Raw genomic sequence first — 72,089 nt, forward strand, 5'->3', positions numbered from 1 at the left:
TCTTTGCTAGAACCAGACATTCTCTTTCTCTTATTTTTTTATTTTTTTTATTTTATAATTTTTTGGTTATGAGTAATTTGGTCCACAATTTTAATATTTAAGTAAAAATGATAATTTTAAAACTTGATTTTAAATCTTAAGGATGATTTTGTATAAAAAAAATAAAAAACAAAAAAATTTTCAACCTATACTTTAAAAACCAAAATCATACTTAGTCCTTGCCTAAAATAATCTGTTTTTTATATAAATAACCTGCCCCATATAAAAAATAATAATAAATGAGTAAAGTATTGTTTTTGTCCCCAACGTTTGGGGTAAATCTCAAAATTGTCCCTAACGTTTCAATCGTCCTATTTACGTCCCTAACGTTTTAAAATTGACTCAATGTTGTCCTGCCGTTAGGGATCCGTTAATAAAATTAACGGCGGGACAAAATTGAGACGATTTTGAAACGTTAGGGACGTAAATAGGACTAAAACGTTAGGGACAAAAACGATACATAGAAATAAATTTTAATTTTATTCTTCAGTAATATCAATTTTTTATTATAAATAGTATTCAATTATTTTTAATCATATTTACACTTAATCACCTTATTTTCATTCTAAATAAATTAATTTTTTTTATAATTTTACGCTTAAAGTAATATCATTTATTTATAAATAAATAAATTTTATACTTTCATTCTAAATAAATAATGTAATTTTACTTTCATTACTTAATCACATTACTTATATTTTTTTTATAGTTTTACACTTTCATTCTAATCACATTACATTATTTATTTAGAATAAAAGTGTAAAATTTATTTATTTATAAAAAATACATTACTTTAAGTGTAAAATTAAAAAAATAAATTTATTTAGAATGAAAATAAGGTGATTAAGTGTAAATATGATTAAAAATAATTGAATACTATGTACAGTAACAAATTGATATTATTGAAGAATAAAATTAAAATTTATTTCTATGTATCGTTTTTGTCCCCAACATTTTAGTCCTATTTACGTCCCTAACGTTTCAAAATCATCTCAATTTTGTCCCGCCGTTAATTTTATTAACAGATCCCTAACGGTAGGACAACATTGAGTCAATTTTAAAACGTTAGGGACGTAAATAGGACGACTGAAACGTTAGAGACAATTTTGAGATTTACCCCAAACGTTGGGGACAAAAACAATACTTTACTCATAATAAATATAAGGATTGTATGAAAACAAATCAGCTTTTCGAAAACAAAAAGTTTGATATATTAAATGGAAAATTATAAGTAGATAATGAAAATATTAAACAATGTGAACAATAAATATACGAAATATTCATTTTACTAGGTGTACGGATGATTATTCTAATATTACAATTTTTAGGTGAGTAATTTGAAAGTGTAGTGTATTTTTATTTGATTGGTAGTTGTTCAAAAAAGTTATTGGTTACCTAACTTAACCCATATTAAATATACTGAAAATATCATCTTTTTTAATATTTTTCTTGTGTGATCTTTTCAACAAATGCTTTTAAAATACTAGTAAAATTATAAATAAATAACTTTATACTAAAATATTTTTTACATAATATGATATTAAAACTTTTATGATAAAAATCTAAAATTTAATCTGTTGTATAAAAAATCAGCATAAAATAAATAAAAAATAACTATATATAAAATTTATACAAAAAATTATTACATGAAAATTCATGTTAAAAATATAAATATTAATGTAAATCTGTCCTACTATTAACTTAAGTGTTTGAAGAAATGATTTCATGAAAATTATTAAATTAAAAATTATGTATTTATGAATTACTATTATAAAATTTTGTATGAATGATTTAAAATAATTGAACATATTTTGTTTAATAAAATTTAGAAGTGCAGGAAAACGAAGGGCCTGATTGAATTGAAAGAGAGAGTGGCAGAAGGATGGATGTAGGTAAATGCCAAGATGAACATTGACAGCACTGTCATGGATTCTAGTGGGAGGAGTGGGTGGATTGGTGCGATGCTGTCACCTTTATTATTTAATAAATACCCTTCCAAGACCTTAGGGGTCCCATTTCATTTTGGACCCAATACATTTTTTAAGATTCATATTGCCTCTTTAATTTTCAAGCTAGCCTTATTAATTTAACCAATCAACTATTTAATCATGCCATATCATAGCCTAGTCTGCCATTATTATTTGCTAAATATTTTTAGACCATTTCTCTAAACTTTATAGCAAAATAGTGCTACTTACTATTTTTAGATATTGAAAGATATAAAATAATGTTACTACTACTACTACTAATAATACTGAAAATTATTGGTTAGTTAATGAATGAATGAATGAATTATTTAATTAGAACTGATATCAGGATACTATAGCAGCGACTACTTGTCAAGATTTTAGAGATCTGATTCTTTTCCTAAAATGTCATACTTATGTAACTCAACTAACACTAATGTTCGGAATTTTCCTAAATAAGCATGCTCATGGTGATAGCAGTACTACTTAAAGTAAGAGAAAGGATGGCATAAAATTTTCAATTTTTTTATGTGCATTTTTTTTAAATAGACTACCTTATTTAGATATATTTCTATTTAAAGAAAAGTATTCTTAGTGCCAATTTAATTTTTTTTTGTATTAAAATGATTCATTTTTTTTGGTTTACAGGTACTTTTTTTTCTACCTTAACTTGTTCTATTAAGAATGTCATATACGGCTTTGTTGTATGCGGACCTACCAATTATTCTCTTCTTCTTTTCTTAAATTTTCAATAGATATTATTCGATAATTAATAATATTATCAAACTTAATTTTTATCTAAACTAATAATATCTAAATAAATAAAAAAACAAGACATTGTGCATGTATAAATTTATTGGCTAAAATCAAACTCTTAAATAAAATTCAGATTCATAATAAATTAGTTATTGATCCGACGAGTTAAAACACACTATGAAAAAAATAAATACTAACACATATAGTCTTATATTGTTATATTTTATGTTTACCTATTATCTTAATTTTTGGTACCAACTTATTGAATTTACACAATTAATGTATTAAATATCAAATCAAATACTTAATTTAATGATTTAAAACTATCTTTTTGTCTCTCTCACAATTTTTTATATAATAAAATTGATATTTAAATAAATACAATTATTTTTTAAAAAGTATAATGATTCCCCCACCTAAAACTAATAAAAGTATTGGTTGTGACCCTCCTCCTCCCTCTTTGGGTTGCACTTGCACTTGCACACATTCCATGCTTGAATTTCTTCCAAGTTGAATGAAGTGAAAGGGCACATGTTTTAACATGGGAAGTGCAAGTAAGACCTTATACAATGATCATTGCCACTTTGACCAACCTCCATATATAGCTTCACTTCCTCTTATGTCTACTTCTTCTTGCTTATGTCTTTTCCTTTCTTTTTCTTTTCCCTTAAAAAATTAACAAAAATATTTTAATTTCAAATATTTGTTAAATTATTGATAATTAACAAATTATTTATTAAAAATTAAATATTTTTTTACATATGTGTTATGTAATTCTACTATTAATCCCACACTCAATAGGGAAAAAAATGGGAAAAATTAACAAAAAAAGCAGAGGTGGACTCCACAATGATTAGCATCAAATGCTTATTGGGATTCGCACTGTTGCTGAATTCCAAGATCCACAACCATCCATTATTATCTTTTTTATTTTTCTGCAAAAATATAAAAACTTTTTTGCTTACTTTATTTTCTCTTCATCTGTTTCCTTATTGGTGGAGCTGTTAAGCCATTCTTTGTCTCTCTCTTCTGAGAGAGAGATACAGAGAGAGAGAGAGAGAGAGAGAGAGAGAGAGAGAGAGAGTGTTGAGTGTGTCACAAAGCAGAGAAAGAAAGAAAGAAAGAAAGAAGGGTACCCCGCAACCCCAGAAAGTATCAAATGGCAAATGGTGAGTGATTCAGTAAATAGCATTTTTGAAGTGAGAGAAAACCCCCAAAACCCACAAAAGCCACCCATCACCACCAACTAGCCCTCTCAGTCGGAAAGGTAACAGCTTTCTCTCTCTATCACTTTCTCTCTCTCTATCCACTTCCCCATGTTCTGTTTCGACACGTTCAATTTTTATTTTTTTCTTCCATCTGTTGCTTAGGGCTTTTATCATTCCACCTTTGCAGCACCTTTGTTGCTCCATAATTGACTCCTTTGAAGCTCAAGTTTTCATCTTTTTCGTTTTTTGTTGCAGGCCACTGATTTGGGTTTCTCTCTGTGGGAGGGACTTCAACTTCAGCCATCGCCTTTCTCTGTGGGTTGCTCTACCTTTCTCTTTTTTTTACTCTTCTGAGTTTCTGGAGCTAAAGTTTCGATTTTTGAGTGTTTTTAATCGTGGGGTTTTTAAAATTTTCCTGGTTGATGAATCTGGTATGTGTTTGAAGTAAGGTAGTTTGATGAACAACCTTTTTGTTCTGCTGGGTGTTTGAGCTGTAATTTTTGCTGGATTTTCCTTTTTCCCCTTCCTTTTTTTGTGAGGAATATAAATGATTCTGGTTTTGGATAGATACCCTGAACTTGTCAATTGGTTTAGACTTTGTTATTTGTATGAAAATGCTTTTAGCTACTACTTGTAGCTTATGGTGATTTAGGGGTAAATCGTTAGAGACAACTCTTAAAGGAAAAAAAAGGGTTTATAAAGGGATGGCAGCAGAGTCAAACGCTGGGTTTCACAGTGAAAGTTTAGATTCTGCTTTGAACAGGCACGCAATATCATTTCAGCCTAGTGCTATGAATAGCTTGTCTGAGATGGTTCCAATGGGAAATTATTTTGGGTTGAGTAGTAGTTCTGGTATGATATATTCTCCAAATTCATCCATCATTAGTAGCACCAGCAACCCTGTCATAAGTCAAGCTGGTAATTCATCTGGCTCCTCGCTGCTTCTTGATTCGGTCCCCGGGCTGAAGCACGACGCAGGATTGGCTGTTGAGTGGTCTGTTGATGAGCAGTACAAATTGGAGGAGGGTCTTGCAAGGTAAGTTGTTTGTTGTGAATAATTAGTTTTAGCTTCCCGCCTCCCCTCAATATATGTCACATTGATGCATAGTAACTTGCTGCTAGATCATTTCGGTTTGAAAATAGTTTTCGGTGGTGAGACTTCTAAGTTGTTATTAGGGATGAAATGATTGTATCAGCGACTTGTATATGCATACTGTCATCCTACCATGATGCCTCTCATTCTATTTGCTGACGTTCTTGTGTTGTTTTTCTTATTACAACCCTGCCTTCAATTTCTAAATATGGGTTCCGATTGGAATTTGAGTCATTATTCGTTGTCCTACATTCATTATTGTAAAGTATGCTTATGTCATTGTGCTAGTATTGTCTTGCTTGTTCTAGTCTTATGTTTCCTAACCCTTGTTTTCTTGATTCTTCTGTTTTATCACTAGATATGCCGATGAGCCAAGTATAATGAGGTACATAAAAATTGCTGCCACATTGCCTGATAAAACTGTTCGCGATGTTGCTTTGAGGTGTAGATGGATGACAGTAAGCACCTTTTCTTTCAACAGATTCTCCAATATTTGTATTTTGAGCATTATTAGTGATGCCTATGCTGAACATGGGTATAGAAGAAAATTTGAAATTTGCAATGCATTATGTTTTCTTGAAAATGTTGTGATTATTTCATGCTATTCAAAATTTAGTTGTCTCATTTCCTGCCACCCAATTCCTCATTTACCGTAGTTTTTTATAGCTGCAATGACTATGAAAATCTAGATATGCAAGAAATTTTTATGACAACGTAAGTTATCAGTGGTTTAAAGGCAGGGATTTAGATTTTGGTCGTAGTCATGGTGGCAGTTCCAGCAATTGGATAACACTTCTAGAGAATATAGCTGATGGAACTTGCAGTTGGGTCAAATATGGTTGCTGTAGCGGCGTTGTGGCCATAATTGCCATTGCCAACTGCGGTAGTAGAAAGTTACTTTTCATCTCATGTTGGTTAGATTATATGTTAGGGTTGTAGATGAAGTTTTATCCACAACATATGAAAAATTTGCACCATGTGAACGTAATCCATTAATCATTATGCATGGGAGATGGGTGGTTATGCTGTGATTGCACTGTATTGTCCTATTATGGAAGCTTAAAATACTGACAAAAACCTTTTCACAGAGAAAGCGGAGGAAATCAGAAGACCACAATCTGGGAAAGAAGGTCCATAACAGAAAGGTAAGTGAATAGGAGGCGTATCCGATAGCCGATACTGCCATATTTTACTGAATGGTTCTATATTTTCACATCTAGTCCATTAGAATTGATTCAAGCTTCTCCGAATTCACAAACATACACATATGATATTATTGTGGGGATATTAGTAAATTCCTCATTGATGTTATTGTTGTTTGTGACCAAACAGGTACATTATACGAAAATTAGTTCCTTTGAGTACTCTCAACTTGCTTAACTTGACTGTCTTGTCAATGATGATGGTGGTGATAACACTTTAGCTGTGTTGCATCCCATAAATAGGATTCCTGTTTTGATAATTGAATCAATGTCTTTAGGATCTAATGTTGATTGAAGAACCAATAGTCTAAAGTCATGCTTCTTCAGGATAAACCAATGGACTCAGCTTCGAAGACAAACATGGCTCTAAACCCTAGCATGGCCACATACATGTCACGCCAGACTGACCGAAGTCAACGAATAATATATGATGGTTAGTATATCTTCTATTTTTATCATTACTATCTTAGCGAAAGTTCTCATCATCTCTTAATTGTCTGCAACTCAATTATTTTAAATTTTATACTTACTACAAGTTGAAAGTGAGAGTACAAATACATTAATGTATGACACAAGTAGCCCATGCGGCGTTGGATCCCCTGAAATTTTGGGACTACAGTTTGATCCCCAAATTCCACTTCTGTCCCCATTATTTTAGTTGGTCCCCAAACAACAAAAAAAGGACAAAAAAGGGGGGGGGGGGGGGTTCACATTGTTAATATTACTCATTCTTTATCGATTCAATATCTTCATGGTGTTCTAGGGTGTAATTCACTGTAGTTACTGTTCAGTCATCTTTTATATTCAGACAACATTCTGGTAAGCCTTTAGTTTGTATCTGGTGAATGAAATGCCAAGATATTCTTACTTCGTCCTTGTTTTTTCGTACAATAAGAAACTATTCTTTTGGTTTGGTTATTCTTTATTTACTTATTTATTGTACTTGGTTATGTAATATCAGATTCTTGCCCTGACCCCAGCTTTTAATGTCACGGGGGATCATTGTCCTTATTTCATCCAGTGCTTTCTTCCTTGTGTACTATCAGGAATTTGTGGTCCTTTGAGGAAACTCATGGAGCAGAATGCTCAAGCATTTAATCAAATCACAAACAATTTGTCTAGTTACAAGGTGAACTGCTCAACCGAACCATTCTATTGTTTTATTGCTGATTATAAATAGTTGCAGCTCTTTGCAAATATTTATAATCTTAAACCATGTTACTAACTAGTTCAATGTCTAAAATATAAATTTGTGGCATTTCACCAACCAAGGTTTTTTTCATGGATAATTGATTGATATCATGTTTAGGAAAGATGAAAATGTTAAGTAAAAGAAATCATCACATTCACATATGGCGTCAAAAGTTGTTTTTCATGGAACACCTTAGCCATGAACTCTCTCTCTCTCTCTCTCTCTCTCTCTCTCTCTCCTTGATTCTAATATATAGCTGTTATTAGAGCTTAAGCTTATTAGAAATTACTATGGGAAAAGACTAAATACTTGTTATTTGTGTAATATGAATTAAGCATGAATTTATATGCAAGTGGTTTTATGCTTTTGGATTTATTTTCCTTTCATGTGACTTTTGTTTACATTCTCATGTGATGTACATAATGTTGTTTTCTGAATCCATGCTGCAATAATGATAGTGTTCTTTGATAAACAGTTGCAGGATAACATTGATCTCTTTTGCCACACAAGGCACAACATTTGTTCAATTCTTAATGAGTATGTGAATCCTCTGAATAGGACTTGATTAATACACTAATTCATTTTAGTTTTCATCTTCATCTTCATCTTCATCTTCATTTTCATGTTGTACTTGTAATCGATGTATATAATCTTTGTGAAATCTCACTAATAAAGTTTGTGCAGCATGAGAGAGATGCCTGGGATTATGAGTCAAATGCCACCGCTGAACGTCACCATTAACGATGATCTTGTTAGTATTATTTTACCTGATAGAACTTAGGTAGGCTCTTCAATTTCTAGTATTTTATATATGTATAACCATGCTTCCTTTTGTTTATGTCTGTTTTGTTTTATATTTTCAAGCACATGATTAATTAAAATCAATTGTCCACAGAGAATATAAATAGCAATAAATATGAAAGGAAGGAAATGAATAAAAAGAAGAAAGTATAGCAACCACTTTATGATATGATGATTTAGCTAAATTACCTAGTTTGTTATGTGAAGTTTTGAAGCATAGAATATAATAATGTATAAATAAATAAATTATAGAACTTGATTGGTTTATGTATTAGCAATTCAAGAGGACAAATTGCTGACTCCATCAAGATTGCCTCAGTGTAGAAGAGATTGGCATTTTTTACGCGGAAGCCTACGCTTCGAGCGTGGTGGTGCTGAATGCGATTGAGGAGCCAGGGCATCACTGAATCTGCACAATCTCAAGAGTCTCTAATCCACCATCATCTTTGATCTCACTGCTTTCTGGTTTATATTTTTTGTTTGAAGGGAAACCTGGAACTGCTGTTGTATAAATAAGAAACATTTCTCCTTGCAAAAAATTGAAAATAGGAAAGCATTTAATATAACAATGGCTTGAACTCAATGCAACCCTTATTGTTTTTCATAGTATTATTGGTATGTGTAGGAGGAATTATTGTAGATCTATGATTATATGCTAGTTTGCATTGCAATGGAAATATCATTATTTGCATTACTTGTTCATTATTTATTGTACATTAAAGAATCAAGTTGGTAACAGATTCCTTCTTGAGGGGGATGGATCTTCAAATAGTTTAATTGATGCTTGCAATATAATATTTCAGAACTTTACTCAAAAGGGTGCAGGCCTCTTCTATTGTTTATATTTATATATTAAAATAATTAGGTTATGCTTTAGACTGGTACTCTAGTAGTTAGGAAAAGATTAAAGTATCCTTTAATTCTGTTCCTTAAGTGGAGCATGCATTTTAATTAAGCATAGCATGCCACAAATATAATGGACTTTATATTCCTCTGATCAGTGCGTGCTCTGATACCAATTAAAGTACTAAAAGTAGTTTTGGAAAAAAAAATACTTTATTTAATTAGGTGCAGCCATATTTATATTTACTGGTTTGCCATATCATTTATATGTACATAGTGCATCTAATAACTTATCTAGAATTTTATGCATTTTTTTAGATCAGTGTATTTTAAAATACTTTTGCATCTAAGTATACAAAATTATCAACATACACATTTGTGGAGTAAATCAATTTTTCTATTTGGGTCTGAATTTGTTAAATAATTTGGAGGTTGACAAACTATTGGAACGTGTGAGGCATCACATCATGCGATTCTTTGTTCAATTCAACTTATTCATGTAACCAACAACCGGCCCTGTTGAATAAATAATGATAATAATAATATTTTTTCAAAAAAGCATCAATTAAGTGCCATTGGTGTTATAACTAAAGTGCCACTAATAAAGAGTAGAAAAATTTATTACCATGAAAGAGTGATGCTTCTACTCTCTCAAGACCTAAGAGAGATTGATTCCAAATTCAAAATACTTATTGGCATGAATTATGAACAAGAGAAGTGGCAAAGGGAATTCAGGCCTTGAGAAATTCCAACTGTTGAAGATTTATAGGTACAAAAGGAGGTTTTGCTTTTTAAGCTTTTAAAGTAAAACATATAACATAAGATATATATCTTTAGGACTTCACTCATTTATAGGTGTTGACTCTTATCAAGTCTAATCTCACACAGGTTTCACAAATCATTATCCAATCTAGTATAAATAAAAAGTCTAGACCTCCTAATTAGCTAAGTTTATGCCTAGAGCCCTATACTTCTAAGATGGATCAACTTTCAATCTTGGTAGAATTGTTATATTTATAATATATTAAAAAAAGACCAAAGTCATATTAGACTGTATGCTATGGATAGGAAATACTTTGTGAAAGAATGAATTAAGTTTTAAACTTTTAATCCTTTTTACCAGTGTTAGAATTTAATTTTTATGCACAGTAGAATATTACGTACACAACTAATCTTACAGTGTTACATCAATAAATGCAATCAATTTTTAAAACTCACTTTTTAACATTTTTTACCCTGTTTGTTTGTGTATCAAAATTAAATGCTTAAAATATTAAGATATTATATACAAATATATTTATAAATAAAATCAAATAGCTTATTTTTTCAATAAAGAATATATATTTATCTTGAAATTTTTTTTGTCCATTATAAAATAAATTGAAGAGTAAAGTATTATTTTGCTCTCCAATATTTTAATTTAGTCACTAACGTTTCAAATGTCTTATTTCAGTCTACAAAACTTTCAAACGCCCAATTTCAATACTAAAAAAGTTTTAAACAGGTTCAATGTTTTTCACCATTAAAGTTAACACAAACAATTTGTATATTAAAGAGCTAATAGCATTCGATTTCAGTATATAAATAAAATCGATCCACCAACTATTACTAATATAAGTTTTTCTTTTAATTTTGAAACGTTGATGATTGATTGTTAGGATTTTGAAATTTTGTACAAAAAGAAAATTGAGAAGTGTTACATGAAAATTTTAGTTATATTTTTTTAACATATGAAAGAATATATGACTTAACTATTAACATTATTAACATCCACATCAATCATTTCGTTAATTATTAGGATCAAATTTAATGATAGGACCACATTGAACTTGTTTAAAACTTTTTAAGATTGAAATTGAACGCTTGAAACGTTAAGGACCAAATTAGGATTTGACCCAAACACTAAAGATCAAAATAGTACTTTATCCTAAATTGAACATAATATCTAGTCTTCTAAAAGCAATGACCTACTTGTATCATTACTAGATTCTCCTATTTACCTTCCTCATACCATTTGACACGATTAGTTATATAGTTAAAGCAATATAAATAAAATTTTTATCGAGTCAACTTGAGTTAGTTAAGTGATTAGCTTACTTATTATTCACTAAAACATATATCAGATAATTCAAATTTTATTCTGTCTTTGTACATGTAATAATCTATTTGTTAGCGGTTATTACAGTGGTAAGAAATATTTACAAGTTATTATGAAAGTGGTTGTTAAAACAATAATGTCACCTTATTCTCACAATAGAATATCTCATGGGTATTTTCCTTAACTATATTTTCTATCTATGCAAGTGTTTACCCTAATGAGAGTTTTCAAATTGAGAAAACTAATTGTATAACTATAGAGATGATCATCACGAGAGACTAGACATATTGCAATTAGCAGTGATTTCGGCAAATAGATGCAAAGACAATAAAGAATGAAGACAAAGGTAAGACATAATGCCATTAAGATAGCACCAAATTTCGTTGGACATTGAAGAATACTACATACAATGTAAGACATTTAGGACAGATCAACCACCCAATGAGCATTTGCTATTTATCTTTATGCACTTTTGGTGGAATATCCTGTTTGGCAAGCAATCATGTTTTGTGTCTATTACTCTTAAAAATAAAATACAAGTCAAAAGTGTATACAACCTAATATCCTATAAAACATTCAATATTCATTGTAACTTAAGGGTCTATACTCTATAGTATACTCTATATATAATGCTGACCATAAAGGTTTCTTTCCAACCGTGGGATCTATTTCTTTCATTTTATGTCTCTTAAGTCAAAATATTAAGTTAGGTTCGTTTGAATCCTCGTTCGTTCATATTTGCCAACTATATATATATTTTTCTTTTTGCTATGACCTTTAGAATTTACACTTTTTTTGAGTATCATTCAACACTTGGCTGTCTCTCTGACAAATGTCAAGGCCTCCAGAGTCCGGTTTGTCCTCAGTGTTTGTCCATTTCATACCTTAGACAAATATTTAGATAGAAATTTAAACATAATTGTATTCGTCTGAAGTTAATCATCGAAAATTATCAGATAATAATTTAATTAAATATATTAAATTATTTAATAATTTTTAATTATTAATTTTACATGAAACAAATATGTGTGAATTTTTACCAAATATTTAAGATGTTAAAAGTTTTTTTTTAGTCTAAATCATATATGTATTCTTTTGTAAAAGGTAATTTTGTTCAAAATGAATAAAATTACTAGAATATTATCATTTTAATCTCACGTTTTAATCTGTGGTGGTTAAAAGTCATATAGAAAACAGAAATATAAGTAATTATAAATATTTTAAAATATGAATTAAATATACTCAAATAACATGAATTCTTTTTTCTCCTTTTCTAGAGCACGTACTCTTGTCCCTATTCTCCAATCCACCTTATAAATGCATTTATCAACTTAGTCTCCAATAGGTTTTTCTTCCTTCTTCTACTACTACTTGTCATCACACTCACCCCAATACAAAAACAACTAAGTTAGCTATAGCCAATAGGTGCAACAATGATGATAGATTCAAACCCTCCACTCTTGCACCATTATCAAGCACTTCTAAGGAAATCTGCCAAACTCCAACATGCTAATAATAACAAGAACAATAATAGAACTTTTGAAATTCACAATGATCCTATAGTGGATGAATGTGAGCTTCCACTGATAGACCTTAGTGGTCTTGAAAGTTGTAATGCCACAGAAAGAGTGGCTTGCACTGCAGCAATATGCAAGGCAGCATCAGAATGGGGATTCTTCCAAGTAGTAAACCATGGAATAAGCACTGAGCTACTGAGGAACATGAAGGAAGAGCAAATGAAGTTGTTTAAGGTACCCTTTGACAGGAAGGTCACTTGTGAGATTCTGAACAATCCTTACAGATGGGGAACACCAACAGCTACTCGCTCAAACCAGTTTTCTTGGTCAGAAGCCTTTCACATTCCTCTCACCAAGATTTCTAATGCAGCTTCCTGGGGTGAATTCACTTCTTTAAGGTATATATATCACTCTTTTGTATATTGCTTTTGGTGACTTATAATCTTCCTTCTCAACATGGTTTTCTTAATACCTTCTCAAAGCTCCGATTCGAGAATAAAAGAATTGATGTTGGTTAGAGCCTTAGATATTTGACAATCCTGTATTTTAGTTGAAAATCTTTCTAGTTTTTCCATCCAAAAGGCTGAAAACTCTAAACTTTGATTAAGGAAAATAAGTGTCACATCACTTAAATCAACTTAGCACTGGTATGCACAAGCATTGCTAGTTTACTACAGAGTCAAAAGAATGTAAATGGAAAATTTGGAAGAATTATGATAGTTTTTTTATCAGTCAAGCCATGCATAGGAAAGACACCAACCATGACCAAAATCACATGATGGAAGTGTAACTTTCTCTTCTAACTCCTTGCATTATGATGATAGTTATTTGAGGTTTAAGAACCAATTCAAAAATTTATTAGAATATGTAGAATGAGTGAATGATAACTACTAGAATCAGTTATTCCATATCTTGACAGGTTGGCTTTCAAAAATTTATTGTTGTACATGCACGGGTCCCTCTCGAGTAAAATAATAGTTTGGAACCAACCAGAATTCAGATAACAATTTAACAATGGGACAATAGAATTATTGCACATGCATCATGCATGATCTCACGTTTAGGAACTGCAACTTAATTTGTTTGTTTCTAACTTTTGGATGCAGGGAAGCAATCAATGAATTTGCACCAGCTATGTTAAAAGTTTCTAGATTATTAGCAAGCATTCTAGCAGAAAACTTGGGCTACCCAAATGATGCAATTGAAAAACTCTGTGATGCAAGCACATGCTTTCTGAGATTAAATCACTATCCATCATGCCCAAAATCCCAAGATGAAATTTTTGGATTAGTACCTCATACTGACAGTGATTTCCTTACAATCCTTTATCAAGATCAAGTTGGTGGCCTCCAACTCATGAAAGATTCCAAATGGGTTGCTGTAAAACCAAATCCAGATGCTCTAATTGTTAACATCGGTGACCTTTTTCAGGTAAAAACTTATATGGAATTATTAGGTATTATTGAAACTATTCAAGTAACCATAGTTACTCTATTTTGTTACTGCCAGTAGCTTCCTTTCACTTTCAATCAATCATTTTTAACATATATATCATTCTTAAATAGTATGACCAACTACCAATAAGAAAGTTATATAATAATACTAGAACTAAACACGACACATGCCAACTTTTTCTCTATTATATGCACAAGAGTCAAAGAATCTATAATTCATCCTTTGACAAGAATAAAATGGGCCACCTATTACTTATAATACATTAATACCTTTGTCTTTAAATAAACTATGTCTCTTTTGAAGGCTAAGAATTAAAATTGAAAGAAACCTAAAGTGAACCGGCTTAATTACTCTCCAACATATTCAATAATAGAATGATTGCTGAACACAAAATGGGTATTGATACAACCCCTAGTGCCAAAGATGCATGCGTATTCAAATTTTCACATCAATTCTCTAATAATACTACCCTTGGCTATAGAAAAAAGAAAAGAAAAGAAAAGAATTATTATATGGTCAATATATTAATGGATTCATTCACTAACAATGGCTTTCATTTTGGAAATCCAAATACAGGCATGGAGCAATGACGTGTACAAAAGTGTGGAGCACAAGGTAGTGGCAAATGACAAAATGGATAGATATTCCATAGCATACTTCCTATGCCCTTCTTACAGTACGATAATAAATGGCTACAGGAAACCTTCTTTATACAGGAAATTCACATTTGGAGAATACAGACACCGAATTCAGGAAGATGTCAAGAACATAGGACACAAAATTGGACTATCAAGATTTCTTCTTTAACATACAATTAGGACAACCAACAAAGCACTAGAGAAAATGGGCAGTTCCAATATTTTTTATTCCTAAATAAGCTTTTCTGTCCAGGTATATAATATGTAATGAAAAAAAAAAAAAAAAACAGAGTAAGCAGTGCTTACAATGCATCCAAGTAGAAGCACCAGAACAACATAGTTTTATCCTTTCCTATTTTATATTAACATCTCTTAAACAAATATGGATGTACTTTGTATCAAGTAAAGACGATTGAATGATCGTGCACCCAACATAAAGTTATCCAATGTGAGAGTGGTATTCAGATCTCTAAAGCTATATGAGAGACAAAACTCAAATAGAAATTGTAGAGACAGAGAGAGGTTTGGTTGTTTGTTCTACTCAAGAGCAGGTGTTGCAGGTAGCAGACAAAATGCATACAAAGGCATAGAAAATGAAAATTAGATAATCTGATTACATAGAGCTATAAAGAACATGATCATATTCATGCAAAATCATCAAAACAAAAGAGCCAATATCATATGTAAAGTCTGAGATAAGTCTTGTTCCAAAGCATGTATATGCAAATAGATTTTGCTTTTGCACTTAAGGCACTACAGAAAGCACTCTACCCCAACACATGGTCCTCCTTTCACTGGCTATGACTCTAAATATAATTTAGATAAAGGTCTAAAGTTAGCCAAACAGAACTAAACCCCACTTTATCAATGAGATAGACCGAACATACTATTGATGTAATTGTTCCAATCTCTTATTATTAAATTATATGTCAAAATATAGAAAAATTCACAAGAAGACTCCTCCATTGATAATTAACTAATCTGAACTAGGTAAGAACTGTATAATAATCAACCAGAAACATGCATATTCCACAGTCATTGCAATTATTAAAGTTAATCATATAGGATCAATATAAACTATAAGTTCTCTATAGATGACAGAAAAACAAGAGCTCATATGTTTATTATGTGTTCACTTATCTTCTACGGTTGAGCTGATGATAATGTACAATGTAATCTATACAATAGATGCATCTAACAACCTATTGCCTCATGATGTGTCAAAGTAAATGCTTTACTGTTGTGTCCCCTAGCGATGAGTGTTTAGCATTTCAAATACATTGTATCAGAATTTGAGGTACGAGGAGCTTTACACCCTAGCAAAAATGATTGACTTACAACCAATCTAGGATAAAACGTAACTTCTCGAATGATTTAACAGGTTTTAGTCAAGAAACATTGCAACCTTGTCTTTCAAAGTGCTTCTTTTCTTCGTCAAGGGGACCACTTCTTCTCCAACATGATCATCTTGACTTTGTCTAGTGCACTCATAGGTAAATTCTAAGTTATGTACAACAGATTGCTTTTCTTCCTCCTTCTCGAGGGGTTTGAAACCAAAGTACATCTCCAGAAATTCTTTAGCAGGATTAACTTGTTGAAAAGTGCTTGTAGTAATTAATTTACCAGGTCGAGTGGAACCACAGAGAGTTTCCCTTGAAGAACTAGGTGTTTTTGTGTTCTTGCAACAGGAATCAAGAGCACTGCCTGGTTCACTTTTAGTTGGAATTTGAGATTTTGATTCACCCTGTCTATTGGATTTTTCTTGCCTCTTCTTGTATTCATGTTCTTTGACATACTGCATGCACATGACAATAGTTTGAATGCTCTATTATGATGACGAAAATGGTGAACATATTTCTATTTAGATTACTTGAGCAAACTTTCAAAACACATAAATTTTCTCCATCAATCTTAACAGAGAAGAAAATTACCTGTTCTGCTATGGTCATTAAATCATCCACCGTCAACTCCAGATCATTTTCATCATCAGATGCTTGACCTGGAATTACATCAGTACTATCACGTCTATGATCCTCTAAATTTCGGCATTTCTTTCTAGATGACTTACGAGCTTGATCCATTGGTCCATTGCCTTTATTGTTCTTCTTTTGAATGGTACTACCGCTGCTTCCATCACCTTGGCTTGATTTTCTTTTTCTCTTAGCTTCACCCTTTGCATTTAAGTTTGATTTCCTCTTTGAAGCTCCCCTGTTGTGATCTATCTCTGCATTTTCCTTTTCCTTTTGAGTTTTACGATTTCCGCCATTCTCTGTAGCTACGTCCCCTTTGTCCACAGAACAAGTAGTTTCACCAACATTGTCAGAGTTACTCACATGATTGGTACCAACCTTCTTCACCATCCATGACGGTAACTGACGTTTAATTCCCTCAACAGAAGTATGCATTCCTATTATCAAAGAGAGAAAGCATTTTTAGGTTACAATCAAGCAGGAACAATAATTGAATCACCGACACAGAATACACCAAATTTCCAGCACACAGCAAGCATGGTGATTTTGTTTTTGAAGATTGTGAAAAACAAAAAATAAGCAAATTTACAGTGAAATTAAGATTTACCCGTGGAATTAGTAGCAAAATAGTGTTAACAACTTCAATTTGGGGGAAATAGGGTTTCGCAGAACAGTGTTGTTTGACATTTAAAATAGGTTTCGGAAGGGGCGAAGAAACTCCAAATTAGTAAGAAGTAAAATTTGCACGGAGACAAGGAAAAAAGAGAACGTTGGCTTCACCATACCTTAGAATTTTAGGGTTCCGCTTCGATGCCCAAATGAAGCGTAAGCTGATTGGAACTGTTCAGAGTACAGGGAATTCGGAAGGAGAAGGAAGTGGCGTTACCTGACTAACTGTCAACTGTCAATTGATTCATTGGAAATTGCAATATTTTCATTTTATGTATTTTCAAAAATTATTTTATCATTTATGCTACGTGAAAAATCAAAGGAGTATTCAAATGGTATAATTTTTTTCTATATTTATTTAAAGTTGTGAATTTGAGTCTCACTTTTAATTTAAAAAAAATCCAAGGAGTATTATTAGTTCCTATGATTAATATTTTTTACGGAAAAGCTCTGCATACAAGCCATTAGGGCTTGTATGCTTTACAAGTTCATTAAACAAATACGCGCTGCTCCACGTACGTTGATTACACGCGCTATATAACATCCCGCGTATATCTAACTACCAAATTTAAAATATTTGTTTCCTTCTTCATTTTCGATATTTTGAGATTTGGTTGTTCTTCTTCTCGCGCGTCTTCCCTCCTTCTTCTCCATCGTTCTTTTCCTGTCCTTTTCTCACTGGTATGTTCTTCGTTTACGTTACGTTTTTCTCTCTCTGCAACTCGACCTTCGTTTTCTATTTTGATTTGTTGTTTTCTGAAATCAAAGTTTGAACTCGTTTTGAAGATAATGGATCATTCAACCTCAGATTGTCAGCTGAATCCAGGCGAAGTGGATTATGAATTTGAATCTAACGAAGTTCCTGAGGTTTGATTTACATAAGATTAGTATGATTTTTCTTTCAGTAATTTGTATAGCATTGTGTAGTTGAAAAATTGTTGAACATTGACTGTGAAAGTAACACGTTAACATGAATCTGTCCATTCAATGTATTAGTTGTGATTAATTACCTGGAATTTATAGCAGACGCTCGCGTGTAGATCAATTCTTCTTTGGGTGTATTTTAGCTAGAAGTGTGGGTGTATCTACACTTTACTGGTTTTTTGTTATTTTAATTGAGTTGTTGTTGTTCAGGTGTATTATATCAGACATGATTGGGTGTGTTTTTAGTTTTTGACATGGTGTATTCTGCAGCCTGAGTATTTACAGTTTATGGCTTTAAAGGTCATTCTGTAGTTGAGTTGTTGCGGTTCGGGTGTATCATATTAGACATGATTGGGTGTATTTGAATGATATCTATGGGTGTATTCACAGTTCTGACACGGTGTATTGTGCAGCCTCTCTCGGTTGTTGATGACGAGCTTGTTCCGAAGGTTGGAATGACCTTTACCACCCTTGAAGATGCTGGAAAATTTTACAGGAACTACGCCAAGGCTGCAGGTTTCTCTACAAGAGTTCGGTGCACAAATAGGAAGGGAAACGAGATTAAGAATCAACTGATTACATGTAGCAGAGAGGGAAAATAAAAATCTAAAATATCTCCGACCGAGAAGACCAATCCGACAGCTGGTTTAAACTGTCCTGCAAGAATTTATATACACACATTGAAGGATGTCGGTGCTTGGATCATTTCAAAGGTTGTGCTGGATCATTCACACCCCTGCTGTCCAAGCAAAGCAGAGATGCTCAAACAGCACAGGGAACTAAGCATGTCTATTCGTCGTACAATAGAGAATAACGAGGAGGCCGGTATCAGACCAAGCAAAACCTACCAATCATTTGTTGCGGTTGCCGGTGGTCACCGCGAGTTAAATTTTATCGAAAAGGACGTGAGGAATTACATTACCAGGGAAGTGCGGAATGTTTCCGAACAAGAAGATGCAAAGGAATTCGGGAAATATTTCTTAAGAATGAAAGAGAAGAATCCGAATTTCTTTTTTGAGCTCGAACTCGAGGAGGATCAATCGATTAAGCTGGCTTTTTGGGCCGATGCAAGAAGCAGAGCCGCCTTTGAGTATTTCGGAGACGTCATTTCATTCGACACCACCTACAATACAAACAGGTAACAAACTGTCCCTGTTTATGATGCTAAATTAATTTATTTTTACGAATCCGCAGCAGAGGTGTATATTGGCTGTTTTATTGGGTGTATTCTAAGCATTTGTTGGGGTGTACCTAATGATTTTGCATTCTGGACCATGGTAATTTGTTTTAGGTATAATTTGGTCTGTGGTTCTTTTGTCGGGGTGAATCACCACGGTCAGTCAACACTTCTCGAATGCTCTTTGATGAAGAACGAAGAAATTGAATCATTTAACTGGTTATTTCAATGCTGGCTTCGTTGCATGGGAGGAAACGCTCCGAAAGGGTTTCTCACCGATCAGTGTGCATCAATGAAAAGGGCTTTAGAGGCTTGTATGCCAACAACAGTTCACCGCTGGTGTATTTGGCACATCATGAAGAAGATTCCAAGCAAATTAAACGGGTACAAGGGACATGCCGATATCGAACAAGAAATGAGCCATGTTGTTTGGAACTCTCATAGCAAAGACTCATTCGATAGGAATTGGAACGATTTTCTACTGAATTTTGGTCTTGCGAACAACAAGTGGCTTTCAGGTAATGTGTTTTTAAAATCTGCAGCAGAGGTGTAAATTGTATGTTCTCTCGGGTGTATTTTACAGTCTGTGTTTGGGTGTATTATGCAGATCTGTACGAAGACCGTCACATATGGGTTCCTATCTATCTGGATCACCACTTCGGGGCAGGGATGAGAAGCACACAAAGGAGCGAGAGCATGCATTCATTTTTTAACAAGTACATCACCCGGAACAGCTCGCTTATTCAGTTTGTCAAGCAATACGATAATTGCCTCGGAAGCAGGGAGCAAGCTGAGAGAGAATCAGATGCTGCAGATTTTCATACGGTCATACCGTGTGCAACCAAATCCTCCATTGAAGCTCAGTTTCAAGATGCATACATGACGATTGGATTTTTGACGGTTTAGAATTTCACAAATAAAATCTCGTTGTAAAGTATAGTTTCTAAACCAAACAATAATCCTTTCATACAAAAAGTTGTTTGTCACTAAAACAAACCCCTAAAATTAATAACCGAAGTATTCAAACCTCGGGTCGTTCTCCCTAGGAATTACAATAAAGTGTTTTGTTATTGGTTATGAGTTATTTTTGGGGTTTTGATAAGAGGCATGAAAGATAAATGGCAAGAAAGTAAACTAATGGCTAAAAAGGTCTTGGCAAGGGTTGGTAGTCAAGGATCTCTATCCTAATCACTAACCACAATATGAGAATTGGCAAGGATTAATCTCATTAAATCATCCTCTAACTAATAGTAAAGGAAAGTCAAATGAGCTATATCAATCCTAGTCCATAAGTCCTAACTCTCCACTAATTCAATTAGTGAGAACTAGAGTTAATGGCTCCCAATCATCAATCACTTGGACATTAGTAACTCAAGAGGTCCTAAGTTACCTTTCCAAGCCAAGAGTATAAAATTCTACTCTAAAATCCAACCAAGCATTTCATCAAACACTTGGAAGGCATAAAAGGAAAACATAGTAAATCAACAACAAGAACAAAATCTAACAACAATTATTGACAGGAATTAACAACACAAATCAAAAGGAACACAATTATTATGATTTACCTTGAATTGAATTGAAAGAGAAAGGAAGGAACAAAAGTGGATCTACAACAAAGTATAAGAACAACATAAAGGAAATTACAACAAAAGAGTAGAAGAAGATGAATCTAACAACAAAGAATTGAAATGTAGAAGTAGAAGAAATCAAAGATTAAGACCTAGATCTAAGAACTAATCCTAATCCTAATCCTAGAGAGAAGTGAGAGCTTCTCTCTCTAGAAACTACTTCTAAACTAATCCTAATGTGTGGAAAATGAACTAATGAGTTGGAATCCCCCTTTTCTCTTCAATCCTTGGCTTTAAATAGCATCTTTGGCGCCAAAGTTGGTTGGGATTGGGCCCCACAACCCTTCAGAATTCGTTGACCATGTTTTCATTAAAAATCATAAACCAACACCGACGCGTACGCGCACAGCACGCGTACGCGTCCATGGAGTGATTCGCAGGTGCGCGCGTCCATGGGCGATTTCAACTTCTTTGACTTTTCATGATTTCTCCACTTTGCATGCTTTCCTTTTCACTCCTTTGATCCATTCCTAGCCTTTTCAATCTGAAATCACTAGCAAACATATCAAGGCATCTAGTGGAATTAAAGGGAGATTGAAATCATCAAATTAAAGGCCTAAAAAAGCATGTTTTCACATCTAAGCACAAATAAGGAGACAATCACAAAACCATGCTATTTCATTGAATAAATGTGGGTAAAAGGTGATAAAATCTCTTAAAATCAATACAAGATAAACCGTCAAAACGGGGTTTGTCAATACACTCATGCAAAGTTTAGGGAAGTCCAAGCGCAATTCAGAGGAAAGGCGAATTGTATCACCAGATTAAAGAATTCCGCTCTAGGCTATTCAATATACGAAGTCGGAGAACAAGTTTCCAGCTCAATATTCAACAAGTTCGTGGTTACCTACGACTCAGTTGCAGCCGAGGTAAAATGCCAATGTTTATTATTCGAGTCGAGAGGGATACTGTGCCGTCACGCACTAAGCGTGTTAAGCTTCGAACAATTAAGCCAAGTGTCCCCTAGATATATACTGGAACGATGGAGCAAGAAGGTAAAGAGGCGACACACACACATCAAGAGCAGCCACGACGAGCCACTAATGGAGCCAAGAAGCAAGAGGTTCGACCAATTGGTTTTTCGTTCGCAAAATATTTGCGAATTTGCCTCCGAATCGGAGGAGTTGACTGCAATTCTGCACCGTGCGTACGATAACGTCATGGCCGAGATGGAATCATTAAAAGCCAAAAGGAAGGGGACATCTTCTTTATCCCACGAAGATGCCAACTTAGAATCCGTCAACGAGCTTCAAAGCCCGCCAAGGATTCGAACAAGAGGACGTCCAAAAAATAGGCTAGGTTCAAAGCTGGAGAAACAGATTGCAAATGCCATAAAGAAGAAGAAGACGAAAGTTTTAAGCGAGGTAAAAGTAATGTTCTTTAAATTTGTGGCGATTGAGTTTATTTTTCTCGTTAATAGTTTAGCTAATGTGTGAGTGTTATATCCAGATAAACCTGTTTGATGCTGCATCAGCGGTGCATTCAAATTCCAGCCAATATCAAGGACACGTTATGAATTATCAGTTCAGGGTACCAGCAGCAGGGGATAACTCTTTGGGTGTATAATTTTATAGAATATGGGTGTAAAAGCACTGTTCTTTTTAGGTGTATATTTTTTAATTCACAATTTATATATAGACACATATATAGATACATATAGAACAAAAGCTGTAAAAATTTACAGGTTATGAGTGTATATTTCATTTGATGTTTTTCTTCATATTTTATTACATGTAATTCATACATTTTGAATACAGCGCAGACAGTTGGGTGTATATTTTATGCAATCTTGGGTGTATTATTAGACTTGCGTTGGGTGTAACAGTTTATAATTTGCGTTTATATATGCCTTGATTTTTTGCTTCATATTTTACCACCTGTAATACAGCTTTTGAATACATCACAGACAGTTTACCAGCACAGATAGTTTAACTATGGAAAAAAATATACATGGAATAGAAGTTGTTGATAATTGGCAAATATTACATCATTTGTTTAATTTACAAACTACCCAGCAGTTAGATTACCCAGTTTCTACATCAGCAGAATTAATCTGACAAAACGGACTCAATAATACAGAGGATGGCTTCGACAGCCTTATAGCACTACTCTCTCTAATTGCCCGATCTCTCTGTTTATTCATCTTACTGAATAGTATCCGGGAAGCATACTCCACTCTATAGTGGTCCACCTCCTCCTACAATTAAAAAGTATATTCTGTTTAAACAGCAATATTAATTCAGTAAAGTAATACAGAGTTATATAGTTCTAAAGACAGTTACCTATGGCCAATTATCCCATTCATACTTCCCCTTTTTGATGTTTTCCGGCTCAATTAACTCAAGCCACTTCATAACGTAGATAGCGCAGTCATAGCTGAAAACGAAGAAAATAAATTACAAATCTCATTTAGGAAAGTTTAATGTTCAGAGTCACAAATTTATACCTTGTTTTTTGGCCTGATATTTTAACATATGATGCTTTAATTTCCTTCTCCTTCTCGCCTTTCTCCAGAGGTTTCCCGCCGGCATATGTTAGCAATCTTGAAAATACATATCCCTTAAATACCAAAACAAATCAGTAATACACCCGAATGAATGCACAGGATACACCCAACTGAATGGACAATATACACCCAACACAACCTTCGAAATAGACCTATCTATTAAAGTAAAGAAGACAGAGGCAACTTACAGTGAATTTATTAATGTCCTTTCTCTCATCGCTTGGAGCTTTTTTGTGTAGCGGGTCAAGTATTTGACATTTCCGCTTTGTTGTATTTATTAGCCATAACCACCAATGTCCCGAGTGGCAAACAGGAGCAAAAATATGAAGGATTGCCACATTTCAACAGTGTGTTATTTTATTTGGCATATAAGTAAATAAGCGTACTAACAAATTTAGCAAACGAAAACTTACATATGGATGTGAAGTTAATTTTTTTCTATCTATGAAGGGAATGAAACTCGGGTAGGCTTCCACCCTGAATTCCTTTTTCGTTTTCGGTGATATGAATTCCCCCCTTGGGTGATCCGAAAGTGCCATGCTCAGCAAGAATTGCGAAATAAGAAATGAAATACTGAAAATATACAACTTACACCCAATCGAACCTAAAAAATACACCCAAATCAATGCATAAAATACACCCAAAGAGCGTAGAAGTAACACTTACCACAATATCGGAGGGGGGGAGACAGTATATTTGTTCCTGAAACCTCTTTTCATTTTTCTGGTTTAGGATGAGGCAGATGGCAGATACAATCTAGAAATATATGCCGAAATCAATTTTACATTAATAAACATTGCAGTTGACTTTGGTGTAAAAACATTAATGTTAGTCTAATATTACCTGAGATTCTATATCACTTTTTGCCTGGAGGGATGCAAGGTGCATTCTGATCAAAATGTATTCTCCTTGGCCAATCAGAGTGCACATCTCCTCATACTCGTTAGTATTGCCATCTACGTCTTCCTTCAGTCTCGTCCCCCAGATGTAGCACTTTTGTTTCATATCATCTGGAATTTGATTTATTCCCCCAGGAGTTTCAAACTTTGCAGAACTTTCTCCCCCAGTCTCACTCTGAATTTGTGGACTTTCGTCTTTTCCCTTCGCCGCATTGCTTGCTAATTTTTGGACCAAATTGTCTAATTGTTCTAGCATACTTGCAGTTTCTGGAGATTTTTTCCTTTCTGTCTCTTGCGTTGACGCCCCTTCCTGGCTTGAATCAGTCAATCCAAGGCTGAATGATGGCATCCCTGAATCTATTTTAGGAACATAGGTTGCTGTCCGTGCCATCATCAACAGGGCAGCAGCGTCTTCTGCGGCTGGATGACTGCGTCATGATGTATAAGAATAAGAGTAAGAATAAGAATATACGGATGATAAGCAAAGATTGATTTTAGTCTGATGAACTTACATTTTAGTTGGAGCTGGGAGAAGCGTGGGTGTGGTTTTTTGAAGTTGTTTGGGGGATTCAGGAGTGCTGCACAGTTACACAAAATTAATCATGGCGTAAAAAAAAATTGATCAGGAACAATATACACCCAAACTGTTAGCAAATATACACTCAAACCCTAAACAAATATACACCCAATACTATTTCTTACGTTTCTCTAGTCCCTTCAATCCGTAGCATAGGGGTTGGTTCGAAATCTGTGTCAGTGGTTGTTTGGGATGCCGGCACAAAAACCTGGATCGGGACTCTAAACAAGAAGAAGAATGAAAGGTTAACAACGTATTTGAAAATAATAAGGTTATAAGGTTGAAATATTCTCGGGAAAACTCACATTGCAAGCGCTTTTGACGGTGTTTGTTCCCTCACAACCATCATATTCGAATCAGTCGGACTCAACCTAAAATACACCCAAAGAAGGTCAAAAAATACACCCGAACAATTCAAAAAGAAGCCAGGCTTTGTTTTTTGAGAACTTACATACTTGCAGTTTTTGCTTTTTTTTGCTGCCTTTTTTTTCTTGAATAAAATAATAAAGGACTTTTAAAAAAAATATATATACAGAATTAGAAGTAGAAGGTATTAGAAGAACAAAAGTAACGGTTATTTGAAAGAGAAATTACATGCTCTGTGACGGCTGGTTTACACTACTCTGTTCTGTGCGTCCTTGAGAGGAAGGATCATCACTTCCCAAGTTCACAGCCGATAGTCTAAACAGATTTCATGTTATTCAGACAAAATAAGATACAGGTTTAAAATACACCCAAATTTATGCACAAGATACAACTAACCGAATGGACAATATACACCCAACAAAACAAACGAAATATCCCAACTTATTACATACACCCAAATTGATCCACAAAATACACCCAAATTGTTTCACAAAATACATCCAAATCATGATAACAAGATTTTATTAAATAATAAAGCTTCTTACGTTTCAGAGGACACATAGCGACCTTCTGTCGATCGCAGGTCAGCTTGGTTCTCCCTGCGAAACAAGATACAATTATTAGCAAACAAAAGACACCAAAATCTCAAATACACAGCCTAGCAAGACATACCCCTCTGCAGCAGATTTATCAACATTTTCCCTTAGCCATTCATCGAGTTCATCACTTGATATTTCATATCTCTCACTACATTCATAAAATAAGATGTTAACAAAAATAATTACGATGATAGACCATAGTATAGCATACGAGGTACTGTACCCGTCAAAGTATTGATCTTCTTCAGGAGGTGAATCCTCCACAACAACTTTTTTCTTTTTTTTGTTGTGTTCTGGGTGGAAAAAAAAAACAGTACCAATCAGAAATAAAAAATTAATTTTATCACAGAATTTTATCCAAAGAATTGCTTACTTTTTTGGAGTTGTTTTTGTTTTTTTCTTTTTCTTCTCCTTCTCCGCAGGTGATGATTCTTCGCTCCTATAAGTTAATAATAGACACTTTAGTTAATACACGAAATCTTTATAATGAAGCCAAAAGAAAGGAGTAATAATTTCAGGACATTACTCATCACTTGGTTCAGATTCAGATTCTGAATCAGAATCTGACTCCTCTTGCCTCTGCTTTCTTTTTCTGGAGTCCATTCTGGAAGGCAAACAATCATCATTCAGAACATACTAATAATACACCCAAATGAATTCACGAGATACACCCAATTGAATATACAATATACACCCAACGCAGCAAATGAAACACACCCTGCTTAATAAACTACATACACCCAACGTGATCAAACAAAATACACCCAACTCAAAAAAGAAATTACACCCAAGTATGGTACTTACTTTTCTCCCTTTTTGCCGGGGTGTTTTCTTCCCAAATCCTCTGAGTCTTCTTGAGCCTCAGACTCAGAGGTAGAAGTGTCACTGTCAGTAGTTTCTGTCTCCGAAGACGATGTTGGACTCGCCTTCCTTTTTTTGTTTTTTTGATTTCTTGTTTTTTTTTTTCTTTTTTTTTTTTCATTTTTTCTCTTGTCTCTGCCATCTTAACAATCCCCTGAAACATGAGATATTTTAGTTAGCAGCATTCAGGTAAATAAAATACACCAACTTATTATGATTACTTACCAAAATTTCCTCTCTTTCTACATTCATTCTTTCCACCAACTGCTCCTTAGTCCAGTTGGCAATCCAGGGCTTTGGTGGTCTTTCAGCCCTGTTCTTGCCTTTGTTTTTTGAAAGATGAAAGTAGATTATCATCAGGGCGAAGAGGCAGCCATTAATTGCCTTCTTCTTCTTCTCCTGGTAGTCTGTGATGCCCTTTACCATGAAGGTCAAAACATGCCCCCCCAGTTTCTTTCCGATATGCCGTCCATCTTAAAAATTGGGGCCAGGTGCACGGGCGATATTTTGTTTATCGTCGTTGGCAAAAGGAACGCCATCTGTATGTAGAGGATGAATATCCTCTTGAACATCAGGCGTTCCTCTTCGTTGCCAACGCCGATTTCCATCATTTCATCAGTAAGACTTTTGAGGGTCTTACCCTGGAATCTTCTATAAATTATTTTGTCATCATCAGAAAGTTTCTTATACTCAACTTTCTCAGGAAATAGATCTCCTACAAAAAGGAAGACAACAAAGTATCCAAGTCGGTTCAGATACACCCAAGCATCAACTTAAATTCACCCAATCAACAACTTAATATACACCTATAATTTTAAGCTAGTTACCTGTTGCATTGATGCCAAGCGCATGACCTATTTTTTTGGGGTTATTTGGAAAGAACCATATCCTGTCTTCAGTTTGTTCTCCCCAAGTTTGAAGTTGTTTGCCAGCTCCCTTAAGAGTTGGTGATCCACCCTTAGTGGTGGGATGTGCATCAAGCCACCAAATCCAAGATCCCTCACAATCGCCTTCTTCTCCTCAGTCATGTTTCTGAACTTATCACTTAGGAGATGTGTGGCACACTTAAGGTCTTTTGTTTGGTTTCTTGCTGCCATTTTCTCTGAAACGAACAATACACCCAAAGATATCAGTAAGATACACCCATATATATACGAGTCAGATACACCCATTAATAACAATAAGATACACCCATTGATAACAGTAAGATACACCCATATATATGAGTCAGATACACCCAAAGATATCAGCAAGATACACCCATTGATAACAGTGAGATACACCCATAGATATTATTCAGATGCACGCGTATAGATATTAGTCAGATATCACTCAACCATGCTTCAATATCAAGCTACATTACAAGGTTAAGCAGTATACACCCCCCAATCTACGGAATAAACCCCCAAAAATCAACAACAATAGCAGGAGAACTTAGAACAACAACGTAGAACGACGAAGAACTTAGAAGAACGACGTAGAACTTAGAACATTGTAACAAAGAAGCAAGAATAATAGTAAACCCTAGAAGAACGACGTAGAAGAAAAGTAAAATATACAGGAATCTTAATGGACTTACGTTGAGTGTTGTTGCTTTGTTTTCTCTTCAGATTCTTCACGAAGAGTTTGATGGTGTTTTGATGGAGGTTTCGAACAACGATTTGTATATTTTGAACTTTGATTTTCACTCGAAAATGGGAGGGTTTCCTTGTTTTCAAAGCGCCTTGAGAAGTGGAAGAAGTGGAAGAAGTGGAAGAGTCTGCCATACGTAACCGTTTGAGTGTTGAGCGCGTGATTTTGACGCGCCATGTTATCTCTCTTCATGTGCGTGACTTCTATTTGGGCTGGGCCAACTTGAAAGCTTGTAAACTTGTATGTGTAGTAGGCCCGTATTTTTTATTGTTTTGATTTATGTTAAAAAATTTGATTAATTGACAAAGTTCTTATTGATTAATTAAATTATTTGCCGATGATTTAATAAATGACAAATAGGTTTATGGTTTTCTATTTCAAAAAAAAAAATAATTAATTTAAAAATATAAAAATATTTCTAATTTTTTAAAAAGTAAAAAATTTTAAAATCATTCATCTCGAACCATTAATAAATAACTATAATATTTTAATTTTATCCTTAACTTAAAATCTAATAGTTTAAGTGCTACCACCATCTTACCTTTTTCTTTTTTTCCTTTTTCATTTTTTGTTAGTAAAGACTTGGTAAATTATTTTTATGTGAATTTAATAATTAAGAACTATTAGATAATAATTTAATTAAATTTATTAAATTATTTATTAATTTTTAAATATTAATTTTATATAATAATAAATATTAATAACTGTATGTAAATTTTTAATTTTTTTTATGATTATTTTTTATCATCAATAAATAAATTTTATTGAGAGGTCATATTAATTTCATGTGAAGTAGATATTAAAAGATAACACAATACAACAACCAATAATTAAAAAAATCAATGATAAAAAGTTGGGTAAACTATATTTTTTATTTTTAAAATTTATCAATAAATTTTAAAATATTTTAAAATTTTATTTTATTTTAATTTTTGTTTTAGAAATCTTCAATTTGTATTCAATTTACTTCTAACAATTAATTTTTTAAAAAGTTTATAACCAATTCAATAATAATTTTATTAGAATAATCTTTAATACAAATAAATCAGATATAATTATCATCTTGTCTTTTTTTTCCTTTTTCATCTTTTGTTAGTAAAGACTTGCATAAATTATTTTTATGTGAATTTAATAATTAAAAATTATTAAATAATAATTTAATTAAATTTATTAAATTATCTAATAGTTTTTAAATTTTTATATAATAACAAATATTAATAACTGCATGTGAACTTTTAATTTTTTTATGATCATTTTTATCATCAATAAATAAATCTTATTGAGAGGACAAACTAATTCCATGTGAAGTAGATATTAAAAGACAACACAACACAATAACCAACAATTAAGCAAATTAATGATAAAAAGTTGGATAAACTATATTTTTTATTTTTGAAGTTTAATAAAAAAATTTAAAATATTTTAAAATTTTATTTTATTTTAATTTTGTCTTAAAAATCTTCAATTTATATCCAATTTACTTCTAACAATTATTTTTTTTAAAAATTTATGACCCAATTCAATAATAATTTTATAAGAATAATCTTTAACACAAACAAATCAGACATAGTTATCATGCATTATTATTGAATTGGTCTTAATTTTTTTTTAAATTTATGGTTTAATTACTCTATTAGTCTCTATAGTTTTACTAAAATTTCAGTTAGGTTCTTATACTTTCTTCTTTTCAATTGGTCCCTACACTATTTTTAATTTTGTAATTAGGTCATTTTCATGTAAAAAATGTTAAAATTAACGAAATATTTCTCACAAAATACATGCGTTCAAAGATTTAATTAGGTTTTTAATTATGAATACCTTTAATTTGTAAAGAACTATTCATTTAATTCTAATATTTTTTTACACTATAAAAAAACTTAATTATAAAATTAAAAGCAGTATAGAGATCCAATTAAAAGAAAAAATATAAGAATATAATTACAAATTTGGTAAACTATAAAAACTAATAAAATAATTAAACTAAAAATTTATCTATCAGGAGTACAAATAAATAAATTTTTGAATAAAATTAAAACAAAATAAAATTTAAAATATTTTTAAAACTTTTAACAAACTTCAAAAAAGAAAAAAAAAAAAAAAGAAAAACTTTACCCTAGAAAGGTTCTATATATACTCCGTCAAATCAATTGTCTCTTTTAGTAACCTTAACTTGCAACCCATGCTTCATGTGTAGCACAATAGAAACAGTTGGACACACAGAATGTCCTTCCACCACTTGGAAGTGAAAATTCCACAGCAAAGCAATGGCAAAGATCTTCAACTGGATAAGGCTTATTTTTTAGCCCAAACAAGATCTGGGGCTGCATTAATTAAAAGTTATGAACTTGTACGATGGTACGTGTATACTGTTTCCTTTATTCAAAATCCACTTTTCAGGCTTAAATTCCAAGCAATCTTTTCCCCATATTTGTTCCATTCTTCCCATTGAGTATATGGAGTAATACACCATAGTATTTGCGTTAACATGATCTCCACTACCAAGTGTATAAGATTTGATGGAACATTTGACGGAACATGATTTCCATGCAAGTAAATTAGCTTGTTAAGGTCTTCCACCCCTAAAATGAGCAAATCTTCTTTGTCAATTTTAAAGTTCACTCTGATTTCTTCAAGGATCTTGGTGTCAACATTAGGGTGTGTTAAAACAAGCCAGAAAAACCAACATAGACTGCACTGGATAATACATGATCATGCAAGAATTGCTCGAAAATTTGTAGGGAAACATTGGATGATCTCAGGTCCAATTTGGAGCCATCTTTGCAATTTCCATAACCATATTTGGAGGATAGAATTCTCCATTTTGTTGAAAGCTTTCTCAATAGCAACCTCAGGAAATTGAGTGAGCTTGTTGGGAAGACAATTAGGACCAAATGCCTAACACTATGGAGCAAATAGATAGACTTGTGAGATTGTGAATAAATAGATAGACTTGACATAGCAAATTGACGTGGCTGTGTTTTAAGTATTCATAAATTATACAATTAAAGAATTGTGAGTAAATTATACAAGGGGTATATTTAAGGTTAATTTTTTTGTATATCGAAAAAAATTTGGTGTAATACTCAATCATTGGATTTTATGGTGTTTTTTAAAATTGTGGAAACAGTACAATCCGCCCCCCTTGTATTGACAATACGCCCCCTTGTATTGTATATTTTAAAATTGTGGGAACAGTACAATCCGCCTCCCTTGTATTGACAATACGTCCCCTTGTATTGTATATTTTAATTTAAAATATACAATACAAGGGAGGAATATACAATACAAGGGAGGCGTATTGTCAATACAAGGGGGTTAAAATATACAATACAAGGTGGGCGTATTGTCAATACAAGGGGGACGGATTGTACTATTCCCACAATTTTAAAAAACGCCATAAAATTCAATGATTGAGTATTATACAAATAGTATACCAATATGTAAAAAAATATATCCGTATATTTAATTCAAGGAACCAATACTTCTACAACATTGCAATCTTGACTTTGTCTAGTGAACTCATGGGTAATTTCTAATTTTTATCATTGAATTTAATCTTCTATCATTAAAAGTACTATTAATGATAATTAATGACTACAAAACACAAAAGTTGCTGCCCCTAACACTCCTCTTTTTAAGGGCTCGTTTGGGAAACTTTAGAAGTAATTTTTTTTTAATTTTTAACTTATGAAAAGTAGTATTACTAATGTCTGGTGTAATTTTCAAAACCAAATTACAATTTTTTAAAAAGTTATTTAGGAGTTTATAGAGAAGTTAAAAAAATGACTTCTCTCGTAATACTTCTATTTTTCATCACATTTCTATAAAATAAGCACTTTTGGAATTAAAAATCCAAACACAAAATAACTTATTTATAAATTACTTTTAACAGAATTATTTATTGTTTAAGTTATTTTATTAAAAAGAACTTAATTAAGTTGGTTATTCAAACTGGACTTAAGTAGAACCACATAAGAATTTCCCATGAAGAAAACTAGCTAGGCTGTATATGTGTTCTTGCAAGAGGAATCAAGAATAGTACCTGGTTCACTGTTAGTTGGAAAATGCGATTTTGGTTCATACTGTCCGTCGGATTTTTCTTGCCTCTTCTTGTACTCACGATCTTTGACTCGCTGCATGCATCCACATGACAATATATTTTGAATGCTCTATAGTAGAGCAAATATTGAAGGATTAATAGTCAAAATAATGACTGAAAGATGCTTTTTTTTTTAATTTGTTTTCAAAAAAATTCATCAATTAAATTAGTCTTTTAAAATTTATAAATTAATTATTTTTATTATTTAATTGTTTTATTAACAATGTTTATCAACAATTAAGGATATAGAAATATAAAATGTTAACTTGACAAGATATGTGATACCTAGCATGTCTAATTAGACACTGAACAAATATGTTTATGAAAATTTATCATTTTAGTCATTAGGTTATATTGTGAAAAGTGACTAAATTAATAGCTTTTTATAAATATATTTAGTTAACATTTAATTAGATATCATGCATGATATCAATTAATATTTTACCTCATTAATTATTAACAAAAATTATTAAAAGAGTGACGGAAAATCTTTTAGAAGACAATTTTAAAAAACAGCCCATCTCTTAGAAGTAATATTTAATTTATAATATTTAAAAAACTAATCTGATTAATAAAATCTTTTAGAAGACGATTTTAAAAAACAGTCCATCTTTTGAAAATTAATTTAATCGTTAACCGAAGTTTAAAATCTCTTTTTAACTTTGCATTGAGGGGTTACATTTTAGATTCCTCCAATATATTAATAATGACGGTATGATGACGAAACTGGTTAACATATTTAAATTACTTGAGCAAACTTTCAAAAATAAGCAAATTTTTTCCATTGATCTTAACAGATAAGAAATTAAATCTTCCACCAGAGGCTTGACCTGGATCTACTTCAGTACTATCATCTTCAGTACTACTCTCTGTTCAGTGCTAACACCATTTTTTTTCCCTATTTTTATCATCAATAAATAGAGAATTATATTACATATACATCAAAATTTAATTATCAAATTAGTTATCAATATAAAATATATTAAAAATAAATTTAATATCACATGTATTTATATAAAAATATATATTATTAATTTAATAACTAATTTTTGGTACACACCTAACCTTTTAGATAAACAAGTCTTATTAAATGGTCACACTAGTTGCAACTGAAGTAGCAACCACAAATAGAAAAACAACAAAACATGCGAAGTAGCCATCACAAACAAAAAACAACACAACACAGCAACCAAGAATCAAGAAAATGAATGATGAAATGTCCCATACTCCATCAATTGCCTCTTTTAGTAACCTTGACTTTCAACCCATGCTTCATGTGTAGCACAATGGAAACACTTGGACACACGGAATTCCCTTCCACCACTTGGAAGTGAAAGTTACACAGCAAAGCAATGGCAATGATCTTCAACTGGATAAAGCTTATATTTTTTAGGGGTGAGCACGGGTCAGTTTGGTTCGGGTTCAAGGTAAAATTAGAACCGAACCGATAAAAAAATAATTGGTTTGGTTTAGTTCGGATTTGCGTTTTTTTGTGCTTGTACCCGAACCAAACCAAACCGATTAAGAGCGGATTGGTTCGGTTCGGGTAGCGGATACCCGATGACTTTGAAATTCATAAAAAAAAAAAAACTAAATTGGCAAATTTTTATCTTAAAAATTCAAGAAATACAATAAACATGTAACATCAACAAAAATAATGCAAACATATTAAATACGAAATACATTAAAAACTAAATTCATCAAAATCCAAACATATTAATAGTAAATAATCTTGTCTAATGAAAATATAAAAGTGCAATAGAAATATTAGAAGTTAAATACAAAAGTCTAGTGAATAATCTTTGAAAGAAGCTAAAACCAAAACACATTAAAATCTAAACATTAGTGAGATAGGATTAGCGTTATGAGTTAGAAAACACATAAAAAGTCATATATATATATATATATATATATATATATATATATATATATATATTTATTTATTTATGATCGGGTATACGGGTTGGTTCGGGTTCCGCGCCCCCAAAACCGATACCCGAACCAATAATCAGTAAATGTCATTGGTTTAGTTCGGGTTAGACCCGATTACCCGTCGGTTCCAGAACCAATTTGATTGGTTTGGTTCGGGTTCGGGTGGGTAATCGGGTACCCGCTACCCGTGCTCACCCCTAATATTTTTGCCCAAACAACTTCTGGGGCCTGCATTAAAAGCCATGAACTTGTATGATGGTACCTGTATATTGATTCCTTTTTCCGAAATCCACCTTTCAGGCTTAAATTCCAAGCAATCTTTTCCCCAAATGTGTTCCATCCTTCCCATTGAGTATATGGAGTAATACACCATAGTATTTGCATCAACACGATCTCCACTTGGAAGTATATCAGATTTGATGGCACATTTGTGCTCAAATGGCACAGGAGGGAAAAGCCTCAGAGCTTCACATATAGCTCCATGCAAGTAAATTAGCTTGTCAAGGTCTTCCACCCCTGAAATGAGCCAATTTTCTTCATTAGTTTTGAAGTTTGATCTGATTTCTGCAAGGATTTTGGTTTCAACATTAGGGTGAGTTGAAACAAGCCAGAAAAACCAACATAGACTTGCACTAATTGTGTCCCTTCCAGCTGCTAAGAGATTAACTGCAATGTCTCTTAGAAACTTGTGATCTACCTGTTCCATTCCACTTTCCTCCACAAGAGCTTTAAGCATGTCAAAGTTTGATTCATCATCTTTGGTGTAGTTGAATCTACTTTTCTCTTCTCGACTAGATGATATACGATCATGGAAGAATTGCTCGGCAATTTGAAGGATAGCAATGGAGTCCTTTTCATGTCCAATTTGGAGCCATCTCTGCAACTTCCAGAACCATCTTGGGACCAGATGTCTATAGAGAATTGTATCCTCCATTTTGTTGAAAGCTTTCTCAATAGCAACCTCAGGGAATTGAGTGAGCTTGTTAGGAAGGCAATTGGGATCAAATGCCAACACCATGGAGCAAATACTGTCGAAAGTGAACCTTTGAAAGATGTCTTGCAAGTCCACAATAGTTCTTGATTCTGAAATGTCATTCAGAAGTGGAAGTAGGTAACATTCTAATTTCTTATGAATGACCTTTTTAACAAAGTTCTCAAACATGTTTTGCTTAAACAATGTTTGTAATTTGTACCTCTGGTACTTCCACTTGTCTGAATCAGCATTAAAGATTCCATCTCCAAGAATTTCAAAGATCTCATGAAACTCAGAACCTTTGCCGTAGTTGGCAAAGTTCTTACTTGTAATGTGGTGCACGTTCATAGGATCACTAGTGACGTAAAAGTTGATGTTTGTGAACAAGGGTCCTCTAACCTTAAAAGTACCTCCATAGTATCTCAAAGCTGTGGTCGCGTATTCATGAATATTGGAACTATTATATAAAATGGCTGGTAGCAATCCAAATAAGGGCAAATTTGGGATAGGTAAGTTTCTATTGATCCTCCAAATGTGGATGGAAAAGAATGAGATGATGGCTGCAAATAAAGCAAAGTAGTCTAGGAAGTACATCATGGTGGTTGAAGGAGCTTGATTCTAAGTTGTGTCGAGGTGCAAGAATGGGTGGTTTTTCTCATAAATTTATAGGCACAAAGTTTAGATAACTAGAAGTAAATAGTTTAGTACACAAGGTTTTAAAAATATGCAGTTTAATTAAATTAAGGTTGAATTTGGATTTAAGATAAAATGTTTGTAATTTTAGAGTATAGAAGTAAATGACATTTTTTAAGTTAAAAAAATAGAATGAATAATAAGTTTAATTTTAATTACTAATTAATAATGTAAAAAATTTTATATGATTATTCAATTAGATTTATGCATGTATTTAAATAATTTTTTAAATAATAAATTTAAAAATTAGTTATCTTTATAAAATTATTTTGTACTGAAACGGATATATATATATATATATATATAGTCACCTCTAAAATTACAATCACATAACTTTTATATATGAATTGCTATTTTTATATCATTATAAGAGAATTAATTTATAATTTTATAGTTAAATGAGGAGTGGTTTTAATTTTTTTTTTAAAAAGAAAAAATATAAAGCTTAGAATATTTTGATAAAAGTATAATTATTTTAAAAATGTGATGGTTATTAGAAACAATTAGATATAACTAATTTAAGACAATAACACATATGAAGATGTTAAAACTTAAAATAGTTTATAAAGATCTGTGGTGTTTTAGTTGAGTTCAGTAAGAACTAAAGGCCTATTTAGTGGATTACCGATCCGTATGAGTAAAAAATGATCTGCCGTCACACAACTTCCTAAAAAAGATCTAGTCAGCTAGCAGAAATGTTCAGACAGGTCCAAATAAGAGTATTCACTTGAGTACAAAGTATAAAAGGAGAGCTAGCGATTTACTCCTCCTCGAAAATATGTCAATTCTTATCTTAATCAGTCATCTCATCGAACACTTATTTTAATATCGGAATATCCTTAAAGGAATCGGGAATTGAGAGAATATAAAACATGGTAACAACAAAGATCTTGAGAAAGATTTATAGATGAAGAAGACAGTAAATATGTGAAAAGAGATTTGGATAATAGTATTTTGTTTTTAATCTGTACACAAAAAATAACTATCTATATGAAATATATATTATTAAATCAAATTTAGAATAACTACTTCACTTACTTTTAGATGTATATTAATTGGAAAGTTAAAATATGATTTAAACTTTTCAAAGACAAACTTCGTATAAATCTACCTATTAATTGAACATCTAATCAGGAGAATAACATAACTCAATACAAATGACTAAAGTTCTAATACGACAAATACTAATGCAATTTAGAAAAATAAGAAATGTAGTGTTTTCTGAAAATAGCTATTTAGAGAAAGAGCTCTTAACAGAAAACAGAATTGCAACAAGAATTCTCTTATTGACTATTTTTGGAAACTAACTCGGGAACCAATCTTAAAACAACACAATCATCTTGATTTAATCTTGATATATTATCCTATATACTCTGTTACCTTATTTAGTAAAGAGCATCTATCTATCTATATTTATATTATATAAAAACGGATTATATCATGTGCACACCAAAATCAACCACCAATATAAAATACATGTTAAAATATAAATATATATTAAAAATAAATTAAACCACATATATTTATATATAAATATATTAGTAACTAATTTTAATGTATAAATAATATTTTTGTATAAAAATTAATACTAATATTGTCACAAAATAAGAAGTTGACAACATGACATTCTACCATTCTATAATTTTGTCACATAAGTATTATTATAGAGGTGTCTATTTTTTTCTTTATATTACCATTTAAATTTTTTTTCTGTCCATAATATTTTTAAAAAAGGTTACAATTGCATTATTTTTCTCGATAGTTATAATCACTATTTCTCACTCATTACTATCATAACTCATTATTATCATTAACTTCACATAAAATTGTTTTTGAATGGATGACACGTGTTATCATTTGGTTTAAAAAAAATCGATTTATTTTATGTAAATAATTTAATTAAAAAACCAATTGATATAGTTATGATATTAAATTTTTTACCATATTTTTTACCATTAAATAAAATATGGTGAAAAATCTAACATACTATATCAATTAATTTTTTAATTAAATCATTTATATAAAATAAATCGATTTTTTTTTCAAAATCAAATGATAACATATGTCATCTACTACAGATGAGTTTCCACCCATATTCTATCATTCACTCATTCTCAAATCATTGTCATAAAATTCATTCTCTTATTCTTATATTCACTTTTTTTTAGTCAAATTTACTATATAAATCAACATCTATTTTACATTTTTTTAATTTTTATAGATAATCTCATATCTCTTCTTTTGTTTTTCCTTTATTCTTGCTAATATTTTACACATTATTTTCATAATTAATTTTTTTTCTTATTTTATTAAACACATACACACTCTTAAAAACTGAAAATTATTTTCAATTATTAAAATATTATTGTAATTTAAAAATAGTACTCATAACATTTTTTAAACTATTTTTAAATTTTGTAAAATTATTTATAATAATTACAAAAAATGCTTACAACAAAAAATTTAAAAAATTTATAAAAATGTTTAATTTAAAATTATTAGTAAAATTTTAGTTGTATTCGTTACAAAATGAATAATTACAATGATATGAGTATTTTAATTAAAAATCAATGCAAAACTATTCAAATTTTATATAATATTCTTCTATCCATTTTTGATAGCTCATAAATTTTTGGATAATATTATTTTTTTAATTTTTTAAATTATTGATTAAGTGTAAGAGTATTGTATTTGAAATTTGAGTAAATGTATTTTTTAATAAATTTTTTTAATGAATTTATTTAAATTATCCCACAAATCCTCCTTTTAAAATATACACAATTTTTTTAAAAATATTTATGAGTTATAAAAAATAGACAGAAGAGTATTGTATGAAATTTGATATAAAAAAATTTTTATATACATAAAACCACACTAAATCGAACTTATTGGATTTGATTTATCTACTTTATGCCATTGTTTATAAATCAAATTTATACGATTCGATTTACTAGGATGGAACTACATTCGTTAGTAAATTGAGTTAAGTAATGTTGATTTATCCCAAATTCTACTCATTCTAATCTTGTCAATTCGATTTAGTAGCTAATTCGATTTATATAAAAATATGCACCAGGACATTCACGTAACGTTTTTTTATTTAAGACTTTCACGTTTGAGATGTGTTTGATTTATATATACGTTTTACCTTATAAGATACAGCATGCCTTCTCCCTTCTTGTAATCGATTTCAATTTTCAAAAGCTTCTTGAGACTTGAGTCCAAATCTGCAGAGGTAAAAGAGAGTTTTTGTTTTATTTGTTTATCTTTCAATCTCATTTGTTGCTAAATATTGAAAAGTTTTTGTTCCTCTAGAATGCGGACATTTTTGCTGGGTTGGGACTTTACCACCCAAACTGCCACTAATACATGTGAATATTGAATGCTTTGTAGTCTTTCAAATTGGAGCAACTATCTTCAGGGTCCATCCTTCTAACTTATGTGAGCATCACCATCACTCGTGGTAACCTTAGATCTTGATATTATCAATAAAATAACATTGGGCCAAATCATAAATATTTGACACTGTTGTTTGCTTGTGTGTGGTAATCTTTTTTTTTTTCTTGTGCAGAAAAATCAATTCTTTAATCAGAAACAGTGGTGAAGATCATGTTATTATAAGAGACTTGAGTCTCATTTTGGTCAGGACGCTTTATAAAAAGTCTTTATATTGGGGAAGATCATGTTCCTTCTCCACACCAACTTAATTGCAGAAACATTTCTTACATTGAATTGAACCGATAAGACTATTGATTTTTTGTTTGTCCGATCCGATTCTGATAACTATGATAGTTAACACAGTGATTAGCTTTATTTATTTTTGCATGTTTTTGTTAATTTTATATTATTGTGTACACTGTACAGAATACATATATGATCACTGATTACCAACGCAAGTTGGCACAGATGGATGAGGGTCTGTGTTTCTTAACCATCTCTCCTGGGTTCGATACTCACTGAAGGATGGGAATGGAACTTGCTTGCTTGGGAGGGTCGCCTACTTTGCCTCTGCAGTATCCGAGGGATTAGTCATTGGGCTTCCGGCCCGATGGATACCCTGGTGCAAACCAAAAAAAATATATGATCACTGATTATTAAAAGACTATACTAGCTAGTTACATGTGAACTTAATGACCTTCCACCACTTGGAAGTGAAAGTTCCACAGCAAAGCAATGGCAACAATCTTCATTTGGATAAAGCTAAGATTTTTACCCAAACAACTTCTTGGGCCTGCATTGAAAGCTATAAACTTATATGATGGTATCTGTATATTGCTCCTTTTTTCCGAAATCCACCCTTCTGGCTTAAATTCCAAGCAATCTTTACCCCATATTTGTTCCATCCTTCCCATTGAATATAGAGAGTAATAGATCATAGTATTTGGACCAATACAATCTCCAGTAGGAAGTATATCAGATTTGATGGCACATTTATGCTCAAATGGCACTGGAGGGAAAAGCCTCAAAGCTTCACATATAGCTCCATGCAAGTAAACTAGCTTGTTAAGGTTTTTCACCTCTGAAATGAGCCAGTTTTCTTCATTACTTTTGAAGTTTGCTCTGATTTCTTCAAGGATCTTGGTTTCAACTTTAGGGTGAGTCGAAACAAGCCAGAAAAACCAACTGAGACCTGCACTGATTATGTCCCTTCCTGCCGTCAAGAGATTAATTGCAGTGTCTCTTAGAAACTTGTAATCTATTTGTTCCATTCCACTTTCTTCCACAAGAGCTTTAAGCATGTTAAAGTTTGGTTCATCTTCTTGAGTGAAATTGATGACTCTGCTCTGCTCTTCATCAAATTTGGATGATATACATTCATGCAAGAACTTATCAATAATTTGTTGGGATACAATGGAGTGCTTCTCGGATCCGATTCGGAGCCATTTTTGCAGCTTCCACAAGGGTCTTGGGACAAAGTGCCTATAGAGAATTGCATCCTCCATTTTGTTGAAAGCTTTTTCAAAAGCAACCTCTTGGAATTCAGTGAACTTGTTGGGAAGACATTTGGGATCAAATGCCAACACTATGGTGCAAATGTTGTCAAAAGTGAACCTCTGAAAGATGTCTTCCAAGTCCACAATAGTTTCTGATTTCGAAACATCATTCAAAAGTGGAAGTAGGGAACCATCCAACTTCTTATGAATGGATTTTGTAACAAAGTTCTCAAGAATGTTTTGCTTGAACAATGATTGTAATATGTCCCTCTGGCGCTTCCAGATGTCGTAATCAGAATTGAGGATCCCATTTCCAAGAACTTCAAAAATCTCATGGAACTCAGAACCTTTGTCATAGTTGACAAAGTTCTTACTTGTAATGTGGTGAACGTTCATAGGATCACTAGTGAGGAAAAAGTTGATGTTTGTAAACAAGGGTCCTGTAAACTTAAAAGTACCACCATAGTGTTTCAAAGCTATGGTAAAGTATTCATGAATATTGGACATATTCCACAGCATAGCAGGTAGCATACCAAACAAGGGTAAATTTGGGATAGGTGAATTTCTTTTGATCCTCCAAATGTGGATGCAAACGAATGTGATAATGGCTACAAATAAAGCAAAGGACTCTAGTGAGAGCATCATGGTGGCCTTAACAGCTTGTTTCTAAGATGTATCTCTGCATGAATGGTTGTTTTTCTCATAAATTTATAGGCACAAATGGAAAAGAAAAAAAAAACACTAGAATTGGAAAAAATAAGGATGTGTCTATGTATATAATTGTCATTTTTCCCCCCAAAATTTAGGAGTGAGATGCAAATTCGAAACTTCTAAATAAATACAGAAAGATTATGTCATTTGAGTTATAACTTATAACTTGTTAATGCGTATAATTGTCATTTAGCTAATTGGTATTTAAGCAAAGACATTTTTGCCCACCACAAGCACATACATAAAAAGAAGAAGCTTTAATGCTTTATCAATTAGTAGGGGCTAACCTATGGGTTGAAGAGGCCAACCTCTTAACTTTTGGAGCCATTAGGGGCCGGGACCAACAAAAAGTCAAAAACCCATAGACAGGGTTGAATTTTTGTGAAGCTAGATAGTTGAGGTTGGAGGCCAGCTCTAATGGCTTGGGCTGAAATTTGCCCCTTTCTGCCAATGAAATTGTTTCTTTTCTTCAGAGTCTCGTGAATAATATTACACGTCCAATTTTTTTTTGTTAATTAAATTTAATCAAGATGATCTAATATTAATAAAAGTTATTTTTATCATTTTCATTCACTCAAATCTTATTATTCAATTTGATTTAAAAAAAATTATATATGTAACATTTCTCTAAAAAATGATATGAGATGGCTGATTCTTATCTCTGAGGCATTATGTTTGTCCTGGCCTCCTGGAAAAAATTTGTTTGGATGTGTTTTAAATATTCAAAAATTAAAACTGGTTTTTATATGTGTCACATTATAGAAACAAATGTTATTTAAGGATCGGAGAAAAATGTGCTTAGAATTAATTTGATAAAACAGTAATGTCGGGGAAAAATTAATTTAAGGTTATTTTATTCGGAAAAGCTCTGCATACAAGCCATTAGGGCTTGTATGCTTTACAAGCTCATTAAACAATAAAATCAAAATACGCGCTACTCCACGTACGTTGATTACACGCGCTATATAACATGCCGCGTATATCTAACTACCAAATTTAAAATATTTGTTTCCTTCTTCGTTTTCGTTATTTTGAGATTTGGTTGTTCTTCTTCTCGCGCGTCTTCCCTCCTTCTTCTCCATCGTTCTTTTCCTCTCGTTTTCTCACTGGTATGTTCTTCGTTTACGTTATCTTTTTCCTTTTCTGCAATTCGAGCTTCGTTTTCTATTTTGATTTGTTGTTTTCTGAAATCAAAGTTTGAACTCGTTTTGAAGATAATGGATCATTCAACCTCAGATTGTCAGCTGAATCCAGGCGAAGTGGATTATGAATTTGAATCTAACGAAGTTCCTGAGGTTTGATTTACATAGGATTAGTATAAATTTTCTTTCAGTAATTTGTATAGCATTGTGTACTTGAAAAATTGCTGAACATTGATTGTGAAAGTAAGACGTCAATGTATTAGTTGTGATTAATTACCTAGAATTTATAGCAGACGCTCGGGTGTAGATCAATTCTTCTTTGGGTGTATTTTAGCTAGAAGTGTGGGTGTATCTACACTTTACTGATTTTTTGTTATTTTAATTGAGTTGTTGTTGTTCAGGTGTATTATATCAGACATGATTGGGTGTTTTTTTAGTTTTTGATATGGTGTATTCTGCAGCCTGTGTATTTACAGTTTATGGCTTTAAAGGTCATTCTGTTGTTGAGTTGTTGCGGCTCGGGTGTATCATATTAGACATAATTGGGTGTATTTGAATCATATCTATGGGTGTATTTACAGTTCTGACACGGTGTATTGTGCAGCCTCTCTCGGTTGTTGATGACGAGCTTGTTCCGAAGGTCGGAATGACCTTTACCCCCCTTGAAGATGCTGGAAAATTTTACAGGGACTACGCCAAGGCTGTAGGTTTCTCTACAAGAGTTCGGTGCACAAATAGGAAGGGAAACGAGATTAAGAATCAACTGATTACATGTAGCAGAGAGGGAAAATGGAAATCTAAAATATCTCCGACCGAGAAGACCAATCCGACAGCCGGTCTAAACTGTCCTGCAAGAATTTATATACACACATTGAAGGATGTCGGTGCTTGGATCATTTCAAAGGTTGTGCTGGATCATTCACACCCCTGCTGTCCAAGCAAAGCAGAGATGCTCAAACAGCACAGGGAACTAAGCATGTCCATTCGTCGTACGATAGAGAATAACGAGGAGGCCGGTATCAGACCAAGCAAAACCTACCAATCATTTGTTGCGGCTGCCGGGGGTCACCGCGAGTTAAACTTTATCGAAAAGGACGTGAGGAATTACATTACCAGGGAAGTGCGGAATGTTTCCGAACAAGAAGATGCAAAGGAATTCGGGAAATATTTCTTAAGAATGAAAGAGAAGAATCCGAATTTCTTTTTTGAGCTCGAACTCGAGGAGGATCAATCGATTAAACTGGTTTTTTGGGCCGATGCAAGAAGCAGAGCCGCCTTTGAGTATTTCGGAGACGTCATTTCATTCGATACCACCTACAATACAAACAGGTAACAAACTGTCCCTGTTTATGATGCTAAATTAATTTATTTTTACGAATCCGCAGCAGAGGTGTATATTGGCTGTTTCATTGGGTGTATTCGAAGCATTTGTTGTGGTGTACCTAATGATTTTACATTCTAGACCATGGTAATTTGTTTCAGGTATAATTTGGTCTGTGGTTCTTTTGTCGGGGTGAATCACCACGGTCAGTCAACACTTCTCGGATGCTATTTGATGAAGAACGAAGAAATTGAATCATTCAAATGGTTATTTCAATGCTGACTTCGTTGCATGGGAGGAAACGCTCCGAAAGGGTTTCTCACCGATCAGTGCGCATCAATGAAAAGGGCTTTAGAGGCCTGTATGCCAACAACAGTTCACCGCTGGTGTATTTGGCACATCATGAAGAAGATTCCAAGCAAATTAAACGGGTATAAGGGACATGCTGATATCGAACAAGAAATGAGCCATGTTGTTTGGAACTCTCATAGCAAAGACTCATTCGATAGGAATTGGAACGATTTTCTGCTAAATTTTGGTCTTGCGGACAACAAGTGGCTTTCAGGTAATGTGTTTTTAAAATCTGCAGCAGAGGTGTAAATTGTATGTTCTCTCGGGTGTATTTTACAGTCTGTGTTTGGGTGTATTATGCAGATCTGTATGAAGACCGTCACATATGGGTTCCTATCTATCTGGATCACCACTTCTGGGCAGGGATGAGAAGCACACAAAGGAGCGAGAGCATGCATTCATTTTTTAACAAGTACATCACCCGGAACAGCTCGCTTATTCAGTTCGTCAAACAATACGATAATTGCCTCGAAAGCAGGGAGCAAGCAGAGAGAGAATCAGACGCTGCAGATTTTCATACGGTCATACCGTGTGCAACCAAATCCTCCATTGAAGCTCAGTTTCAAGATGCGTACACTCATGCAAAGTTTAGGGAAGTCCAAGCGCAATTCAGAGGAAAGGCGAATTGCATCACCAGATTAAAGAATTCCGCTCTAGGCTATTCAATATACGAAGTCGGAGAACAAGTTTCCAGCTCAATATTCAACAAGTTCGCTGTTACCTACGACTCAGTCGCAGCCGAGGTAAAATGCCAATGCTTATTATTCGAGTCGAGAGGGATACTGTGCCGTCACGCACTAAGCGTGTTAAGCTTCGAACAAGTAAGCCAAGTGTCCCCTAGATATATACTGGAACGATGGAGCAAAAAGGTAAAGAGGCGACACACACACATCAAGAGCAGCCACGACGAGCCACTAATGGAGCCAAGAAGCAAGAGGTTCGACCAATTGATTTTTCGTTCGCAAAATATTTGCGAATTTGCCTCCGAATAAGAGGAGTTGACTGCAATTCTGCACCGTGCGTACGATAACGTCATGGCCGAGATGGAAGCATTAAAAACCAAAAGGAAGGGGACATCTTCTTTATCCCATGAAGACGCCAACTTGGAATCCGTTAACGAGCTTCAAAGCCCGCCAAGGATTCGAACAAGAGGACGTCCAAAAAACAGGCTAGGTTCAAAGCTAGAGAAACAGATTGCAAATGCCACAAAGAAGAAGAAGACGAAAGTTTTAAGCGAGGTACAAGGAAATGTTCTTTAAATTTGTGGCAATTGAGTTTATTTTTCTCGTTAATAGTTTAGCTAATGTGTGAGTGTTATATTCAGATAAACGTGTTTGATGCTGCATCAGTGGCGCATTCAAATTCCAACCAATATCAAGGACACGTTATGAATTATCAGCTCAGGGTTCCAGCAGCAGGGGATAACTCTTTGGGTGTATAGTTTTATAGAATATGGGTGTAAAAGCACTGTTTCTTTTGGGTGTATTTTTGTTAATTCACAATTTACATATAGACACATATATAGATACATATAGAACAAAAGCTGTAAAAATTCGCAGGTTATGGGTGTATATTTCATTTGATATTTTTCTTCATATTTTAGTACATGTAATTCATACATTTTGAGTATAGGGCAGACAGTTGGGTGTATAGTTTATGCAATCTTGGGTGTATTATTAGACTTGCGTTGGGTGTAACAGTTTATAATTTGCGTTTACCACCTGTAATACAGTTTTTAAATACATCACAGACAGTTTACCAGCATAGATAGTTTAACTATGGGAAAAAATATACATGGAATAGAAGTTGTTGATAATTGGCAAATATTTACATCATTTGTTTAATTTACAAACTACGCAGCAGTTGGATTACCCAGTTTCTATATCAGCAGAATTAATATGACAAAACGGACTCAATAATACAGAGGATGGCTTCGACAGCCTTATAGCACTACTCTCTCTAATTGCCCGATCTCTCTGTTTATTCATCTCACTGAATAGTATCCGGGAAGCATACTCCACTCTATAGTGGTCCACCTCCTCCTACAATTAAAAAGTATATTCTGTTTAAACAGCAATATTAATTCAGTAAAGTAATACAGAGTTATATAGTTCTAAAGACAGTTACCTGTGGCCAATTATCCCATTCATACTTCCCCTTTTTGATGTTTTCCGGCTCAATTAACTCAAGCCACTTCATAACGTAGATAGCGCAGTCATAGCTGAAAATGAAGAAAATAAATTACAAATCTCATTTAGGAAAGTTTAATGTTCAGAGTCACAAATTTATACCTTGTTTTTTGGCCTGATATTTTAACATATGATGCTTTAATTTCCTTTTCCTTCTCGCCTTTCTCCAGAGGTTTTCCGCCGGCATATGTTATCAATCTTGAAAATACATATCCCTTAAATACCAAAACAAATCATTAATACACCCGAATGAATGCACAGGATACACCCAACTGAATATAGAATATACACCCAACACAACCTTCGAAATAGACCTATCTATTAAAGTAAAGAAGACAGAGGCAACTTACAGTGAATTTATTAATGCCCTTTCTCTCATCGCTTGGAGCTTTTTTGTGTAGCGGGTCAAGTATTTGACATTTCCGCTTTGTTGTATTTATTAGCCATAACCACCAATGTCCCGAGTGGCAAACAGGAGCAAAAATCTGAAGGATTGTCACATTTCAACAGTGTGTTATTTTATTTGGCATATAAGTAAATAAATAAGCGTACTAACAAATTTAGCAAACGAAAACTTACATATGGATGCGAACTTAATTTTTTTCTATCTATGAAGTGAATGAAACTCGGGTAGGTTTCCACCCTGAATTCCTTTTTCGTTTTCGGGGATATGAATTCCCCTTTTGGGTGATCCGAAAGTGCCATGCTCTGCAAGAATTGCGAAACAAGAAATGAAATACTGAAAATACACAACTTACACCCAATCGAACCCAAAAAATACACCCAAATCAATGCAGAAAATACACCCAAAGTTTGTAGAAGTAACACTTACCATAATATCGGGGGGGGGGGGAGACAGTATATTTGTTCCTGAAACCTCTTTTCATTTTTCTGGTTTAGGATGAGGCAGATGGCAGATACAATCTAGAAATATATGCCGAAATCAATTTTACATTAATAAACATTGCAGTTTACTTTGGTGTAAAAACATTAATGTTAGTCTAATATTACCTGAGATTCTATATCACTTTTTGCCTGGAGGGATGCAAGGTGCGATCTGATCAAAATGTATTCTCCTTTGCCAATCAGAGTGCAAATCTCCTCATACTCGTCAGTATTGCCATTTGCGTCTTCCTTCAGTCTCGTCCCCCAGATGTAGCACTTTTGTTTCATATCATCTGTAATTTGATTTATTCCCCCTGGAGTTTCAAACTTTGCAGAACTTTCTCCCCCAGTCTCCCTCTGAATTTGTGGACTTTCATTTGTTCCCTTCGCCGCATTACTTGCTAATTTTTGGACCAAATTGTCTAATTGTTCTAGCATACTTGCAGTTTCTGGAGATTTTTCCTTTTCTGTCTCCTGCGTTGACGCCCCCTCCTGGCTTGAATCAGTCAGTCTAAGGCTGAATGATGGCATCCCTGAATCTGTTTTAGGAACATAGGTTGCTGTCCGTGCCATCATCAACAGCGCAGCAGCGTCTTCTGCGGCTGGATAACTGCGTCATGATGTATAAGAATAAGAGTAAGAATAATAATATACGGATGATAAGCAAAGATTGATTTTAGTCTGATGAACTTACATTTTAGTTGGAGCTGGGGGAAGCGTGGGTGTGGTTTCTTGAAGTTGTTTGGGGGATTCAGGAGTGCTGCACAGTTACACAAAATTAATCATGGCGTAAAAAAAAAATTGATCAGGAACAATATACACCCAAACTGTTAGCAAATATACACCCAAACCCTAAACAAATATACACCCAATACTATTTCTTACGTTTCTGTAGTCCCTTCAATCCGTAGCATAGGGGTTGGTTCGAAATCTGTCTCAGGGGTTGTTTGGGATGCCGACACAAAAACCTGGATCGGGACTCTAAACAAGAAGAAAAATGAAAGGTTAACAACGCCTTTGAAAATAATAAGGTTATAAGGTTGAAATATTCTTGGAAAACTCACATTGCAAGCGCTTCCGACGGTGTTTGTTCCCTCACAACCATCATATTCGAGTCAGTCGGACTCAACCTAAAATAACCCAAAAAAGGTAAAAAATACACCCGAACAATTCAAAAAGAAGACAGGCTTTGTTTTTTGAGAACTTACATAGTTGCATTTTTTGCTTTTTTTTGCTGCCTTTTTTTTCTTGAATAAAATAATAAAGGGCTTTTTTTTCTAAAAAAAATATATACAGAATTAGAAGTAGAAGGTAATAGAAGAACAAAAGTAACGGTTATTTAAAAGAGAAATTACATGCTCTGTGATGGCTGGTTTACGCTACTCTGTTCTGTGCGTCCTTGAGAGGAAGGATCATCACTTCCCAAGTTCAAAGTCGGTAGTCTAAACAGATTTCATGTTATTCAGACCAAATAAGATACAGGTATAAAATACACCCAAATGAATGCACAAGATACAACCAACCGAATGGATAATATACACCCAACAAAACAAACGAAATATCCCTAGTAAACAACATAAACCCAACTTGATCCACAAAATAAACCCAAATGGTTCCACAAAATACATCCAAATCATGATAACAAGATTTTATTAAATAATAAAGCTTCTTACATTTCAGAGGACACATAGCGACCTTCTGTCGATCGCAGGTCAGCTTGGTTCTCCCTACGAAACAAGATACAATTATTAGCAAACAAAACACACCAAAATCTCAAATACACAGCCCCGCAAGACATACCCCTCTGCAGCAGATTTATCAACGTTTCCCCTTAGCCATTCATCGATTTCGTCACTTGATATTTCATATCTCTCACTACATTCATAAAATAAGATGTTAACAAAAATAATTACGATGATAGACCGTAATATAGCTTACGAGGTACTGTACCCATCAAAGTATTGATCTTCTTCAGGAGGTGAATCCTCCACAACAACTTTTTTCTTTTCTTGTTGTGTTCTGGGTGGAAAAAAAAGAATACTAATCAGAAATAAAAAATTAATTTTATCACAGAATATTAATGAAAGAAGTGCTTACTCTTGTGGTGTTGTTTTTGTTTTTTTCTTTTTCTTCTCCTTCTCTGCAGGTGATGATTCTTCGCTCCTATAAGTTAATAATAGACACTTCAATTAATACACGAAATCTTTATAATGAAGCCAAAAGAAAGGAGTAATAATTTCAGGACATTACTCATCACTTGGTTCAGATTCAGATTCTGAATCAGAATCTGACTCCTCTTGCCTCTGCTTTCTTTTTCTGGAGTCTATTCTGGAAGGCAAACAATCATCATTTAGAACATACTAAAAATACACCCAAATGAATTCACGAGATACACCCAACTGAATATTAAATATACACCCAACGTAGCAAACGAAACACACGCTGCTTAATAAACTACATACACCCAACGTGATCAAACAAAATACACCCAACTCGAAAAAGAAATTACACCCAAGTATGGTTCTTACTTTTTCCCCTTTTTGCTGGGGTGTTTTCTTCCTGAATCCTCTGAGTCTTCTTGAGCCTCAGACTCAGAGGTAGAAGTGTCACTGTCAGTAGTTTCTGTCTCCGAAGACGAAGTTGGACTCGCCTTCCTTTTTTTGTTTTTTTAATTTCTTTTTTTTTTCTTTTTTTTTCATTTTTTCTCTTGTCTCTGCTATCTTCAGAATCCCCTGAAACATGAGATATTTTAGTTAGCAGCATTCAGGTAAATAAAATACACCCAACTTATTATGTTTACTTACCAAAATTTCCTGTCTTTCTGCAGACATTCTTTCCACCAACTGCTCCTTAGTCCAGTTGGCAATCCAAGGCTTTGGTGGTCTTTGAGTCCTGTTCTTGCCTTTGTTTTTTGAAAGATGAAAGTAGATTATCATGAGGGCAAAGAGGCAGCCATTATTTAATTTCTTCTTCTTCTTCTCCTGGTAGTCTGTGATGCCCTTGACCATGAAGGTCAAAACATGCCCCCCCAGTTTCTCTCTGATATGCCGTCCATCTTAAAAATTGGGGCCAGGTGCACGGGCGATATTTTGTTTATCGTCGTTGGCAAAAGGAACGCCATCTGTATGTAGAGGATGAATATCCTCTTGAACATCAGGCGTTCCTCTTCGTTGCCAACGCCGATTTCCATCATTTCATCAGTAAGACTTTTGAGGGTCTTACCCTGGAATCTTCTATAAATTATTTTGTCATCATCAGAAAGTTTCTTATACTCAACTTTCTCAGGAAATAGATCTCCTACAAAAAGGAAGACAACAAAGTATCCAAGTCGGTTCAAAAACACCCAAGCATCAACTTAAATAGACCCAAGCAACAACTTAATATACACCTATAATTTTAAGCTAGTTACCTGTTGCATTGATGCCAAGTGCATGACCTATTTTTCTTGGTGTTATTTGGAAAGAACCATATCCTGTCTTCAGTCTGTTCTCCCCAAGTTTGAAGTTGTTTGCCAGCTCCCTTAAGAGTTGGTGATCCACCCTTAGTGGTGGGATGTGCATCAACCCATCGAATCCGAGATCCCTCACAATTGCCTTCTTCTCCTCAGTCATGTTTCTGAACTTATCACTCAGGAGATGTGTGGCACACTTAAGGTCTTTTGTTTGGTTTCTTGCTGCCATTTTCTCTGAAATGAAAAATACACCCAAAGATATCAGTAAGATACACCCATATATATATGAGTCAGATATACCCATTAATAACAATAAAGTACACCCATTGATAACAGTAAGATACACCCATATATATGAGTCAGATACACCCAAAGATAACAACAAGATACACCCATTGATAACAGTGAGATACACGCATGGATATTATTCAGATACATCCATATATATTAGTCAGATATCACTCAAACATGCTTCAATATCAAGCCACATTACAAGGTCAAGCAGTATACACCCCCCAATCTACGGAATATAGCCCCAAAAATCTAGAACAACAACGTAGAAGAACAGTGTAACAAAGAAACAAGAATAACAGTAAACCCTAGAACAACGACGTAGAAGAAAGGTAAAACGTAGTTTGTAATCTGGAAAATATACACGAATCTTAATGAACTTACGTTGAGTTTTGTTGCTTTGTTTTCTCTTCAGATTCTTGATGGAGAGTTTGATGGTGTTTTGATGGAGGTTTCGAACAACGAGTTGTATATTTTGAACGTCGATTTTCGCTCGAAAATGGAGGGATTTCCTTCTTTTCGAATCGCTTTGGGAAGTGGAAGAAGTGGAAGAAGTGGAAGAGTCTGTCATAACTCGTAGTATACGTAACCGTTTGAGTGTTGAGCGCGTGAATGTGACGCTCTATGTAACCTCTCTTCATGCGCGTGAGTTGTATTTGGGCTGGGCCAACTTGTAAGCTTGTATGTGTAGCAGGCCCGTATTTTATTTAAGTTAATATTTATAATTTTATGTATATACTATTTATACTTATTACATATAATATTATCAAATCATTCTAATAGTAATCTAAAACTTCAAATAATTTTGGAATATTTTTGCCTAATGTTTTATTGTATCTCACACTTTTTTTTTGGGATAAAAATATACTAGTTTATGTGTCTAAAAGTTTAACAACATAAATACAAGAGTAAATTATTAAAATAATGATACCTAAAAATTTATATTATTGACAAAAATAATTTTTAAAGATGTTAATGATAAATAAGTTTTTAAAAAATTTAAAAATGTAACAAAAAGAATTAAATGTTAAATATATATTTTAAAAAATGACTTTAGATATCATAGTTTTAATGCAATTTTTTGAAAAGTATATAGAAAAATAAAATATTTTCATCTTTAAAATTTGGTAATTTTATGTCAAGTAAATTTTTTTAATTTTTTTTTATTGTGAATGACTAAATTTAAAAAAAAATTCTAAAGATCAAATTTTGTTCTTAATTTTTGTGTGCACATTTTAAATATTTATTCAAATTTTATTATAAAAATTTTAGATTAAATAAATAAGTCATTTGCTAAATACAAATTTTTTTTATTATTTAAAAAATATAATATTTATTGATTATTTTTAATTATATTTTTAAATCATTCAGAGACTATTTTGTCAATATCATCTTTTAAAGATATTTTTTGTCAATGCCAAATTTTTTTGGATGCAGAATTAGTTGTTAACTCTAAATACAATTATATAAAAATACTATGGATTAAAGTTTGTGAAAACTAGCTGATTTATAAAATTTCTTATATATATATAGAGAGAGAGAAAGAGAGATATGTGAGAAGGAGAGGTGAATTCTATAGTAGTTATGATTATAGTAATTATAGTGGTTATGAAATTTTGAAATTTAATATTTGCATCACTTTTTGAACAAATCCTAGTGTATTCTAGAAAAAGGAAGAATACATTATTCTTTTAATTTTAAAGTGTAAATCTTAGATTTTTAATTTTAAATTCTAATTCTTAAATTTTAAATTATAAATTATAAATTTTAAATTTTAAATTTAAATTATTAATTTAAAATTTAATAAATTGAGAGTTAAAATTTATTAATTGATAAGAAATATTCTATTTTTTATTTAATAAAGAGTGTTTAAGAAAGAATATATTTTTTTCTATTATTTTCTTATATTTTCTTATATTTTTTCTATATATATATATAGATTGATTGAAAGGATGACAATGAATAATAGCTTGGACATATATATACACTTACTAAGATAGCCTAAGTTAAGGAGCTTTATCACTTACGCTTAGTTTGATAAATGTTTTATTTTTTAAAAATAATTTATAAACTTTAATTTTTAAAAGATAATTTTTTAAAAATTGTAATATTTATATTTGATAAATAAAATTAAAAATAGATTTTAATAAATACAAGCAATAACAATTGTGTTTGATAAAATAGCTTTTAAAATTTAAAAATACTATAATAGACATAAATGTGAGCGTTTAACATATAAGATTATATTAGACTTTTAAATTTTAAAAAATACAAGTCAACTTTAAAAAATTCTACCTTAATACTTTCAAAAGTATCTTGATTTTTTAAAAACTACAAATACAAACACATGATTTTTTTTATTTACCAAACACAAAATAAGGAATTTAAACTTTTAAAAAATACAAACACCTCTTTAAAAAAAATTATTAGCCTAATCAAATTGAATTAACATCTTTAATCCATAATTTTTATATATTGTCGCCAGTATTCTTAGATCCCACATACAAAAAAATTAATTTGTCATGAATCTAATATTTAAATATTTATTATTAATTAATATATTACTACATACAAAAAAACAAAATTTAAACTTTTTAATATTTATTTAAACAAACAAATAAACCCACGGTTCTATCATCCCAAATTGATTCACACTTGGCTAAGCCACCAATTATTTTTTAATGATTGTGGTACGGCGGTAATGGATGGGACGCAAAGTCGCAAAGGCTTTGTCATCCCTACCCCTACTGCATGGAAATGTAATAACTTGCTCATTTAAATAACTAAGTAATGATATTCAATCATGCATGACCCCACATATTTAATATCTTCAGAAGTTGTTGGCTTTGAAAGATTTTATGATTGAAGTGCATGCATATATCTGGCCATCCTGCTCCCGATAACGGACAAAGGAACGTTGAATTCCCATGCATGCTTAATTAATTTGATTTTTTCTTCTCTTATCCTCCTTCTTGATAGAATATTATATATGGAGACAGTAATTTAAAATTATTTTATTTAATTTAATATTTATAATTTTATGTGTATAATATTTATAATTATGTATTTATTATATTTGATATTTTATATATTTATTTTAACAGTAATGATTAAATACAAATAAACAAATTATAACTATCTTTGACCCCAATTTTAGCTCAAAGATTTTCGTATTAATAATATTTGATATAGACATGCATACAGCAATTGCATAATGGGGGAAGTATGTAGAAGCATCGACAATCACAATCCACAGATAGATTTAAGACAAGAAAACCGTTGATGCTGGAACATACATGCTTCTATCAATAATTGCCTCTGTTATATAAATTTACGGTTTTCTTAATTTAGTGTTTAATTTTTGTTTAATTTATTTTTTATGATAAAATTTAAATATTTAATAATTATTTATTTTTATATTTTAAAATTAAATATTAATTTTTAATTTTTTTAATAAGTTAGGCAAATATTTTTAGTTACCATAACAATGATTTTCATGTTAAACACCACAGAAATTTTTGTTTTCCCTCAATCATAAGCTACGCAGCTGGTACTTTAAAGTAGCTCTTTTGTCGCACTTCAAAAGCGTGCCTTAAGGTGGTATTTGGTGGAGAAACAGAGACAAAAAGACTGAGACTGAGAGACAGAGACTAAGAGATACAGATTGAAATAAATCTCAATATTTTGTTTGGTGCAAAATAGGAGATAGGAATTGAAACAAGAATAAAACTCTAATTTAATTTGCACAAAGGGTAAAATTGAAATTAATTAATTGAAATGAAAGTATTTTAGGTATAAAATGTTATTAGGAAAAGTCTAGGGGGCCAGCAGTTTTATTGAATTTTGGCCAGCATGTAACCAGCAGAGGAAGGTGAGCCATTGGATGAAATTTCACACCAATCTCACACCATCAAATCATCATTGATGGCTAGTTGATGGCTAACAATCACAAAAATTGCTGGCCCCCTAGCATTGCTCATGTTATTAAAGTTTCAGTCTCCATCTCTAAAAATTTCAGTCCTCTGTGTCCCTACTTTTTAGAGGTACTGAAATACTGAAATTTTAGAGACAGAGACAGAAACTTTAGTACCAGTCTCTGAACTAACAAACACGATACTGAGTCTCAATCTCTCAATCTCTGTCTCAATACCTCAAAACAAACGTTATCTAATGGACATTCATAATTACAAACTCTACACTTCTGCAAATTAGGCCACATTTTTGTAAGCGACATCTATCCCACCATAGCCTATTTTCTATTCGTTTCTTTTTGTAACAAACTATCTTTTGCAATGCCTTTTATTTTCTAAAACATCAGTGTTATAGGACTAATACAATTATTATTTAAAATTGTTGATTAAAAATACGATATTATTAGAATACTGGACTAAAAATATTGAATTAGTAGCTAAAAGTAGTGCTGTCTAATATGAATTAAAATTGCTTGTTAGTTCTTAAACTTTTTCTTTTCTAAAAAATGGCCTCTAGTGGAAATTTATAGTGACCCTCTAAAGTATGACATATATCTTGATCTTATATTGCCATGCTTTTTCAAAAGGGAAAGTTTAGGGGGCAGCAGATTTGTTAAAATCTGGCAAGCACTTAGCTAGCAAAACAAAAATGAGTGATTCTCTACCATTAGATAAAATTTCATACCATTAAATGCACTATTAATGACTAATTAATGGCTACAACTCACAAAATCTGTTGGCTCCTAGCACTCCTCTTTTCAAAATTATGAGAAACAATAGATTATATATATGATGTTTGATTTAGATTTAGTATTATTAAATGAAATAAATTAAATATTCTATAAACAAAATTACATATTCTAAACTGTTATATATCCAAACAGAAAAAATAATTGTACCATAACAAAATGTTAAAATATAAAGTATAAGAAATGAAGTCTTACAACAGTTGAAAATGGATCAAGTAAAAAAATAATATAATATAAAGGACCCATAAACTCATTAATTTAAAATTTTGGATAAAAATATGATGTCCAAGGCATTCTTACTTAATCTAGGATAACACCTCTCGTGTATTCCATCAACACTAGTAGATAGAAGATAGTTACACCAATAATATATATGATAGTTATCTTTCATATTATATATAACAATATCAATATCAATATCAAATACAGATGATGAAGAAATACATTAGCTCATGATATGCTTATTCCTTGTTCACTTAATTATATATCTTATACATATGACAAAATGATATATAATGTTCGTACAATAATGGAATCCATATCATATAGATTATAGAAGATGCCCCTAAATCTAATTAATACCTCTTTTAGTAACCTTGACCTTCAAGCCATGTTTCATGTGAAGAATAACAGAAAGACAGGGGCATACATTATGCCCTTCCACCACCTCAAACTGAAAATTCAACAGCAAAGCAATGGCGACGATCTTCATCTGAATAAAGGTTATATTTTTACCCAAACAACTTCTTGGGCCTGCATTGAAAGCTATGAACTTGTAAGATGGTACCTGTATGATACTTCCCTTGTCAGAAATCCACCTTTCTGGCTTAAACTCCAAGCAATCTTCTCCCCATATTTGTTCCATTCTTCCCATTGAGTACAAAGAGTAAAGTATCCTAGTATTTGCATTAACATGATCCCCACTAGGAAGTATATCAGATTTAACTGCAGATTTGTGTTCAAAAGGAAGTGGAGGGAAAAGTCTCAATGCTTCACATAAAGCTCCATGCAGATAAACTAGCTTGTTAAGAATTTCTAACCTTGAAGTGATGAGCCAATTTTCTTCCTTGGTTATCAGGTTTGCTCTAAATTCTTCAAGGATCTTGGCTTCAACAAGAGGGTGGGTTGAAACCAGCCAAAAAAACCAACTGAGACTTGCACTTATGGCATCCCTTCCTGCTGCTAAGAGATTAAGTGCATTGTCTCTTAGAAACTTGGGCTCTATTGTTTCCATTCCACTTTCCATTACAAGAGCTTTAAGCATGTTAAAGTTCGATTCATCATCATCTTTGGTGTAGTTGAATTTGTTTTGCTCTTGGAATGTGGATGATATAAATTGATGCAAGAATTGGTCAATTATTTTTCCACATTCACCGTAGCTCTTCTCTTGTCCAATTTGGAGCCACTTTTGAAGCTTCCACAAGAATCTTGGGGCAATGTGTCTGTAGAACATTCCATCTTCCATCTTGTTGAAAGCTGTCTCAAAAGCATTTTCCGGGAACTCATCGATGAGCTTGTTAGGAAGGGAGTTAGGATCGAAGCCCAGCACTATGGAGCAGATGTTGTCAAAGGTGAATCTCTGAAAGATGTCTTGCAAGTCCACAACGGTTTCAAGTTCCGATGCATGATTCAAAAGTGGAACCAGGCAACTCTCGAGCTTCTTATGAATCGTTTTCACAAATGAACTCTCAAAGGAGTTTCGTTTGAACAACGAGTGTAGTGTGTCCCTGTTGCGCTTCCATTTGTCGGAATCGATGTTAAAGATGCCATCTCCCATGATTTCAAAAATCTCATAGAACTTAGGCCCTTTAATGTAGTTGTCAAAGTTCTTGCTAGTAATGTGGTGCACATTCATAGGGTCAACGGTGATGAGAAAGTCAAGGTTTGTGAGCCAGGGACCTTTGAACATGAAAGTACCTCCATAGTGGTTCAAAACAGTGGTTGCATAATCATGGATATTGGATAGATGACATAAAAGTGCTGGTAGCATACCAAAGAAGGGCCAATCAATTACGGGGTTATTTCTATTGGACAGCCATGTGCGGATGAAGAAGAATGAGACAATGGCTACAAAAATGACAATGAAATCTAAGGAGTCCATCAAGATTTGGCCTTATTTCGAGGGCTTGCTTTGAGTGATGTGTGATATATATATGCATGATGCGGTTCCTTTGATCATAAATTTATATAGGCACATAACGCTTTCTAAACATGAAGATAATACTATATAAAGAAAAAATAAACAAAGTAAAAATATTCTTATACATCATTTAACTATGCTCAACTGACTACAATTATTAGTTTTAATTTACACTACGAGACTTCTAATTACAGGAATGAAATTAGCTACTTTCTACATAACTATTCACTAATCTACTTTCATAAATATCTAGGCTGAATTTAAAAAAAATAGTAATGAAATTTAAATCTAACACTTCTGATCTAGATAAGAATATCTAGGCTGAATTAGCACTTACCTCAACTAACACAGTAACACTTGTATCCATCCATTAAAGTTGAGAATTATTATTACGTATCTCAATGAGATGGTTGATCTTACGTGCTTTTTTTTTATTGTCATTGAGATAACTAGGATAATTGATTTAAAATAAATTTAGATGATTAACACCTTTTATATTTTTTTTGGTGACTGACACCTTTTATATTTGAATCAATATTAATCAATTTTTTATACTAAAACTATTGGTCTTGTAATATTTTATTTAAAATTTAAAAATTTTCACATTTAAGACAAGAATCAAATCCCGCATATAAATTGACACTTAATTAGAAAAAATAATTTTTTAATTCACATTTAATGAAATAAATTTATAATACAGTTACTCATTTTTATAGCAATTTTATTTGTAATTTATCATTTAAGTGAATATTAATGTTAAGATAATATATATTTGAATTGTGGTGACCTATAAAAAAGAGTTTTCAGTATTTTAAAAATATCAATGTTATAATATTTTAATCGTTGATTTTAATTATATATAAATTTGATGATTAAGATTAATAGCATAGAATATCTAAAATTTTTTCTATAATAATATAATTATAATCTTTACATATTTAAGTTATAGAAAAAAATTTAAGTATTTTAAAAATATTAATATTTTAATGATAGTTATTGATTTAACTAATATTTATTTTATAATTAAAATTATTAAAATTTTTAAAATCTTTTTTAAAAATCTTTTTGAAGAGAGAGAAGGAGCAAGCACATTTTAAGTGAGACAAGCTATGACAATAGTGTTTCAGTACTCCAGGTACGATCAGGTTTTCATTTTTTTTATCGTTTATTCGGAGCCTGAATGACTATTGTAACTCCATTTGTGATATCAAAAAATCTGTTAGGTTGCATTTATTTACATAATGAGACATTGAAATCGGAATATAAAGATATAAACTTGTATTTTATAAAACAGAAACATCGTGTCTAATGAATTAGTATATTTTGTGTTTATTATAATAAAAAAATTAACAAAAAATATTTTTATTTTTTATTTATTTTTTATAATTATATTTTTTATTATTGTCTTTTTTTTTCAAATTTTTTGGATGAAAAAAATAAAAATCAATTGAATTTTTATAATTGTTTTAGCTCATTATCAAACAAAATATAAAAATACAAAATTTTTTATTTCTATTTTTTTATCTTTGTTCTCAATATCTTATTCTCATATTCTCATAAACAAATACAGCTATATGTCCAGTTTCCAAATGAGAGAGATTAGTGGGCAGTTCGGCTCTGATGGTAGTAACGATTGCAACATGTAATGGTCCGTAGGTCACCAATAATGGATGATTTGAATTTGTTTTATGATTTCACCATTGAGTGCATAAACGGCGAGGTGAGGTCTGTTAGCTGAATCCTGCTTGCGTTGATGATGAGGCTCACAAAATTGGCTGCCGTCGTGTGATAACGCACTTGTTTGTCACCGAAATTGGAACCAAAATTGGTTGAGTCATTGGTTGGCCGTCATTGAAATGGTGTCATTGGCTCTGAAAGGTGTGGCCACGCATTTATACCAATATTAGTGATGCATTTCCTACCCATGTGCAACTTCTTAATATGATTAGTACAACTATAATTATGCTTAAACGACTGCATTTGTACAATATTTTGTGGCTAAATTTTTTTTAGATCAGTGATTTTAATGTGAAATATAAAAATATTTGATATTTTAATTTTTTATATTTGTATAATAGTAATATATAATAAAAATATTTTTAAAATTATAAAAATTAAAACGTCATTCAAATTTTATAGTAAAAAAAATTTTAATTATAAAAAAAAGTGTTTTGTACTGCTAATAAAAAATGCACAACCGTTGGGGCAAATTTGATTTTAACTAGTATAAAAAATACTCACTGATCCAACCAATTAAAGCCCCACACAATACACCCCACATACATTGTGTTCACGTCATAAATCATTGAAATATTTTTAAGTTAAATTTAAATGCTTTTTAGACACTGACGGACTGAAATGCCAATACTATACTTTGCCTCACCTAAAATGTTTCCGTATACAAGCTCATTAATTATGATGTGGAAATAATACCAACTAAAATAATGTTACTATTTATTTAAATAAATAGTTTAAATGAGATCTACCGGTTCCAGTTATTCCACATTTCTTGAGAGGTTGCTTCCAAAATTTTATGGTGGATATGCATTTTCACACTTGACAAGTACTGCTCATCAATCAGAGGAGTGCCAGCGGGTAGGATGATCATGCACATGCCAATTATTTTATTTAATTTTTTAATATTAAAATTAGTTTTTCTAATGTTTGAAGGGTTTAAAATTTAGTATTTAAAATTTATGATATAGAAGTTAGCCAGAGTGGCTAACGAGAATAACAAATAAAATGGACTAAAGACTTGAACTGAAATTGTAGTCATGTTAAGAATGGTGTTAGGAGAAAGAAAGAAAAAAGAGTAGAATAAAAAATAATTAAAAATCCAAAATTAATAAAGCTGGCTATAATTTTTTTTTAATGAAATTTTTTATTTTGGGTGTTTTTATTATTAGGAGATTTAAAGTAAAAATAGAAACAATAGATAACATCTACATTTACTTTGTATATATATATATATATATATATATATATATATATATATATATATATATATATATATATATATATATTCAAATATATGTCATGATTAATAAAATTTATTTATAATGTTATATTATATTTTTTGCATTCTCAATTCCAATTATTTTTAAATTCATGTGATTCATTTATAAAAAAATATTTATACCAATAAAAGATAAAATTATTTTTTTTAATTTAATTATATTAGGCAAATAAGTCCATTATTCAATCAAATAAATTAGTTCAATATAATACTTTTAAATTTGTAATAATATTAATAATAATTATAGAATACAATTTTTTACACAGGTCTTAATCTAATTATTTAAATTCATAAACTCATAATCAGCTTTAGACTGATTTTTTATCATTTCTAAAATATTTTCAGTTATTTAATCTGTAGTTAAAGTCTCTCGCATGTTATATAATCTATCATTTGTTAAAGTTTGTTAGTTTGTCACATTATTCCTGCATATTAATTATACTGCACATTTATAGAAATATCTAAATTTTTATAATCATATTTTATAAGAATAATTATCTAAATAAGATGATTAGAAAAATTTAGAAAATAAATAAATAATTTAATTATTAAAAATATAAAAAATAATATTTAAAAATATCTAAAATAATATCTAATACTTAAAAATATCTAGAAGTATATTGATTAGCCAATTTCAAGAGTCTATAAATAGGTCAGGATAGAATTCATTATAATCAAGTGAGCTAACACACTCAAGTCTCATTAATTTTTGTACTCTTTCTTCTAAACGAATTTAGATTCTTTAAAATGAGAAAGTTAATAAAATAGTAAAATAAATAGTTAATCATAATTAATTTTGTAATTTTTATAAAATATATGTTTTATTATCTTAATTTAAGAGTGATGAATTCATCATTTAATCAACTTTTTTATTTTAGAATATCTTAACCCCTTTTAAATTATCGATAATATAACTATCAAATTTATCCAACTATTTATCTAAATTATTTCTTTATCAAAACTATTGTTATTATTCTTGCTACAATATTCAAGTTTATAATAATACAAAAAATCAACTTCAAACTATTTCATAAAATTATCGGTGGTACCTAAGTATGTTTGATCCATCATTTATTGGGCATAAAATATTTTTTCATAGCTTTTCAATTATACATATTCACCATATTCTAACTCATTCTAACAAATTTCTCCATAACCTTAACTATCTCAATGCAACTATAAGTATTCTCATGCCCAGATTATTCAAAAGACATTATGAGACTTAACATTCTTAAATGAAAACTTTTCTATAAACACAAAATTGGTGGAAGGTTGTCCACGAAAAGTTCACCATACTAGAGAATCAACCAACATTTTTTACTATAGAAATAAAGAAATTAAAGGAAGAACAACAAAAAAATTATATTACTTTATGCTTCCTCCAACAAACTGTGACAAAGATAAATTTCTCAAAGATAGGAGAAATATTATCAACCAAGAAATTATGAAAAAACTTGGAGCAATAATAGTAGTGAGCTGACACAAAGGTTAACATTATCTTTTTCCAATCTATAAGAAAGTCATATACAAATATGAAAATAAAAAATTACTATACAATATTAATGAGCTCAATAACTGAAATGAAAGTTTGGAAATGATTTGCCAAATAAAAAGATAATAGAAAAGATACTATTAATTTACTATCCAAATTTAATCCTAAAGTATCTAACAATTGAATACACTAAGGATTCATCAAAGCTAGTGTTGATACAAAAAATGAATTTTTTTTAACAATAGGGTGTTTTGCTGTCAATGGTTTCGACAACAGAAGCGGTGTTTCGACTACAGAAATAAAAACGGGTAAGCTGAAGTAAAAAAAAAGATGGTACAAAGAGCGTCAAAGTCAAAAGGTAGTTATTGTCTTTTCTTGATCACTAAAGCTTATTATTCGACCTTCAAGTTGAGTAGAGAACATGGGTGCGAAAATTGAAGAGCATGCTAAAGAAACGTAGGACTTGAAGACCAAAAAAGATGTGAGTGTCAAAATTTGGGAGTAAAAATTCTTCATAGTCAAGGCAAGATCATGGATGAGAAAAAAGAAGAAGTAAGATCATGGACAATATGCTCCATGGTAAGACTATTTCCATGATTTATAAATAGTAGAAACTTAAAAGAGTTGTAAGACTTCTTCAAAAACACTAGATTGTCACACATAAGTCTTCGCCAAAATTTTCAGTCTCCATGATGCAATGGAAGAACATGGAGCACAAGTGCATGTGAGTGTTGGAAGTCCATATTTATTTGTTTTTCTTTTATTTTCTTTTTTCGTTTCTTTTCATTTATTTGCTTTACGCATTCTATTTTTTACTTCTGTTCTTCAAGTATTTTGTTTTCTTTCAATTTCAACTTTAAAGTTTCATCTACTTTATTGCAATTCTTTATTATTTGCCACTATTCTAGCAACTCATATATTTCGACATGAACGCTAAGTAATTCTCGGATCGAGCCCACTCTTTTTCAGAGGAGTTGTATCTGCTCTGCGATACTTAAGATCTTGATACAAGTTCGATTCGATATCCTGTCAAGATACCTTGTCAAGGCTACCAAAAATCAAGTGAAACAACTAGCATTAACAAAGCTAATAAGCTCATTACACGTTTTTGAACAAAGGATACCATGACGAGGTGGCGATGGCAAAGCTGCGGGAGACAGCAACGATGAGCAGCGAAGATGCTGCTGGTGTTGTTACGTTGACGATTTCGTTAGACGCAGCGACGATGAGGGAAGATCGATTGGAGGAGATCGTAAAGATGATGAACGAGTGTGGAGCAGGAGGCGCCGACACTGTTGTACAAGCGCGGTGCAGGACGTGGCAACCTTGAGGCGGTGACAGTGACTAAGTGACAGTGATGACCAGCGATGAGAGTGAGTGAGGGTGGCGGTTACCAACGAAACGATAGCAAATGGTGGCGATGGGGGTTGACAGAAAGAGAGAAAGAGAAAGGGGATAGTAGTAAGGTTGATGATATTGCGAAAATAGAGGAGAAGTTTTGCAAATTTGAATTTATGGTCAATTTTACTGGCGGATTTATGCACAGCATGTGACCAAAACGACACATTTCATTTAATTACCTTACCGTCGGATTTTTTTGCCCCTAAATCTGACAGTAATGATTGCGCCAATTTTTTTCCTCCAATTATTATCGGTGAATTTACCGTTGAAACCAAATCCGAGGTAACTTTTTTACCCGATTGACGAATTTATTGCCAAATCAGTTGATAAATCCGTCACTAACCTCCGACGGTATTCAGCGTTTTTTTTGTAGTGATAGTAGAATTAAGTATATAGATATCAAATATTATTTTATACGAACTATTATATTGGAGATAAAAGATATAGATTGAGTATTGCACCACAAATGAACAACTAATTGACATCTTCAATAAGACGCTCCGAAAATCAAAGTTTGAACCATTTCAACAAATGTTTGAAGTTACACAAATTATGCAGTACGTTACATATTTGTAAAAATATCTAAATTTTTATGATAATATTTTGTAAAAATAAATATCTAAATATTATATTAAAAAATTTTAAAAATACATAAATAATTCAAGTCTAGAAATATCTAGGATAATAACTAAAAATATTTAAGATAATATATATCTAAGAGAATATCTATACCTAAAAATATCTAGTAGTATTGATGAAGCAATTTGAGAAACTTATAAATAGATCATGATAGAATTTATTGTAATCAAATGAACTAACACCCTCAAATTTTATTAGTCTTTCTCCTCTCTTTTAAACTATCAATAATATAATTATCAAATTTTTTTAATTATTTATTTAAATTACTCTTTCATCAATATTATTCTTGTTGCAACATTTAAATTTATAATACAATAAACTAATGTCAAACTATTTCATAAAATCATTTATGCAAAACAAGTAGACAATTACGCTAATTATATAATATAATTATTTTCATATTATATATGATCGATATCAATTACAGACATTGAAAAGATGATGAATATAGTCAATACATGCATCAGCTGATGATATGCTAATTACTTTTTCACTTATTTATCCTATACAGATGACAAGATGATATATAATGTCCGTACAATAGTGGAGTCCATACCATATATAGATGCCCCTAAATGCTAAATCTAATTAATAATACCTCTTTTAGTAACCTTGACTTTCAAGCCATGTTTCATGTCAAGAACAACAGAAAGACATGGAGACACATTATTCCCTTTCGCCACCTCAAATTGAAAATTCCATAGCAAAGCAATGGCGATGATCTTCATCTGAACAAAGCTTATATTTTTACCCAAACAACTTCTTGGGCCTGCTTGAAAAGCTATGAACTTGTAAGATGGTATGTGTATCTTTCTTTCCTTTTCAGAAATCCACCTTTGTGGCTTAAACTCCAAGCAATATTCTCCCCATGTTTGTTCCACTCTTCCCATTGCATATTGACAATAAATTACCATAGTATTTGTATTAACACGATCCCCACTGGGGAGTATATCAGATTTAACTGCAGATTTGTACTCAAAAGGAATTGGAGGGAAAAGTCTCAATGCTTCACACAAAGCTCCATGCAGGTAAACTAGCTTGTTAAGATTTTCTACCCTTGAAATGATGAACCAATTTTCTTCCTTGTGTATAAAGTTTGCTCTGATTTCTTCAATGATATTGGCTTCAACAAGAGGATGGGTTTGAAACTAGCCAGTAAAACCAATTGAGACCTGAACTAATTGCATCCCTTCCTGTTGCTAAGAGACTAAGAGCATTATCTCTTAAAAACTCGTGATCTATTTGTTCCATTCCAATTTCCTCCACAAGAGTTTTACGCATGTTAAAGTTTTTCCTTTTAAGCATGTTAAGAACTTGCGATCAAGATTTACGCACCATAAGTGACAGAAAAACTAAAACACTTCTAGCAATAGTAAAGATGAAAAATAAAAGTTTTTCAGTGAGATGGAATTACATCATGGAAACTTTATTAAATGCACAAGAAGATTATTTATGATTGTGGCATCGAAGCTTTGGTCATTTTCACTTTCATGGATTAAAGCTACTACACCATAAACAACTAATGAGGAATCCATCAAACATTACAGAGATTAATCAATCTTGTAAAGGATGATTACTTCAAAAATAATATTGTCAACCATTTTCTTTCTAGAAGAATTTAGTGAGTTAAAGAGATACTTGTATTAGTTCACAATGATATCTGTGGACCGATGAAAACACTATCACTCAGTAACAATAGGTACTTCATTCTCTTCACTGATGATTATACTAAGATGACTAGGCATATTTCCTACATGAAAGATCAGAGGTTTTGGCATTTTCAAGAAATTCAAACAATACATGGAGAAGCAAAGTGGTTGTAACATCAACGTACTTCGTAGCAACAGAGGAACTGAATACATTTTCAAGAAATTTAATAAATTTTGTGAAGAAGAGAGTGTTGAGCATCAACTCACAGTTGGATATGCTCCTAAGCAAAATGGAGTATGTGAGAGAAAAAATAGAACTATGATAGAGATCTAGACGGCACGCTTGATCCTTAAGGAGAAAAATCTATCAAACATCTTTTGGGCAGAAACTGTATACATAGTAGTATACCTTTTAAATCATTGTCCCACGAAGGTAGTAGAAAATAAAACTCCAATTAAAGTATGGAGTTGACTAATGCCTTATGCAAAGCATCTAAGAGTCTTTGAATGTCTATGTTATGTCCACATTCTCACAAAAAATATCTCAATGAGAAGACAGAGAAAGAAATCTTCGTTGAATATAGTGCACAACCAAAGGGATATCATGTGTATAACTTGCAAACAAATAAATTGATAATCAGTCGAGACGTGAAGTTCGACGAATATATTTCATTGAACTGGGAAGATGAAAAAGTTGAGAAAAAAAAGCATTGAAGTATCACAACAACCACTTGCAAGATTAGAAGAACAAGAACGTAAAAAAGCAAGTACAACTACTCCAACAGTAGAGCAACCACTGATTCTCATATAAGAAAAAATGAGACCTCTACAAGATGTATACGAAACATCTAATTTTGCTAAGATCGAGCCTAAAACTTCGAAGAAGCAGAAAAGCAAGAAGAATAGAAAAATACAATAGAAGAAGAAATCAAGATTATTAAGAATAACACATGAAAGTTGGTAGATCGCTCTTCAAATAAAGATGTCATTGGAGTCAAATGGTTATACAAGACTAAACTCAATCCTGATAAATCTATTCAAAATCATAAGGCTTGGCTTGTTGTTGAAAAAGATATGCACAAATTGGTGGGATAGATTATATAGAACCGCCGCCAAAGGGTAAGTAATTTATTTTTGAATATAGCAGCAGTTATGAACCGCCACAAAAAGAATCCGCTGCAAAATTTTAGTTTGTAGTAATTATTCCAACAGTTTTCTAAAACCGCCGCTAATAGATTAGTAGTGCCTCATATTGAAGTGGTTGGAGAACCGTCATTATTGGGCTCTGAAACCGGCATTATCTGCTGGAAGTGTTGTAGAGCTCCTATATACAATAAGGGCACTCATTGCCTTAGCTACACAAAAACAATGAAAGATCTATCAACACCTTGATGACGTTATACATTACTTCTGTTCTACACTTGGAATTTTTCAGAGTCAAAAGTAACGCATAACATCATCAAAGCATTTGTTCTACACTTAAGTTCACAAATTACTATACATGATAATTTAATTGATATAATTTTTTAATTATCTTTTAAATTACATATTATATAAATATATTTGGTCTTTTTATATTGTATAACTATCTGTTACTTCTGAATTTAAAAAATTCTAAGTTTTAACTCCTATACTATTTTGGAGGACTACACTTTATAATAACTTTTTCAACATTAAAATTTCTGGTAATGATTTTTTATATGCTAAAGAGTTAAAAGACATTTTTAATGAATTTTTAGAAATTATTTATTGTTCTATTTTAAATTCATAAGTTTGTAAAAGTATATATCTTTTGGAATTTAAACTAAAACACATACAAAATTTGAATTTATATTCTTATTCGTTTGATTTTTTTGATATTTTACTTGAATTCAAATGGGGATATTTCGTAAATCGAATCAACTACTTGTGTAATACATATATAGTAAATCGAATCAACTTGATTTGGATTTACTACTATTTGTGCAACACTTTCATGGTAAATAAAATAAACTCAATTTGATTTACATGTAAATAGCATAAATCAAATCAATTTGATTCGGCGTGTAATTAATTCTGGTTTAAGATGTTTGTGTAAATTTGAGCTAAATAATTTTATTTATGTGATTTATCCTATTTTTAGGTACTAGATATTCTCTTAGATATATATTATCTTAAATATTTTTAGTTATTATCCTAGATATTTCTAGACTTGAATTATTTATGTATTTTTAAAATTTTTTAATATAATATCTATATATTTATTTTTACAAAATATTATCATAAAAATCTTGATATTTCCACAAATGTGTAATATAATTAATACTCCTCTTTGATGTACATTTGTGTAACTCCAAACATCTCTAGAAATTGTTCAAACTTTGATTTTGGGAGCGATTTAGTGTAGACGTAAGTTAGTTGCTCATATGTATTGCAATATTTGATCTTTTTCTTTTTTCTCCAATATAGTTTTTCCTATAAAATAATACTTGATTCAACTATGATGGACTCGATTGTTTATCATTGCTATTGCTGATTTGCTACCACACAACATAGATGTTAGGTCACACAACTTAGTTGTTGGGTCTTCTTGTTATTTTTCTATATCTTTGAATATTTTCCTTGGTCATATTGCTTGACTGGTAGCTTTTGGCTATAACATACTCGGCTTCAAGAGATTATTGAGCCACAGTTTCTTATTTCTTTGATACCCAAGAGAATACTCCAAATCCTAGTGTAAATGCATATACAGGAGTGCTTTTCATGTCATCAATGGAGTTTGTCCAAACATTATCAATATATCCAAAAAGTTTTAGATATTCAGTAGATTTGTAGTGAATGTCATATCCCTTTGTGCCTTGTGATATCTTAAGATTCTTTTTGCAGATCCATAGTGCTTTTGACTTGGTTTTTGCATGAATTTTGATAGTAGACTTGTTGTATACACAATGTCCGATTTTGTTGTGGTTAGATAATAAAAGGGGTTAAGTACGATTTTTGTCCCTAAGGTATAGGCTAAAAATTTTATTTGTCCCAAACTTTTTTTGCATTTGTATTCGTTCCTAAAGTTCAACTTGGTTTTAAAATCATCCTTCGAGAAATTTTTTTTAAAAGACGATTTTACCCTTAGCTTGTATGTCGTCCTTTCATCTTCAGCTCCGTCATCTTCTCTCTCTATACGCCTTCTTGATCATCCTCTCCCTCTCCCTTTCCTCGAATGGCATGCCCTTCCTGCTCACCTGCACCATCGACGCCAATGCCCTTTGCCTCTTTGCCTGCTTTTACTTTCGATCAGACACTTTCCCGGCGATCACTCCATCGTAGGTCGGCTGCCCAAACACCAGCTTGTTTGAGTCATGGGATGAAAGCATCGCAGATCTCTTGGCTTGTGGAGGAACGACTTCATCAGTGTCCATCAAAACTGTGCCACCGTTTTTGTCGGTGTTCGTGTTAATGCCATCTTTGGTGTCAACTTGGGGTTTTCCCGCCGAAACCCTTGTCAAGGAAACAAAAATCAACCATGCACGCTATCGTTGTGGTAAAGTATGACATGCAACAACGAAACCTTCGTGTTCGTCTTTCAGCATCTTTGCCACTCGCCTCTTTACTCTGTCTCTACCCACTATCTTTGTCGTGGTTGTTGTCCCGCTTCTGCCCACCGTTTCCCTTATCCTTACTGGTAAGATATTTTGATACTCTTAATTTCTACATTGAATTTGCTTCAAAGATTCATGGATTTCATTAGTAATTTATCCTAATTTTTACCTAGTTATTGAGTGCTGCTTATTATTTGATTGCAGAATTTTGTTAATTTCATGAATTTGTAATTGAGGATGTGAATCACTTTGGAGAAGAATTGTGAATTTTAAGATTATAAGGCTTGGTTATGTGAATTGTGTTTGGAATTCGGTTTTTATTGTTTTTGTGTTGGTTGAATGGGTGGAGTATGTAAGTCATCTGCTGCTCCTCGGTGTTCACAATTACTAAAAAGTGCTTGGTGCTTTTATTGGTGATCAGCGAGTGAGGGTATAATTGTTCGAAGAACAATTTTAAAATCAAGTTGAACCTTAGGGACGAATTCGAATGCAAAAAAAAGTGGGACGAATAAAATGTTCGGCCTATATCTTAGGGGCTAAAATTGTACTTAATCCTAATAAAATAGGTTTCCAATAAAATTTCTATATTGTGAAGCATCTGTCTCTTTAGATTCATCTTTTTTTTTGTAATTTTTCATTATAAACTAGAGAAATTGACACAGCCTTGCAATTACTCATCTTGAATCTTTTCAATAAATTTTGAGTGTTTTTTTTTTTATGAAAAAAATGTATTTTATTTTGATTTACCTCGTTATCAAAAAAGTAGAGCACCAATCCTAAGTCAACCATATCAAATTAAACGTATGCTTCACCTCTTTTTTGAAATCTTTGATCATTGTCTCATTGTTTTTTTTTTGTGTAGATAAGATAGATGTCCACATACAAAGAAATGATAAAAGTATTTGAATTACCTTATGTCTAGATATATATAGTGTAGACCACTTTTGCCCTTTTCAAATTCACGATCAATTAAATATTTGTCAATTTGACTGTACCATATTCGTGAAACTTGTTTGAATTATCCATAGAACACTTTTAATAATAGATAATTTTTAGTACCCATAATAAAATAAAAAGTACTACTTATTTATAGATGTCAAACAAATAAAAATAAAATTACAAAAATAATTATCTAATTTAAATTTAAATATAAATTTTAATTGGACTAATATTCGAATGTTATTCCAACACATGTCGAATTGTAATAAAACAGTGACACGTTCCAACTTTTGCCTGCTCCATTATTATAGGCATCAATAATGCTGCAAAAAACGATACTTAACATCAAGTAGTTGAAACTCAACTCTCACAGTCTACATAATAAGTTTCATTTCTGTACATTAATGAAAACTAATAAATGAGACGGTTAAATTTAGGATTTTTTATATATATAAAATAATTAAAAAACAAACATTTTAAATTGTTCCAAAAAATTTTTTATTATAAATTATCCTTTTTTATTTATGTAAACTACTACAGATACATAGTTGTTACCTACAACATTTTGGTATTCTGGTGTTTTAAGGGATTACACTACGTACTAAACCGCTGGCCATGGAGTACACGGAGTATAGATTATTAGGTATTAGCCTACTAATTAAAGACGACACACCATGATTTAGCAAAAAAGGCCAAACAACTAAAATGTAGAAGCCTGCAACAATATAGTAAGAGACATATTTAACTCACTAAAACCCTAAAGGTGGTAACAATTTATCATCATTCATTATATCGGTTAAATGACATTGTTCACGTGGCAGGTTTCAAAAACAAAGATTATAGTCGGATTTTTTTTATTTTAAGCATTTTCATCATATTTCACTAGATTAGATTATTTGATAGGTTGTTATTGAAGTAAATGGTGATGA

The 72,089-nt window shown here is 32.0% G+C and overlaps 8 protein-coding genes and 1 long non-coding RNA gene across 14 annotated transcripts; 2 read left to right on the forward strand and 7 right to left on the reverse strand.

Annotated features, from left to right (window-relative positions):
* The first annotated feature begins 3,780 nt into the window (after positions 1-3,780).
* On the forward strand, positions 3,781-8,944 carry LOC130969309 (uncharacterized). Of its 6 annotated transcripts, XM_057894974.1 has the most exons (10): positions 3,783-4,029; positions 4,226-4,285; positions 4,734-5,006; positions 5,422-5,521; positions 6,152-6,208; positions 6,593-6,698; positions 7,312-7,394; positions 7,933-7,994; positions 8,142-8,238; positions 8,534-8,940. In XM_057894974.1, the coding sequence occupies exons 3-9, from the start codon at positions 4,762-4,764 to the stop codon at positions 8,236-8,238; spliced, it is 750 nt and encodes a 249-aa protein (XP_057750957.1). In that variant the 5' UTR covers positions 3,783-4,029; positions 4,226-4,285; positions 4,734-4,761; the 3' UTR covers positions 8,534-8,940. The 6 variants fall into 6 exon arrangements, with proteins under 6 accessions (XP_057750956.1, XP_057750953.1, XP_057750954.1 ...); XM_057894973.1 differs by having other exon boundaries at positions 3,781-4,029; positions 4,226-5,006; positions 8,142-8,208; positions 8,534-8,944; XM_057894970.1 differs by having other exon boundaries at positions 3,782-4,029; positions 4,226-5,006; positions 8,568-8,943.
* A 3,636-nt stretch (positions 8,945-12,580) lies between these two features.
* Positions 12,581-14,978, forward strand: LOC130967712 (gibberellin 2-beta-dioxygenase 6-like). The gene is made up of 3 exons (XM_057892701.1): positions 12,581-13,114; positions 13,823-14,147; positions 14,748-14,978. The coding sequence occupies exons 1-3, from the start codon at positions 12,633-12,635 to the stop codon at positions 14,976-14,978; spliced, it is 1,038 nt and encodes a 345-aa protein (XP_057748684.1). The 5' UTR covers positions 12,581-12,632.
* Positions 14,745-17,706, reverse strand: LOC130967713 (uncharacterized). The gene is made up of 3 exons (XM_057892702.1): positions 17,565-17,706; positions 16,741-17,216; positions 14,745-16,604 (listed from the first exon to the last, which is right to left on the reverse strand). Exons 2-3 carry the CDS (start codon positions 17,212-17,214, stop codon positions 16,194-16,196), a joined length of 885 nt encoding a protein of 294 aa, XP_057748685.1. The 5' UTR covers positions 17,215-17,216; positions 17,565-17,706; the 3' UTR covers positions 14,745-16,193.
* Positions 17,707-33,947: 16,241 nt separating this feature from the next.
* Positions 33,948-36,218, reverse strand: LOC130965382 (alkane hydroxylase MAH1-like). Its single transcript, XM_057890149.1, has 2 exons — positions 34,834-36,218; positions 33,948-34,095 (listed from the first exon to the last, which is right to left on the reverse strand). The coding sequence occupies exons 1-2, from the start codon at positions 36,216-36,218 to the stop codon at positions 33,948-33,950; spliced, it is 1,533 nt and encodes a 510-aa protein (XP_057746132.1).
* Positions 36,219-40,686: 4,468 nt separating this feature from the next.
* Positions 40,687-41,755, reverse strand: LOC130965383 (alkane hydroxylase MAH1-like). Its single transcript, XM_057890150.1, has 2 exons — positions 40,832-41,755; positions 40,687-40,761 (listed from the first exon to the last, which is right to left on the reverse strand). Exons 1-2 carry the CDS (start codon positions 41,753-41,755, stop codon positions 40,687-40,689), a joined length of 999 nt encoding a protein of 332 aa, XP_057746133.1.
* A 4,919-nt stretch (positions 41,756-46,674) lies between these two features.
* LOC130970539 (uncharacterized) lies at positions 46,675-47,109 on the reverse strand. Its single transcript, XR_009082078.1, has 3 exons — positions 47,065-47,109; positions 46,901-46,994; positions 46,675-46,815 (listed from the first exon to the last, which is right to left on the reverse strand). It is a non-coding gene; the product is annotated as an uncharacterized LOC130970539 (long non-coding RNA).
* A 3,719-nt stretch (positions 47,110-50,828) lies between these two features.
* LOC130965601 (uncharacterized) lies at positions 50,829-51,462 on the reverse strand. The gene is made up of 2 exons (XM_057890370.1): positions 51,257-51,462; positions 50,829-51,144 (listed from the first exon to the last, which is right to left on the reverse strand). Exons 1-2 carry the CDS (start codon positions 51,456-51,458, stop codon positions 50,861-50,863), a joined length of 486 nt encoding a protein of 161 aa, XP_057746353.1. The 5' UTR covers positions 51,459-51,462; the 3' UTR covers positions 50,829-50,860.
* A 5,418-nt stretch (positions 51,463-56,880) lies between these two features.
* Positions 56,881-58,410, reverse strand: LOC130965384 (alkane hydroxylase MAH1-like). Its single transcript, XM_057890151.1, has one exon. The coding sequence runs from the start codon at positions 58,408-58,410 to the stop codon at positions 56,881-56,883; it is 1,530 nt and encodes a 509-aa protein (XP_057746134.1).
* Positions 58,411-65,581: 7,171 nt separating this feature from the next.
* On the reverse strand, positions 65,582-66,278 carry LOC130965385 (alkane hydroxylase MAH1-like). Its single transcript, XM_057890152.1, has 2 exons — positions 66,170-66,278; positions 65,582-66,120 (listed from the first exon to the last, which is right to left on the reverse strand). The coding sequence occupies exons 1-2, from the start codon at positions 66,276-66,278 to the stop codon at positions 65,582-65,584; spliced, it is 648 nt and encodes a 215-aa protein (XP_057746135.1).
* Between the last annotated feature and the right edge of the window lie 5,811 nt (positions 66,279-72,089).

This window comes from Arachis stenosperma, chromosome 3 (genome assembly GCF_014773155.1).
Source record: "Arachis stenosperma cultivar V10309 chromosome 3, arast.V10309.gnm1.PFL2, whole genome shotgun sequence".
NCBI lineage: Eukaryota > Viridiplantae > Streptophyta > Magnoliopsida > Fabales > Fabaceae > Arachis > Arachis stenosperma.

Bases quoted from the DNA above. Each gene is read 5' to 3' on its own strand.
- LOC130965601 (XM_057890370.1), bottom strand. From the start codon at position 51,458: ATGACTGAGGAGAAGAAGGCAATTGTGAGGGATCTCGGATTCGATGGG. The intron at 51,145-51,256 runs GTAACTAGCTTA...TCCTTTTTGTAG, and splicing joins ACTTGGCATCAATGCAACAG to GAGATCTATTTCCTGAGAAA.
- LOC130965383 (XM_057890150.1), bottom strand. From the start codon at position 41,755: ATGTCCAATATTCATGAATACTTTACCATAGCTTTGAAACACTATGGT. The intron at 40,762-40,831 runs GTGAAAAACCTT...TTTTCCCTCCAG, and splicing joins AAAACTGGCTCATTTCAGAG to TGCCATTTGAGCATAAATGT.
- LOC130965385 (XM_057890152.1), bottom strand. From the start codon at position 66,278: ATGCGTAAAACTCTTGTGGAGGAAATTGGAATGGAACAAATAGATCAC. The intron at 66,121-66,169 runs GTCTCAATTGGT...CTCTTGTTGAAG, and splicing joins AAGGGATGCAATTAGTTCAG to CCAATATCATTGAAGAAATC.
- LOC130969309 (XM_057894970.1), top strand. From the start codon at position 4,675: ATGGCAGCAGAGTCAAACGCTGGGTTTCACAGTGAAAGTTTAGATTCT. The intron at 5,007-5,421 runs GTAAGTTGTTTG...TTTTATCACTAG, and splicing joins TTGGAGGAGGGTCTTGCAAG to ATATGCCGATGAGCCAAGTA. The intron at 6,209-6,592 runs GTAAGTGAATAG...ATGCTTCTTCAG, and splicing joins AGAAGGTCCATAACAGAAAG to GATAAACCAATGGACTCAGC.
- LOC130965384 (XM_057890151.1), bottom strand. From the start codon at position 58,410: ATGGACTCCTTAGATTTCATTGTCATTTTTGTAGCCATTGTCTCATTC.
- LOC130965382 (XM_057890149.1), bottom strand. From the start codon at position 36,218: ATGATGTACTTCCTAGACTACTTTGCTTTATTTGCAGCCATCATCTCA. The intron at 34,096-34,833 runs GTAGCGGGTACC...AAAAAATATAAG, and splicing joins AATATTAGGGGTGAGCACGG to CTTTATCCAGTTGAAGATCA.
- LOC130967712 (XM_057892701.1), top strand. From the start codon at position 12,633: ATGATGATAGATTCAAACCCTCCACTCTTGCACCATTATCAAGCACTT. The intron at 13,115-13,822 runs GTATATATATCA...TTTTGGATGCAG, and splicing joins GGTGAATTCACTTCTTTAAG to GGAAGCAATCAATGAATTTG. The intron at 14,148-14,747 runs GTAAAAACTTAT...ATCCAAATACAG, and splicing joins ACATCGGTGACCTTTTTCAG to GCATGGAGCAATGACGTGTA.
- LOC130967713 (XM_057892702.1), bottom strand. From the start codon at position 17,214: ATGCATACTTCTGTTGAGGGAATTAAACGTCAGTTACCGTCATGGATG. The intron at 16,605-16,740 runs GTAATTTTCTTC...ATGTGCATGCAG, and splicing joins TAATGACCATAGCAGAACAG to TATGTCAAAGAACATGAATA.